Source organism: Trematomus bernacchii, unplaced genomic scaffold (genome assembly GCF_902827165.1).
Source record: "Trematomus bernacchii unplaced genomic scaffold, fTreBer1.1, whole genome shotgun sequence".
NCBI lineage: Eukaryota > Metazoa > Chordata > Actinopteri > Perciformes > Nototheniidae > Trematomus > Trematomus bernacchii.
In genome coordinates, this window is record NW_022988043.1 from 22,815,337 (window position 1) to 22,887,425 (window position 72,089).

At 40.8% G+C, this 72,089-nt stretch overlaps 2 protein-coding genes across 3 annotated transcripts; both read left to right on the forward strand.

Annotated features, from left to right (window-relative positions):
• Positions 1-644: 644 nt before the first annotated feature.
• LOC117472807 (chromaffin granule amine transporter) lies at positions 645-14,417 on the forward strand. 2 transcript variants are annotated; one of them, XR_004554963.1, is made up of 15 exons: positions 645-741; positions 4,212-4,576; positions 5,672-5,796; positions 6,870-6,928; positions 8,094-8,186; positions 8,344-8,433; positions 9,161-9,204; positions 9,335-9,395; positions 9,501-9,596; positions 10,818-10,896; positions 11,096-11,147; positions 11,397-11,460; positions 11,611-11,730; positions 12,054-12,210; positions 13,316-13,420. XR_004554963.1 is itself a non-coding variant. In XM_034118218.1 (15 exons), exons 1-15 carry the CDS (start codon positions 645-647, stop codon positions 13,421-13,423), a joined length of 1,587 nt encoding a protein of 528 aa, XP_033974109.1. In that variant the 3' UTR covers positions 13,424-14,417. The 2 variants fall into 2 exon arrangements, 1 of the variants encoding a protein (XP_033974109.1); XM_034118218.1 differs by having other exon boundaries at positions 12,077-12,210; positions 13,316-14,417.
• A 14,256-nt stretch (positions 14,418-28,673) lies between these two features.
• On the forward strand, positions 28,674-40,618 carry tti2 (TELO2 interacting protein 2). The gene is made up of 10 exons (XM_034118219.1): positions 28,674-28,789; positions 30,203-30,695; positions 31,286-31,482; positions 31,579-31,636; positions 31,779-31,907; positions 34,399-34,491; positions 37,830-38,023; positions 38,102-38,245; positions 39,291-39,450; positions 40,041-40,618. The coding sequence occupies exons 1-10, from the start codon at positions 28,785-28,787 to the stop codon at positions 40,149-40,151; spliced, it is 1,584 nt and encodes a 527-aa protein (XP_033974110.1). The 5' UTR covers positions 28,674-28,784; the 3' UTR covers positions 40,152-40,618.
• The last annotated feature ends 31,471 nt before the right edge of the window (positions 40,619-72,089 follow it).

The following is a 72,089-nucleotide window of genomic DNA, read 5'->3' on the forward strand; positions in this document are numbered from 1 at the left end:
AGAAACGACCAGGCACGAGAAAAGAGAGAGGAAACTGATCTCTGAAGCCACAAAATGAGGTTTAATCAACCAATGATAGACAAACAGAAAACGGGCTCACCAGCCAACTTGCAAAGTAAACTATGGTACCAATATATGCTGGAACACATATCCTAGTAATTGATGGAACACAGGTCCCACACAGAGACGAAGACTCCGTGCTGCAGCCAGAGGAGAAGGAGAGAGGCCACTGCAGCCTTTCTCAGGTCCTTTAAGGAGGCCCTGATTGGGGATTGGGAGAGGCTGCACCTGGAGACAATCAGGGAGAGAGAGAGACACACACAAAAGCACACACACACAAGCACCAACTGCGGCACGTAACACAAACACACATAACTGACATGTTAAATAATATCTACATACAAATAGCCTACACTTAAATGTAAAGCTATTTATCAAGATTACATTTTGTGATTTAAAAGAATATATCCTGCAAGCTTTACAGTTTCCTGTAGCATTTTGTCTATAATATTTTGGGAATAGAATCAATGTTGATTACCTGTCGCTGACATGCCAAGAGCTCTTGCTAAGAGCAACTCAAAATAACTCTGAACAATCTGCTGTGTATGTGTGTCTGTGTGTGTGTTTTGTGTGTGTGTGCAGACATGGCTTGGCTCCGTCAGAGTCGAGGTTCTCCCCGACTCGTGCTGGTGGTGGTGTGTGTCGCTCTGCTGCTCGACAACATGCTGCTGACTGTGGTCGGTGAGTAAAACCACTCCAGAGGCCTGTACTACGAAGCTGGATTTTCGCTTAGCCGGCTAAATTCAGGGAAATCTCGGGCTTTCCGGTCCTACGACGCTGGTTCTCTTTTTAGCAGGCTAGATTTCCATGGTAACTTATGCTGAGCGGCAAACCTGGGGGGTATACTACGAATCTAGTTCAACATATCCTGGATATGTTTTGAGTTATCCGGTTGACTAAATCCAAAAAAAAAACGCTCTCGCTAAACGGTCCTACGACGCTGGCTATCAACTCGATCGCTCAAGCCAGCCGTGTCCTATCTAGTTAGGTGCGCGTTCACATGAAAGGGGTTGTATTTGGAGTGTTCGACCAATCACAAACATGGACAAGCCGTGTACTGACAGCGCAGCGCGTCATATATTTCCTGAATGAAAAGTCAACTAATATTAGACAAATATGAAGAAGTTAAACTTTAAACATCCATGACTTAAACACTTTATCCAGGATAAAAGCCACATAGTTGCAGCTGCAAGGTGAATACAGCTGGTAAAAAAAAAAGTGTTTGAATACGTTCATTAACAGTTTTATGATATCACTGCTGCCCCGACACGAGTGGATCTGACTTTAATTACATTTGACTCGAGTGTTTCGTCAACTTAATGTATTGCTTAAAATAATACTTCTGCATACAGTATGTGACACTGTGAGTGTTGCACGCCAGATACGGCTCAAGAAGCTGACTCAGATAAGGAAATATATGATACATTATGATGTGATATGATATGAATGATAATGGGACACATCGACGTCTGCACTCACAGTGCCGCGGACTGTACTTAATGTTACTTTGATCCGTTTACTTATGTTGTGGCAGATATTTAAGTAAGCTTTCATAACGCTAATGTTATAATAGTCAGATTGCTCTGAAGATGGGAGGGGATATTCTATTAATTTTCGGTGATTTTGGCCGGTCGTCTTTCCTGCAACGGCAGTTTAAACTGTATTTCCTTTCTCCTCCTGTCATATGAATTGATCGCTTTAAACTCCGCACACTGAGCTCTGATTGGTCAGCAGGCAGTGCTTTTATCCTGGAACCTATCCTGCTCCGGAGGATAGCCGTTCAAAAAGTTATCTAGCCCGCTAAAAAGTGAACCAGCTTCGTAGGACCGGAAACCCCTGAAGTTAGCTTGCTAAACGAAAATCTTGATTCGTAGTATACCCCCCTGCTCCGGAGCAGGTTAGTTGGCAGGCTAAGAGATCAACTCAGTGAAAGCACCGCCTGCTGACCAATCAGAGCTCCGTGTGCGGAGTTTAAAGCGATCAATTCATATTACAGGATAGAGGAAATACAGAAAAACTGCCGTTGCAGGAAAGACGGCCGTGAAAATTAATAGAATATCCCCTCCCATCTTCAGAGCAATCTGACTATTATAATATTAGCGTTAAGAAAGCTTACTTAAATATCTGCCACGACATAAGTAACCGGATCAGAGTAACATTAAGTACAGTCCGCGGCACTGTGAGTGCATATCATATCACATCATAATGTATCATATATTTCCTTATTTGAGTCAGCTTCTTGAGCCGTATCTGGCCGTGCAACACTCACAGTGTCACATACTGTATGCAGAAGTATTATTTTAAGCAACACATTAAGTTGACGAAACACTCGAGTCAAATGTAATTAAAGTCAGATCGTGTCTTGGACGGGGCGGTGATATCATAAACCTGTTAATGTACGCATTCAAACACTTTTTCTTTTACCAGCTGTATTCACCTTGCAGGTGCAGCTATGTGGCTTTGATCCTGGATAAAGTGTTTAAGTCATGGATGTTTAAAGTTTAACTTCTTCATATTTGACTAATATTAAAGTTCACTTTTCATTCAGGAAGTATGACGCTGCGCTGTCAGTACGCTTGTCCGTGTTTGAGATTGGTCGAATGCTCCAAATACCACCCCTTTTATGTGAACGCGCACCTAACTAGATAGGACACGGCTGGCTTGAGCGATCCACTTGATAACCGGCGTTGTAGTACAGTTTAGCGCCAGCGCGTATGTTTTGGATTGGGCCAACCGGCTAACTCCAACATATCCAGGTTAGGTTGAACCAGCTTCGTAGTACAGGCCTCAGATGTGTGTCGGTTAAGATACACATTAAGATACGGCATTAATATGATTATTTATTTATTTTCATTCATAACACTAAGACATGTTTCAAACTGTTTCAGATTATCTGAAAAAACGCCTTATTTCAAAGCTTTGAACAAATGTTTTTTCTTTTGATAATATAGAAAGAAAATTATATGCAAATGGTCTGCAAAGCTAAATTCCCTGTGTTCCCTCAGAGGGAGTTTTTCCCCCACACACTCCCCCCATGCCTGAAACGCTTCCTCCTTGGTTTACTTTTGCAACATAGTGACATCACTGTAACACTGTCGCACTTCTATTGGCTAATGCTCCAACACATTGTACGTGATAGGCTAAGGGGCGGGACATCTCCAAGCAGTTGACTAATCACATCAGAGCCGGCAAGCTCTGTGCATTGTTCACAACGTTAACATAAAGCCAGGGTCACATAAGGTCAGCTGTCCACATGCTTTTGTCACTGTACTGTTCCAGACATGGTACAGTAACAGATCGTCCTCCAATGTTCCTCTAGCTGCTGGAAACAGATTAGTGACGCATCTAAAAACCTGGAGGTTAAAGCTGTCGTCAGTAGTTAGACTAAGAGCTGTTTGTAAAGGCTGCACACACACACGCACACGCACGCACGCACTCACGCACGCACTCACGCACACACACACACACACACACTCACGCACACTCACGCACACATCCACACACACACACCCAAACACAAACACTCATGACCCTTTGACTTTGAACTTTAAAGTCTACAGTCTCTTAGTTCACAGTTGTCTCCTTCGGTCTCTTCTCCCATTAAATCTTTTTCGCTGCTCTTCCTCGACTGATGTGTTTTATATGTCGTTACTTTGAATATATGCCTTGTTAAAAGCACATTTTAAATATTTATTTGAAAATTCAAAACACATCATATACGTCATGATTTAATGACAGGAGAACTTTGCAAATCTAAGTTAATATTTAGCCATATGAATGAAATTGTTTACAGGATATTTAACCCCTGCTTAATTAAAATACATTTGATATTTCAAATAGTTGACTTCTTTCTTTACGGGGATTGTATAAAGGCAATATATGGCTGTCAATATTTTACATGTGGCCTGGAAGACCTCAGCGCGGTGTCTCCCGCAGGTTTAAACAAGACTTAATTCAGTAGTATTAATGTAATACATTTTAGGCGGTGAAATTATTGTCCCTGGTGAGGTTTCATGAAAAATACAAAGATACAAAGCAAAAGAGACAAACTATATCACTGCACTGAACATTTTTTACAGGACATATATGTTCATGGTGTTAATTAACTTTATCAGGAAACCCTAAATGAACCAGTTATCTTCCTCCTCCAGTGCCGATCATCCCGACCTTCCTCTACGCCATGGAGCATCCCAGTTCAGAGCTCCAGACTGCCCAGCCCTCCCTGGTCCCTGTGCCCAGCCTCAGTGCACCACGCTTGGGCACGGTGACCGCACAGTCCCCCTCCCCCAGGTTAAACTTCCAGACCTCCAGCAGGAGCTCGGATCTCCCTCAGCCCAGCCACAGTGCACCGGTCCTGGGTACACAGTCAGATCAGAGCCCCCGGTTGTCTCCTCTGGTGTCCCTGTTTGACAACTCTACCTTCAGCCTGCAGGAGATTCGGACTGAGCCCACCCCTTACCAAGAGACCATGGACCGGAGTGGCCTGAACACAGAACAGGAGATCAACGCAACTACAGTAGGTGATATTCACCTGACACTGAGAGTGCAGGGGGCAGTGGCGTAACAAGGTTGTGATTGGCCCCGGTGCAAATATTGTTTTGGGGGCCCCCCCCCCCCATCGCCCCAAACATAAGCGCACGCTGATGCGCTCACACACACACGGACATACACAACCACTCAGAAGCGCCACATGTATACTGTCAGCCTGCCCTGGCCTCAGACCACCACAGCCTGACAACGGCACAGCGAACTAAGAAGAGGATTAAACCTGTTTCCTTGATGTTTGTCTCTGAGGAATGGGCCGGTAGGCCTACATAGACCGGTTGCTATAATATAGCTTTTGATCTTGGCGTCGGGGGTCTCAATAGCGCCATAGAGTCCCCTATCGGTTGGGGCCCTTGGGGGAACTGTTGGACCACCGCCGGGCACAGCCAAATCCAGCCTCTCCTCCTGGCTGGCTGGAGAAGAAGGTTGCACAGCCACGGCCACGGATACAGCTTCACTTGTGGAGCTAGATGGCAATGATGGTGGTGAGCTATCGTTAGCCTCCGGCTCCGGCTGCCACTGCACGTCAACATTGCTAACGTTAGCGCTCGATTTCGAGGATGATGTATGACAAAAAAAACTGTCTAATTTTGTCAGTTTAGCTGTTACATCTCCTTCTTCTCTCGTGTCCTTTCTCTTTTGAGCGCTGCTATTGTGCGTTGTTTTGCTGTACATTATAAATGCAAGCTATTACATTTTTTATTACGAACTTGCTGCTGCTAGCTACAGTACAGCACAGGTTGATTAAACGGTTCGCTCGTCAAGCAAGGTATCACATGACATGAAAGGGAGCAAGGTCATTGGACAGACAAATTACAAATTAATTTAGGTTGCTTGGTTACTTTGAAGACTGCGTGAACCGGTCAATGCCATTGGGGCCCCAAAAACAAAATATTAAAAAAGAATATTACATTTTATTTTTTAATTTTTTTTTTTAAAATTTTTGCATGGGCCCCTTGCCGGCTCGGGGCCCATGCACCGGCTGCACCGTCGATAGTTACGCCACTGGCAGGGGGTATACAGTGTATACAGGTGGGTTTATACACATGCTCTCTCTTCTCTGCAGGAGTCCTCATGTCTTCAGGACAGTGTGTTTCTGGAGGAGGAAAATGTTCGAGTTGGTTTGTTGTTTGCCTCTAAAGCTATCGTCCAGCTGCTCATCAACCCCTTCGTTGGACCGCTCACCAACAGGTATCTGCATGGGCAGACACTGAACTGTTTATTTACTAGCTGCACAGGCACAAGGGTAAAAAAGGCAGTGATGTTAAGTAACTAAGTACTTTGGTTGAGTACAATTTTAAGGTACTTGTACTTTACTTTTTAGGTAGGTATTCAATTTGGTTATACTTTGTACTTCTACCCCACTACAATTCTGAGGTAATTGTTGTATGTTTACTACATTTATTTGGTTCCTTTAGTTACTTTACAGATTAGGATGAATGATGTGAAATATAATCAAGTGTTAAATCAGACTTTAGTTCCACCTGGAGTAAATTCACAAGCTACCCTGCAGTATACAAAGTCATTCAAACTAGCTGCACCTTTACCAGCTTTGAGAACACTTTCATGATCAATCATTATAAAACATATCATATATATTATTCTGAAATGGACCAATCTGCACAATGAATACTTTTACCTTTGTTACTTTAAGTATATTTTGAATCTAATACTTTTGTACTTTTAACTATGTAACATTTTAAATTATTTTACTTGTAACAGAGTATTTGCGCTCATTGGTAGTTTTACTTTTACTTAAGTACACAATCTGAGTATTTCGTCCACATCTGCCAAAAGGTAAGGGGACCCTTGCACTTAAAACTGTATATTGATCAGGTATATTGGGATCATTTGGGATGAGCTCTCGGCTCAGTCAAATGAGTAGAAAAGGAAAATAACTGTAGATTCTGCTTTTAGCGCTATTTACAACTCTTAGACCCTATTGAATGAAATAAAGGCTATTAAATTGTTCATAAGTGGTAGTTTATTTAGCTAAAAAAATATTAAACATTGATTTACAGACATCTCTTTCTGTATGCAAGTCAATAAGAAAAAGTATTTTTGGGCCCAATGTCACAAACTAGAACAGAAATATAGTACCACCTAGGAAAATGTGCTGTGGTGCTCCACCTGGGGCTTGGTTGTATCCCATTCAGGTCTAAAATGTGTTCTTGTAAGTCTTAAATCAACTTCCTGTTTCATATGTTTGTTGGTCTCAGTAAATAAGTGTTGCATTATTTCATTGTCTCTCTTTCTGTCTGCAGGGTCGGGTATCACATCCCCATGTTTGCTGGTTTCATCATCATGTTTGTGTCAACCATCAGTAAGTCACACACCTAGACACACACACACACACCAGGGTTCCTACGGTCATTAAAAACCTGGAAAAGTAATGGAAATTCAAAATGCAAATTCCAGGCCCTGGAAAAGTTATGGAAAACAATATTTTTCCCAAAGTTTTGGAAAAGTCATGGAAATGTAACTAAAGTTGCATCAAATATAATTTATATTTTATCTAATCGCCGAAATAGTAATACTATAATGATAATAAATACTGTATTGTATAGTAATGAAACATAAAATGGCATTTAACTGACGAGGTATTTTGCTGGTGAGAGATTTGAGTTGCTTTAGCGTGTAGAATCTAGTAAGCCTACTATTTGATTTGTTTTAGATAGGCACAATATGTTTCATATGCAGACCTTATTTTCCTGTTCCATGTTCAAATAAACCATTTTCAGTGGTACCGCTGAGAAAGAGTATTTTCTTTGGTCATGGAAACTTAGGTAAAGGTCATGGAGAAGTCATGGAAGAGTCATTGAAAATCATTGGTGAAAACCCTGACACACACACACACACACACACACACACACACACCACACATACATGATGACCGTGTGTTTAATATAAAGATATTTATAATCATACACTGAAAAAACTGAAACGTCAGCTTTAATTAAATGTATTGTGTCACACATTTCACAAAACTGTATTAGGTTAGTTGAAAGCAATACATATTTTGATACGTTTGAATAACAAAATATTAGGTTTAAGTTAATATTATTGCTTTCAATACAGTTATGTGAAAATGTGTTGGCATAATACATTTAATTAAAGCCAACGTTTCAGTTTTTTCAGTGTGTGTGTACTTATATATATATTTTCTTGTGTGTGTGTGTGCCAGTGTTTGCGTTCTCAGGGACGTACGCTCTGCTGTTCTTTGCTCGTTCTCTGCAAGGAATTGGTTCATCCTTCTCGTCTGTGGCAGGTATACGCTCCCACCGTGAAATATCATCACACATTCAGATTACAGAAAATAATTTATTGAGTATTAAAGTGTGTGTGTGTGTGTGTGTGTGTGTGTGTGTGTGTGTGTGTGTGTGTGTGTGTGTGTGTGTGTGTGTGTGACTGTGTGTGTGACTGTGTGTGTGTGTGACTGTGTGTGACTGTGTGTGTGTGACTGTGTGTGTGTGTGACTGACTGTGTAGGTCTAGGTATGCTGGCCACTGTGTACACAGATGATGAGGAGAGAGGCATTGCGATGGGCATCGCACTGGGAGGACTGGCTATGGGAGTCCTGAGTGAGACATATGTTATTCCCCTCCCTTCTTCCTTGTCTCTTTTAAAAGAAAAATATAGTAAAGAATAAGAATTAAAAAAAACAAGATGTCATTATGTTAAAAAATATGTTTCTCCTTAGATTTGTGTCCTGTGTTTAATATTTGTGTTGTATTTCAGTTGGAGCTCCATTCGGCAGTGTGATGTATGAGTTTGTAGGGAAGCGCGCTCCCTTCCTGATCCTGGCCTTCCTGGCTGTGTTTGATGGAGGTAAAAACTTTCATAGGTTCACTGACTGATATAAAACCAATTATTAGTGGTTGCCAATAGCTCCATTAAGGGCGATCACCTACAATCGTTGTGCAGGTCAGGTTACTGAGCCAATGATATACCAGCCAAAACATGCCCATGACGTTTTTCAGCTGAATGCAATTTGCTCCTTTATTCATCTGATTACAAGGATGGGGATGCAATCAACCAGTCTGTTAGCATGAATGTGCTTAACAACTCTCATTCACTAGACACAGCAACAGGCTAAAAGTAATTTTATAAGTATAAGTAAGTTTAATGAAGAATGATATGACAGAATCAAATAATATACAAATATTTTGTATAAACTTAAAGACTTAAAATAAAACATCCAATAATATATAAATAATTAGAAGTCTCTTAGTGCAGTTTTATCTCAGACATTTCATATATTATATGTTTAAATCCAGTGGTGTGAAGTGACTTCTGCATTTCGGTGTCCCAGTAATCTGAGTTGATCTGGTTTCTGGCCTGAACACCTGCTTAGACTCATGGGAGCTGGAGCTGTTTAATGCTAACAAGATACGTGGATATTAATCTAACTAAAGTTGATCTAATCAATAATTAACTGCATCTATAAATAAAGTTATTGCTGATAGGGGTTTGAATGTGACCGCCTACATGCTGGTGATGTCACACTGATCCACTCCAGTTAGCACGTCCTGATGTTTGCATTTATGTATTGCAGCATTACAGCTGTTCATCCTCCAGCCTTCAAAGATCTCCCCAGGGGTGAGTCCACTTTCTAACTGTACCCATCTGATCCAATCTGAAGTGATTTGTTCTGGTCCAGTCTGAAGTGATTTGTTCTGGTCCAATCTGATTTGTTCTAGCATAACCAGCTCTAGTTTGTGTGTTTCAGAGTGTGGAGGGGACGCCATTACTGACGCTGTTGAAGGACCCGTACATCCTCATTAGTGCAGGTAAGAAGACGCTCCTCACACTCACCTCTACATCCACATCTTCCCCCCCAAAAAACAAATATGTCTGTAGAGAATATCATATGTCTGGGATCTGTCTATCTGCAGGTTCTCTGTGTTTTGCCAACATGGGTGTGGCCATCCTGGAGCCGACCCTGCCCATCTGGATGATGCAGACCATGTGCTCCCCTAAATGGCAACTTGGTTTGTCACCGTCTGCACCCACCTTTCCTACTTCCTTCCTGCATGCACTGAAAAAACAGACTTTAATTAAATGTATTATGTCATCAAATTTCACATAACTGTATTAGGTTAGTTGAAAGCAATAATATTAATTGCAAAATACAAAATACTGTATTAGGTTAAATTTAATATTATTGGTTTCAACAAACCTAAGTGAAACATAATACATTTAATCAACCTAAAACTTTGTGAAAAGCTTTATACTTCATATATGTTGATTAGTTTGAGCTGAATTATGACAAACACTCCATAAAAGTATGAATATGACCCTCATACATTGATTTTCGCAGAAATGTCTCTGTCCTTATTAGTGGCGGCTGGTGCATTTTTCTCCAGGGGGGGCTCTACCAACATTTAAGCAAACTTATACACAAACTCAAAGCATATGTCATATTACAACGCAGGGCTAGCTCAAAGGCACACAGCACTTGATACAGTCTATTATTTTAGTGCCTGTTTTTGTCAACCTCCTTATTATGCTCACTGATCCCTATCCTGTAGCCCTCATTGGACAGCTGTGTTTACTTTCCTAAACATGGCTAGTCGCATAGCATTATCCATGTGGACACTAGTTTGTTCATGCTTTTTAGTTTTTTCTGATATGTGCTTTAAGTCACTCACATCTGTCTGGATCCATGCTGGGTCTGGTCCACAGACTGGTCTGATCCTGACGTTTGAAAAGGGAGGCAGGGGAAGCCAAATATAGCACTGGTGTTGCTACAGGTAGTTAGCCAAGCCGTATAAAATTCATAAAATGAAAGTATTTTTTATGTAGTATCTAGAATGTGGGAAGAGGTGGGGCGGCGCCCCTAGCGCCCCTATGGGCCGGCCGCCACTGGTCCGGCCGCCACTGGTCCGGCCGCCACTGGTCCTTATGTGCCTCCCACCCCCCTTTGTTCATTCCTTCCTCCTTATGTCCCATTGTTTTTTCTTTCCTTCCTTCCACCCTCACGTCCACCTTTTGCTCCTTCATTCCTCCTTATGTTCCTCTCTTCCTGTCTCCTTATGTTCCTTCCTTCCCTTCTTCCTTTTTTATTTTCCTTCTCTCCTTCTTTCTGGTCCTTCCTTCCTATACCTCTCTCCTTAAGTTTCTCTCTCCCTTCCTTTTTTATCCTTAAGTATTGTTTCTTCCTTATATCTCCCTCACCTCTCCCTTTTTAACGGATGTGTGTTGTTTTACAGGTATAGCTTTCCTCCCTGCCAGTATCTCCTACCTGATAGGAACGAACCTGTTTGGTGTTCTGTCCAACAAGATGGGACGGTCAGTGTGTATGTGTGTGAGTGTGAGTGTGAGTGTGTGTGTTGTTCATTCCGTAAGAGCTCTCAGAGGAAGAGGTTTAATCAGCAGATTAACTGATTCACTTTTATGGAGAGTCTGAGTCCTGTTCAGACCTGACCTGAAGACTTCCGGTAAACCTGCAGGTGTAACAGATGGCTGATGTGTATTTCTGTGTCTCCAGGTGGCTCTGCTCCATGATAGGGATGTTTATCGTTGGCATCAGTCTGCTGTGTGTAAGTATACTATTCATTTATCAATATAATAGCCTGTTCTTCTTTGATTCAGCCATTGTTACAGGAACTCATGTAAGACTTGGTTTCATATATTTAAACGGAACGTGTGTCATTTTATACACTTCTTCACAGTTCTCATTACCAGATACCAAACTTAATGTTAAAAACAACCAATTTAACTAATGTGCCATAACTTACTGAACTAGAACTGCTAATATGTGTGTGTGTGTGTGTGTGTTTGTGCATCAGGTTCCTTTTGCCACCAGTATCTATGGCCTGATTGGACCTAACGGAGGTTTGGGCTTCGCTATAGGTGATAATAAAAACAGCTCATTATCTCATTAAATCACACATATTGAATGTGTTTGCACGTTAACTAATGCAGACTTGATTTTTAATTATAGTAAATGTGGAAACTCTTTTCTGATTGTTAGTTGTTGAGCTGAATGTTTTTCTCCTGCAGGTATGGTGGACACCTCCATGATGGCCATCATGGGTTACCTGGTTGACATCCGTCACGCCTCCGTCTACGGCAGCATCTATGCCATCGCAGACGTGGCGCTGTGTCTGGGGTTCGCTATTGGTAACACACACACACACACACACACACACACACACACACACACACACACACACACACACACACACACACACACACACCTCGCATTTACATAATATGAAAATAACTAAAATGAATAATGAAGTGTCACGATAATGGAAGAAAACTTTAACTTTAAATATACATCGTATCTCTTTGAGTATAACAATACTAACATGTAAAAAATATAAACTCAAACTTAACTGTTTTCTGAATGTATTTTAAAGAAAATAAAGATATTGCTGTCAAAAGAGTTTTTCACATGAGTTGGACAAAGATGAATATTCTGATGATAATGATAATTAAAGGTCTCTTTCTGCTGCTGATCCAGGACCATCTACAGGGGGCGCTCTGGTTCAGGTGGTGGGTTTCCCCTGCCTCATGGTGTTTATCGGGGTGATCAACATCCTGTACGCGCCACTCTGCTTCCTGTTACGTAACCCTGCAGTCAAAGAGGAAAAAATGGTAAATATCCATATAAAAGTGAAACCAGTGAGCAAAACCACAGGTCACGTGTGAAACCTTTTTCCAAATGTAGTCGTTCATCTACAATAATACAGTACATTTTATTCAAACAGCACAATCTAAATCATTTAAAAAGCACAAAAACATCTTAGTGAGACACACCATACTCAGTGCGCAGTTTATTTACCGAAGTACTCTCACATTTTTTTAAATGTGCTCAACTCTGAATTTCTTTTTAATGTAACTGTAAGGGAATACGGTTAACCTTTTCTGTTTCCAGGTTATGTAACCCATTACACCCCAAGCCTGGTTGTGGTAGAGTTGAAAAAGATTGGTAAATTCTCACTAAGCTTTCTTTTAGATACTTTAGCCAAAAGAGATTCAAGGTTTAACATGGTGCATCCTGAACAGATTCCCCAAAACACTCTGCCAACAACACCAAATCACACACACACACACACACACACACACACACACACACACACACACACACACACACACACACACACACACACACACACACACACACACACACACACACACACACACACACACACACACACACACAGGCACACGCACACAGGCACACACACACACACACACACACACACACACACACACACACACACACACACAGGCACACACACACAGGCACACACACACACACGGCAGGTTGTGACAAAACAGCAGGAAGTGTGTATGTCTCTGTGATGTTGCAGCCAAAGACTTCTGTGTGTGTGAAGTCATTACACCGTGATTAGACTGATCATCACAGATCAGAAGCAGCTGCCTTTAAAGCTGCAGAGGAAACATTTATACTTAATCACCTCTCTATTACACACAAATTACACTGACATGCAGGTAGGTCCACTGATCAAGTGTGTGTGTGTGTGTGTGTGTGTGTGTGTGTGTGTGTGTGTGTGTGTGTGTGTGTGTGTGTGTGTGTGTGTGTGTGTGTGTGTGTGTGTGTGTGTGTGTGTGTGTGTGTGTGTGTGTGTGTGTGTGTGTGTGTGTGTGTGTGTGTGTGTGTGTGTGTGTGTGTGTGTGTGTGTGTGTGTGTGTGTGTGTGTGTGTGTGTGTGTGTGTGTGTGTGTGTGTGTTGCAGGCCATTATTGACCAGGAGTGTGTGATGCACAGGACCTACAACACACAGAACGAGAGTCGTGAGTTTCCTCTCAGCGACTACAGCGAAGAAGAGGAGGCAATAGAGTGACACACACACACACACACGAAGATGTTCATGTTGTGATGTTCCGGTGTCTGCATAAAAACCCTTGATATATAATTGATTGATTAACCATAACTGTAGAATACCAGTTTATTAAGTGAGGGCTCTATATAAAATGTCATTGTAGATTGATGGATGGAGTGTGAACGTTTACAGACAACTAATGTGATGTGAATATGTAAATGGCAATTCTATTAAAAGAAGACCGTATAGAGTGGTGCAGTGATGACGTATTTTTGTACAGTGGGCCGACCTGGAAGTTAGCATCGCAAAGAGCTCCCTCAACAAAAAGCCAATGATTTTTTTTTGCGTAAATGCAATCTATAGTGAAACCCAACGTTAGACTATAAACAAACTACAAATCACGGTCACATGGCTGAGCACCTCCATCGTTAAGCTAAAGAGGCTAATGTATGCCGTGATGACATTTACTAGTCTCATTTAGACACTTGTTAGCAACCGCGGTTTTCATAACACATAGGAGCTTCGGACATTCCCGGGTGGGGTGTACAGTATACTCATGTGTTTTATGTCGTAGAAGAAAACGTAAAAATCTTGTAAGCTTGAGTTAACAACAGACCTAATTTCAGGCTTCTAACAACAAACACATACAAAAAACCTTTGAATTCGAGAAGGGAGGGAGCAGGAAGTGGTGAAAGTATTTTCCGGGTTTTAGGACTCATTACTGCACCACTCTGTTGCCTCCAACTGACCATTCGCTAAGGACCACCCACTGAGCTACCGTGGCTACTTGTGTCTTGCTACAGTCTGGAAGATTTACCATCAAATAATTGTTTAACATTGAAACAATGTGTCCTGAATTCAGTCAGAAATAAAACTGGTGCTTAAACAGTTAGTCAATCAGTTAGCAAAAATGCTAAAAGCACAAATTAAATTGGACATTGTACCAAGCTAATTCGTAATCACTATACGAGGTCTGCCTGTATGCGTTTTATGTTAAAAATGATGTAAAAATCCTTCTGGAAATAAAACATTTCTGTTTCATGTATTTATGTGAGCAAAGTTTGATGTTTTGATGTGTTGAGAGATAAGGAGCCAACCCTTCAGTTACAGTTCAGTTCAGTACATTTGTTTGCTAAGTCTCTTTCTTCCAGTGGCGAGCCGTGACTTTTATACCTAGGCCCTCTGACCCCCCCCATCCCTCAAAAAAGAAAAGAAAAAAGAAGAGTTATTACGTCAAAGCGTATACTTCAGCGGAATATCAAAACAACGACGCATCAATGACAGCGACCCTCTACCACACAAAACAACACCATTTATATAAACACCTATCATGACAGGGCACCCACAGCCAAGTAACAATTACAAATTAATTAAGTCGGCACGGCGGCCCACATTGATAATCTGGGGTTACGTACTGTAACCCAGCTTCTATGAGTATAGGCGCAGCCCTCTAAGGCTATCGCTATTGGGTAATCCCACTGCGCATGCGCAGCACTGACAGACTTAATCCACGCCCACCTACGACGTGGGCCCCACCTACGGACTCACTTCCGTATAAATAGGAAGGAGGCCCGACAATCTGCTCCCACACAAACAGCTTTTCTTCAGCTATTCACGGAGCCAGTGGGGCCCGAACCTTAGAGGGCTGCGCCTATACTCATAGAAGCTGGGTTACAGTACGTAACCCCAGTTCTATATCGTATAGGCTTCGCCCTCGAATGGCGCTTTTCCACTGCAGGGCCTCGCTTGGCTTAGTACGGTATAGTTAGGCCTTGTTAGGCCAGGCTCACTTTATGCTGCATTTCCATTACAGTTTAGTACCTGGGGCAGTAACTATAGTAACGCAGTGTGGGCGGAGCCGTGACGTCATCTTCAATGCGAAACACAAAACCAACATCAGCCGTTAGCTGTTAGCACTCAGAGCTCACAGCTCCTCATATCTGTTCAGAAACTAGACAGAAGTTAAACAAGTACAAACCACAGACTGTCTGTGTCATGGTGAATACAGTCGCTGGTTTATTTATGTCTGTATAGGCCGTTGTTGTGAGTGTGGACGGTCGGAGCATATACAACGTTAGCTTAGCCGATCCCCATTCAGAAAACACGCATTTTAAAAGGTTTCTCGCCTGCTGTCTTGTCTGCAGACTTGTCAAAGCATTAATTCATGGTTTTTACTAACCGGTATTAGTATGTTATTACTTCGGCATCATTTTGAAACGTGTATTACAATTAAATCCCGGTAAAATATGTAAATTTAGTTGTAGTTGCCAGACACTGCATCTCACACCGGCTCTCATCCTGTCTCTGTTTAGGAGAAGGCTCGTAAACTGGACATTGAGGCACGTTCACGCTCATACCTGCTGAGGAATGAGCGGAGGTGTGTGCAGTGCTATTCACACAGTGCGTAATAACAGCCCTAGGCTCATTACGACCGTGTGTAGTAGGCACATCTGGGACAAAGGAAAAACCGTGCTGCCTGCTAACCGACAGGTTAGAAGTAGCCGTCTCAAACGGCGAGCCCAGCTGTCTGTTAACCGACAGGTTAAAAACAGCTGGTTTATGCACCTCCACACGCTGTATTGTACAGCGGCTCTCATCATGTCGCTGTTTAGGAGAAGGCTCGTAAACAGGACATTGAGGCGCGTTCACGCTCAAACCCACTTGAGGAATGAGCGGAGGTGTGTGTAGGAGGCACATCGACAGAGGAAAAAAACCTGTGCTGTCTAATCAACCGACAGGTTTTAAAGACAGCTGGTTTATGCAGCGAGCCCTGCTGCCTATTAACCGACAGGTTATGAGGCAGCCGCTTATGCAGCTTTTTTTACGTCATCCGGAGGAGAGCTCTCCTGAACCGGGGCAACCAACACATCCTCACTCCCAGGTCGGCGTATGTTGACGTTATGTCAAGGTCCCCTGTGGTCATTTTCCAACGCAAGGGGGCGGCCCTTAGCGTACATTTTCAACTTTCCGGGATGTCCATAGGCTTTTTGAGATCGCGAGCGAATGCTTCCCGCCGCGAGCCATTCTCTGCTGAAGCATACGTTGCTGCATTGCATTAAAAACATTATGCTCTCTATATATTGTCTTTATTATGCTTTAAACTTTGGCTTTGGCTATAGGGCGGCTCAAAGTATTTTGTCCGGCCGTTGTGAAGACTGCTTTGTTTATTGTCCTTGTTTTTGTTTTAAATAAAGCATATTCAATCGAGACATGCCAAACATGTGACGTCATATGACGCGTCGCATCTGCGCACAGGGAGCAGGGAGACCCCGAGATCCGTATTCCCCGTATTTTTTAAATAAAGAGATTTTCAATCACGGGCGCGCATCAAACGTGTGACGTAATGTGGTATTAAAGGGCCCATGTCATGGCCATTTCCACTGATCATAATTCCATTGTTGAGGTCTACTAGAATAGATTTATATTGTGCAATTTTCCAAACTCACATTGGTTTCTCATACAGCATCTCTGTAAACTACGTGTATTCACTGAATTTCACTCTCTGCCTTTAACGGCTCGTTGTAGCTCCAATAGCTCCAGCCCCCACCCTCCCTGTGTGCTCTGATTGGTCGGGACGTTGTGAATCGCGCTGAGCTCCGTGGAGGTGTTGTTTCCTTGTTAGCGATACACAGCCAAACTCATCCTGAGCACACACAAAGTCACAGCCGAAGTAAAAACAATAAGTGTGGCTTGATATTGAGTAAGAAAAAGGTTGATAAACGCTGTGAAAATGGGTCTGCAGAGAGAATTTCGCCGCGATCCCAACTGTCTGTTATCAGCCTGCAGCCAGGGAGGAGAAATCAGCTGAGCTGCCTGCTCCCTGCACACAGATGTGTGTGTGAGGAAATCCGTGGATTGGTCAATTTGGACCAATCAGCGGGGGCTTAACGTAACGGCTCCGCGGACGTAACGTAACGGCTCCACGGATTGGTCCATTTCGTTCCGGGTACGGCTTGACATCATGCCGTACCCGGAACTAAATGGAAGAATCAAATGGACAATGACGTATCTCCAACGAGGCGTTTTGGGGAGGTATTTTCTGTGTTAGAGTTTTACTCGCTACAGGGTGTACTTTGAGGGTTTGTGACTCTGCACACCGTTTACATGCATAAAAACCTTCATAACACACAAGGGGACGGGTAATAACCGGAAAAGCATGACATGGGCCCTTTAAAAGTATTAAAAGAGGTGAAAATCACTACAAGTCTGGGCATGTTAAGAGCTGTACATACACACACATTTCATAGTCTTATATTTCAACAGTTTTACGACAAACTGTGACTTTTTTGACATGGAAATTATTATTTAAGATTGACAAACATCATATGTGTAATTCTTGGCACAATTCAAACGGGATCGAAAGATAACCTTTCTCTCTCCATTGACTTCAATGCATACTTTTTCCGAAATAAGATCCCATGGAGGAACCCGGAAGTTTGACGGACATTACCCACAATCCTCTGTAGCAACCATAGACTGTATAAAAAAATAAATAATACATTATTCCGAGTGTGCTTGCTTTTCTCTTTGAAAGTCATCACATAACGGCATTGTAATACACGTTTCGGCTGCATTAAATATGACATATCTGCCGTAGTTAACTCTATTTATAGAGCCCAGGGGCCTCATTTATAACGCCTTGCGTAGGATTGACGTGAGAAGGTTGCTTACGTAGTACAAAGCAAAAAAATAGGTACAGAAATGTTCCAACATTTTCCGATTCACAAAACATTGCGTACCGGCGAGGGAAGTGCGTACGGCACTTCCTACGCCTGTTTCCCTTTATAAATCACAATCGACTCGAAATGCGGCGCAGCTTTTGCAGGCTTCACATAACGCCCATATTTGCCTATAAATAGTCAAAGAAACTTCCAATCATTCATTCATTTTTGACTGACTGCATGAAGAAGATCGCAGGAAATTACGACCGAACAGCTAAAAAAGACATCTCACAGCGTGTCAGATTTTGGTTATTTTGGGAAGGTCGAGATAAATCATATTGTTTGGTGGATGCAGTTTGAACCAGAGTAGCAGCATGGAGGTCGGATCGTCACCAAAATAAATAAATAAATAAGTGGTCCGAATAAAGTTAATGACAAAGAAAATACACATAACCTTCCTCAGGCAGTGTGTTTGTACCGGGGACAGGAGACACCCCCTTGATGAGAAACTGTAAGAAATGATGGGGGAATCCCTCCGGAGTGGAGTCATGACGACTGGATCTGAATGATTTTGTTGTATTTGGTGGTTTGTGTTCCAGCTGTCGATCAGCAACTATATATCCATAATCCACCAGTTAAAGGAAATACAACTAATGTGTTGTGTTATATTAGCTGTACAATTTACCACATATGGTGTTCTTAGTTTCCATACCTCCTGTGTTTTACGAGCGACTTATAAAGTCTTGGCAAACGGCATAAAACACGATTAAACGTGATAGTATATAAAACCATGCTCGTATCTACAACCTATAGAAATGCAAAACGGCGTCAGTTTAGACGTAATTCTGTCCTTCTGCTTACCGCATCATTTATGAGAAAACATTTCATAACATTAACACAACATATTCGAGGTGGTTTTAAATAACATATCCGTATTTATTTATTTCTCCAAGTTATGTTTTTGTGTGCACTGAGGAGTCTCAAACAGGCGTTTGTTTAATCATTTTAAGATTGGCTTTAATCAATGTTTGAAAAGGAATTCTTCATATACTGTATGATAAATGAGAGGTAACATTTTATTTATGGTATTATTTCCACATATTTCTCTCCATTCTTCCTTCTGCCAACGGTGTCGCAGTTTCTCGTCTCTCCCGTGTGTGTGCTTAGTGCGTACGCATGGGTTAGAGTTTGCGTGGAGGACCGCACATTTTCCCGTCAAGTTAGTATTTTATAAATCGCAAACATTGCGTAGAAACTGGCGTACGCCATTTTTTTAGCGTATATCCCTTTATAAATGAGGCCCCTGATGACAAGACTTCTAGACAAACAGGAACTGCCGCCAAAACTGGAAACTTGACGTGGATCTTAAATATATAAGCAATTAAACAACATCTTACATTTCTTTTCACACAATACGTGTCCTTGCAGTATCAACACTAATTCGGCTGACTTTTATATTTGATCCAAATGGTAGATATGCTGTATTTAGTCATAACGGTGCACAGCTGATAGAAAGGGACACCTACTGGTTAAAGCACGTTATTGCATTTTATAATTTTATTATTAGATATTAATAGGAGGATGTGCAAAACAGACAAACTAATAAGGCTTTATTTAAACATTAAAGAATACTTTAGGTTAAGGTCTTCGTTTGAATAAGAAAAAAGCTTTGGGGGTGTAGAAGATGAATATGGAGGGATGAAACCCTCTTTGATGGTCACACATGCAGAGCGCACAGCACACACAGTGAAATGTGTATCTACAGATAAATATTAAGCCTGACAAAGTACTTAACGTCTAATATATTGCTTTCCTGCAATGTTAACTATGTTTAAGCACTTATTTTAACTGATATTATACATATGTATTATACTCTTATAAGATGTATGTAGAAATGTGCAGAATATGACAATGTAATGGTGGAGGTACACACATATTGATAGATGTCTTGTGCTTGTAATGCACTGTTGAGGAACCTGCGACCCAAGTTTTTCATTCATTGCATAACTACACCGTAGTTGTGTATAATATGATATGTCAATAAACCTTAGAAAATCTTGAAATCTTGAAAGGGATGTGCAAAATAGTCATTATATACAGTCTTTAATGTCAATAAACCTTAGAAAATCTTGAAATCTTGAATGGGATGTGCAAAATAGTCATTATATACAGTCTTTAATTAACTATTAGTAGAGAATAACGACGAGTAAAGAATATACTTTATAGGGATCCTATTAATATCTAATAATAAAATTATAAAATGCAATAACGTGCTTTAACCAGTAGGTGTCCCTTTCTATCAGCTGTGCACCGTTATGGTGTAAATACAGCCTATCTACCAATTGGATCAAATATAAAAGTCAGCCGAATTAGTGTTGATACTGCAAGGAGACGTATTGTGTGAAAAGAAATGTAAGATGTTGTTTAATTGCTTATATATTTAAGATCCACGTCAAGTTTTCAGTTTTGGCGGCAGTTCCTGTTTGTCTAGAAGTCTTGTCATCAGGGCTCTATAAATAGAGTTATCTACGGCAGATATGTAATATTTAATGCAGCCGAAACGTGTATTACAATGCCGTTATGTGATGACTTTCAAAGAGAAAAGCAAGCACACTCGGAATAATGTATTATTAAAAAAATGTATACAGTCTATGGTTGCTACAGAGGATTGTGGGTAATGTCCGTAAAACTTCCGGGTTCCTCCATGGGATCTTATTTCGGAAAAAGTATGCATTGAAGTCAATGGAGAGAGAAAGATTATCTTTCGATCCCGTTTGAATTGTGCCACGAATTACACATATGATGTTTGTCAATCTTAAATAATAATTTCCATGTCAAAAAAGTCACAGTTTGTCGTAAAACTGTTGAAATATAATGGCGCGTTTCCACTACAGCGCGGAGCACGGTTTAAGAGGGCTGTGACGTCAGCGGCCCGTTTTTGGTTGCGTTTCCACTTGGCCTAGTACCGGCCAGCGGGTCCTAATTCACAGTTTTTCTGGCCTCATAAAAACCTTTTAAAATGCGTGTTTTCTAAATGGAGATTGGCTAAGCTAACGCAGTATATGCTCCGACCGTCCACACTCACAACAACGGCCTATACAGACATAAATAAAGCAGCGACTGTATTCACCATGACACAGGCAGTCTGTGGTTTGTACTTGTTTAACTTTTGTCTAGTTTCTGAACATATATGAGGAGCTGTGAGCTCTGAGTGCTAACAGCTAACGGCTGTGTTGTTTTTCTGGGGTTCTCATTGAAGATGACGTCACGGCTCCGCCTACACTGCGTTACTATAGATACTACCCCAGTTCCTAAACTGTAATGGAAATGCGCCATAAAGTGAGCCAGTCCTAACGAGGCCTAGCCATACCGAGCGAGGCCGTGTAGTGGAAATGCGCCATTAGACTATGAAATGTGTGTGTATGTACAACTCTCAACATGCCCAGACTTGTAGTGATTTTCACCTCTTTTAATACTTTTAATACCACATTACGTCACACGTTTGATGCGCGCCCGTGATTGAAAATCTCTTTATTTAAAAAATACGGGGAATACGGATCTCGGGGTCTCCTTGCTCCCTGTTCGCAGATGCGACGCGTCATATGACGTCACATGTTTGGCATGTCTCGATTGAATATGCTTTATTTAAAACAAAAACAAGGACAATAAACAAAGCAGTCTTCACAACGGCCGGACAAAATACTTTGAGCCGCCCTATAGCCAAAGCCCGAGACACTGTTTAAAGCATAATAAAGACAATATATAGAGCATAATGTTTTTAATGCAATGCAGTCTCGCAACGTATGCTTCAGCAGAGAATGGCCCGCGGCGGGAAGCATTCGCTCGCGATCTCAAGAAGCCTATGGACATCCCGGAAAGTTGAAAATGTACGCTAAGGGCCGCCCCCTTGCGTAGGAAAAATACCACAGGGGACCTTGACATAACGTCAACATACGCCGACCAGGGAGTGAGGATGTGTTGACCGGGGGAACGGGGAGATCTCATTAGGCGGCTGCCTTTCCGATGATCTCCGGGAGTTCCTGGAGAATACCGCCTATCGACGGCAGAGCCGTGATGGCGGAGATTTTTTCAAATTTTTTCTAATGTTTTCAAATATTATTTTTTAGAATATCTTAGGCCCACTGCTTTCTTCACATCAACTAAAAAGAAAAACAGACACACAAACTTAAGGATGTATTAAGGTACTCATTAAGCCGTCAAATGATCATGGCAAAGACACAAAACAAACCCAATGTTTTCAAAAATGAGTAAATTCACTTGCAACAACATGGTGACTGCAGTGGGATTCATACTTGCTCTCCTCTGAACAAAATATAAATGCATTATTCCGCTGAGCCACAACCTCCACTCAAACATCATGTTTCCAAGTGACACATCCTATCCACATGATTTTTTTCGTGTTTCAGGTAAGTGCTCATCCAAATTCTTCATCATCCTCACTCGGAGGAAATCGCTGCATACATTTGTACCAGATCATCACTACTGTAACTGCGGTTTAGCGAAGGGTCGATTGGAGAAATTGAATTGTTTTTGTGTTTCCTTTTAGTGGCAGCCTATTCAATCACTTTTTAGATAGATCGATAGATAGATATATACTTTATTAATCCCAAATTGGGAAATTCTTTTAAACACACCGGGAGCTCCTGCACCGCCAACAGGATTGGATTTTGTGTTCTTACTTTACCTTAACACATTACAAATACATTGCTTTGGATCAAGCGTTGGTTTTTCATTAAATGGGTATTAGAAAGTAAGCAGTTAAATACAAAAAAGATTTTCCTCCACCATTAATGATTAAATAATTATACAGGGTTTGGCATTAATTATTGGTTTTCTTTCAATATAATGTGAGTTTATTTTAAGGAAAGTGGCACTTCACTCTTCAATATGATATGTTTCCTTCAACCATAATGTTGAGATTTCCAATTGTACCTGAGTCTGAAATGACCTCTGACCTATGTAACCACTAAAACTTACTGTAACCTGGCAACACCTGATCTCTGGGTGTTCTTCACAAGGAATCATTGTTCATATGGTGAACGTACGAGTATGAGACCACCAATAGCATCTGGATTGAAATCAGCTTGTGTGTGTTCACATGCTCCTTATCTGCTCTTTAATTTCCTGGCAGCTGGTTGACAAGAAAAGAAAGAAAACAAGACAGACAGAAGAGCCGTCGGCTGGAAATGTAAACATGAAGTGAATGAAAAGCTCAATGGGGCTCCGTTCTTTTTCAAAAAGATTCCCATTTTACAGAAACATTCATAGTATTAGCAATAGCTCTGATACGAGCAGTCTGAACACAATTGAAACCTTCTCACGTCACATTATCCTTCAGTAGAACAAATCAGATGACATTTGTTATTCAGGCAGCAGAAGAACCTCAGCTCAGTTTTCATGTTCATAGTTATATGTCCTATAACTAAATATCCGTGTGGGCAGGATGTGTTTGGTTGAAAGTAAAAAGGGCTTTTCATAAAAATCTACTTGCCAGTTCCAAAGCATAAGTTGTGTTAATTAGCATTAATTACCATCATAGCATATGCAGACAATAATTTCGATTTGGAGAATTTTGAGGATGCTGAATCCATTTCTGAAAGGATCAGAATTTGCAGTTTTAACCAGAAAGTGGCAATATTTGTACTCTCTGTGGGATGATGTTGACTACCATGAGTAGTTTTGCAACCGTTGGATATAGAGCACAAGATGAAAATGATTACCTCTAATGTGGACTATTATTTTTCAAATAATGAAACTGTCCAATCCAAATGATCCAGAGTCCCCTAAAGCTTCAAAAATAAATCAGCCCACTGGGAGTACAAATATGGCCACTTTCTGGTTAAAACAACAATTTTTGATACTGAAAGAGTCAGAAATGGATTCAGCATCCTCAATCCTAAATTGATCTTTATTCTTTTATAAACTTGTACACTAAGATTGTCCTCCAACACTCACTAACCTGGGTGTTTGAATGCCTCTAAGTAAGCTACTCTGCCTGTGGTCATATTTATAAAAAGAATTAGTGGCTATAGCAACTAGCAGTTTTTGTATGCTAATGGGGCAATAATAGTACCTTTTCAATCTTTTTACCTTTCTATTGTAATACCTTCAGATTTATATATTTGTATTGTTAAATGTTGTTGTACATGTATTTCTCCTTATCTTATTTGTTTCAATGTTATGATTAATGCCTGAAATAATCTTTTAGCCTATGTTTTTGTCATGCAGCCTATGATATTTACCTTTATTTTAAGTTGAGGTCTGTCATATAAAATGTGCTATATAAATTATCTTGACTAATTATCTTGACTTTAACTATTTATATTTAAAAAGGAAACTTTTGAGGATCGTGTGTTTGTTATAACTGAGTGTAAATGACATCCTCTGACAGCAGATCACAGCAGCTTCAAAACTTTTCCTCCTGCTTTGAAATATGAATAAATGCAGTTAATCTGAGTGCGTGTGTGTGTGTGTGTGTGTGTGTGTGTGTGTGTGTGTGTGTGTGGTCATCAAAGGCATTTAACCCTTTGGGAATCAGCTCTGATGTGGTTGTGTGTCTGTAAACAGGTAGGAAGCACTTTAACTCTAGATCTCTGATGCTGATTCATGGTAAACAGGAAAAATAAATGTCTTTTTAAATGTGCTTTAATCTCCCTCTAATGTCACCGCAAACACTACTACAGTCTGTCTGATGTTAAATGGTAACATTAACTTTATTTCAAACCAGAATCTCTGATCTCTAACATGTCTGAACATGTTTAGAAGCTGAATTTAAGTCTCTTCAGTTATGACCTCATCATGTTTTTCCTTTTGGAAGAATAATTGCATTTTGGATTTTATTTAAATAAAGTCCTCAAATGCTTTTTTCTCTCACCATCTTTTATCGAGGATAGAAGAATCCGTGTATCTACCGTCCATTTGTTTTTCTTTATTAAACAAGTAAACGGAAGAGCGTCTGAGGCGTTTTTGCTTTTTACCTTACTAAAATGAGGCTTGTTTGAGACAAGCGAGACCTGCGCAGACCTGCGCAATTGCGATCAACGTCTTGCTCGTGCGTTGCATGATGGTTAGTCATTTTGTCCGACTTGCTCTGGAGGCTCGCCTACATGAGACGTTGAAATCTCGCGGGACAAAGACGCCCGCAGACTTGAGAGCGAGGCGCGGCGAGGCGGCGCAGTTTCTCTCCCCGGGCTGCGGAAGCGAAATGCTTGATGGGAAACGACTCGCTGGTATCTCGAGCTGAGCGCTCATTGGTGGGTTTTACCCCGTGCTGGAGATGAAACTCTCCATTGGCTCGGCAAAAGTGTGTTGTTGTTTTGTGTCAGTTTTACGTCGCCACTTCCATTCACATTTTTCATCATTGTTCCACAATGTTTATCATCATGACATTAATATCTATATATTTTATACTATACTTGCACTGCTTACCGTTGTCATACTTTATATATCTTTGCATATTCATACAACACACTGTTCATACTAGGCTAGGCTACTGTGTATATAGTGTATTCATACCCCTCACTGTTTTTTCATCATTCAATTCATTCTATATTTTATTCTGTAGATTGTGTACATTACTTTTCACTTTACTGCTTTATGCACTCCTGGTTAGAAGCTAAACTGCATTTCGTTGTCTCAGTACCTGTAATCTGTGCAATAACAATAAAGTTGAATCTAATCTTGAGCAGGAACAAATTTATTTACTTAGTACATATCTGACATTAACGATTAAACACATTTGTCCATTCTTTATCAATCAATCAATCAATGTTTATTTATATAGCCCAATATCACAAAAGTTACATTTGTCTCAGTGGACTTCACAGTTTGTACAGAATATCAGTATGACAATACGACACCCTCTGTCCTTACGTTTCACATCATACAAGGAAACACTTCCAGAGAAAAACCCACAGTTTAAAGGGGAAATGGGAGAAACCTCAGGGAGAGCAACAGAGGAGGGATCCCTCTCCCAGGACGGACAGACGTGCAATAGATGCCGTGTGCATTTATAAATGCAAACCGAGTCAAGCCGACTCCGGAGGTGGCAGTATGCACCTTAAAGTTGTTTGAAATCCGCCAAAAAACCGAGAGAAGAAGAAGAAGAAGAAGAAGAAGAAGAAGCCGACTCCGAGCTGTCCGACTTCAGGCGAGCTTTTTGAGACCTCCCCCGGCTGCGATCGGCTATTCTCGTCTACTTTCGAGGCGAGCCGCAGCTCGTCTCAAACAAGCCTATTGTCTAATGGTCCTTGGAGCGAGGGGCGGGGCTAAACTCACGGAAGTGATTTCAAAACAAAAGCACTCGTTTGCTAAAATCACACTTTGAATCACTGCTGAAGGAACGGTGATTATTATAAACAAGGGGAATTTAGCGATCACAACGAAAACGGCCAAGACACATATTGAGCCCAGAAAATGGATGTTATTAAGGGCTGCAAATATAATAAGCCTATGTCTAAAATGTACAACATTGTTAGGAGATTTAAACTATACAGCGATTCTGCACTGCGGTCAACTCAGCCGTCTCTCGAGTTTGTTTTTTCAGCTGCTCTTCATTATTCCTGCTATATTTGACGAGTAATACAAATATTTTTTACCACAAGTTCTTAAGGAAACTGACACTGTTGGACCCGGTACTAGTTTGACTTCTACCAGAAATAAAATGAAATACTTTTACTGCCTACTTTGTGAGTAATCCTCTGTCAAAGTCCCCTCCATAATGCATGTTTTTCTGCTATCTTTGATGAATGATAAAAATACAATTTTACCATTAGTTCTTAATGAAATTGATACTGTTTGACTTTGTATTAGTTAGCCTACTACTAACAATACATTGAAGTACTTTTACTGTGTATTTTTTGAGAAATACTCTGTCAAAGTCCCCTGCTGAGAACAAAATCAAGCCACTTCTGCTAAGTTTGATGAGGGAATTAATTTTTGTTGCCATTAGTTATTCGTGAGATTGATCCTGTTGGACTCAGTACTAGTGAAACTACCCCCACAAGTACTATGAAGTACTTACTGTGTACTTTTCCAATAATCCTCTGTCAATGTCCCCTCCTGAGAACAAGAATGCATGTTTCTCTGCTATTTTGAATAAGCATTAAAAAACCTTTCTTCATGAGACTTATATTGTTGGTCAGAGTATTTTAAGAGGATATGGTAGACATAATATCAGCAATACTTCCAGTCAGTACTCCGGCAGCAGCGTTTTACACCTTGGAAAGTCTTTAGAGACTGGCCTGGATAGCTGGTCTGCACACTGACACACTCTGTCACTCTTGTTGGCCTCTTATGATGCTGCTGTCTTTTAATATATGATTATTTCTCAGCCGCTAGTTCGTTCCTCGCAGATTCTTCAGTCTCATCAGCCTCATCCTTCCATCAGTCCCCTGCAGTCAACGCATCAGCCTCCAGCACACTTCCAGTGTCTGACTCCATATTATATTGTCCTGATGCTGTATACAAGGGTGATGCCCCATGATCACAAAATGACCCCTCTAGAGTCTGAGTGCCAAGGACCTCATATTATGTCTGTCATTAATGTTACATCACCCATTATAACAATTTGCTTTCCTTTTTTCTCTTCTCTTAAGTGAATAGCCCTGTCTATTAAAAGCAAAAACGCCTCTGAGACGCTCTTCCCTTTACTTGTTTAATAAAGAAAAACAAATGGACGGTAGATACACGGATTTAGAAGCTACCAAAATATAAAACAATTTACTAGATGAATAAATGAATATGCCATACAATGCATCCTAATATCATCAGCCAAATAATAATTTCATTATATAATATCTGATTGTGAAATGAGCTATTCTGCATACTTAGTACTTTTACTTTTGAACTTCTATTTACCACCCTATTTGGAATTATCTAGTACCAGTACCACACTGTGTTATAATTACTTTTGTTTGAAATATTTTTACAGAGGTGGGAGAAGTACTCAGATCTTGTACTTGAGTAAAAGTAGAAGTACCAGTGTAGTGTAGGAATACTCTGTTACAAGTAAAAGTCCTGCAATCAAATGGTTACTCAAGTAAAAGTATACAAGTATTAGATTCAAAATATACTTAACGTACCATGGTAAAAGTAGTCATTGTGCAGATTGGCCCATTTCAGAATAATATATATGATATATTTTATAATTATTGATCATTAAAGTGTTATCAAAGCTGGTAAAGGTGCAGCTAGTTTGAATGACTTTGTATACTGCAGGGTAGCTTGTGAATTTACTCCAGGTGGAACTAAAGTCTGATTTAACACTTGATTATATTTCATATCATTAATCCAAATCTGTAAAGGTAACACATAAATTAGTGAAAGTAATTAAGTAATTAAGTAGCATACAATTTAAATACTCAAGTAAAGTACAAGTATCTCAACATTTTACTTAAGTACAGTACTTGAGTAAATGTACTTTGTTACTTTACATCAATGGTTAATAATATACAGTATTTATTTTAAAACATGTAATCATCCTCGCGCTCAGCAGTGACGATGTGTGAAGATTTTGCGGGGTCGGAACCTTTCAGGAGGAGCTTGTACTCACCCGGAGATATTTTCCCAAACACTCTGTTCTTCTCTTTAAAACCACCGTAGTTCTCAGTCTGCATGTTGACTGTCTGATTTAAAAGTGAATTTAAAGAAAAATATTCTTCTTTCTTCACATCGATGGGAGAAGAGAATGAGCTGCTGATATGAGGTACGCTTATGCGTTTCATGGAGAGTTTGAGAAGAAAGTCAAACGATTATCACCAACATGTTTACATTTGATAATATACTCAAAATAGTAATTGTAGTATTTGTGTTATATCAGGCTTGCACGTGTGTTCATATTACACCTGCACCTTGGCCAATAAAATACATATTAAATTGGCTTTGGAAACATAATTTACCTGCAGCATTTGAATGTAAAACATGTATTATTATTTATGTTATGTCAAACGCAGTGGTGGAATGTAACTAAGTACATTTACTCAAATACTGTACCTAAGTATAATTTTGAAGTACTTGTTCTTCATTTGAGTATTTATTACACATTATGCTACTCTATACTTTGACTTTACTACATTTTGGTGGACATCTTTTTACATTTTACTCCACTATATTTATTTGACTAATTAAGTTACCAGCTACTTACCAGATATAGATTTATAATAAAGAAAATAAATCAACTAAATAATCATTATGTATCATTAATACGTTAATATACTTATACTTTTTTATTTATTATTATACAATACTTTTGTACTTTTACTTGAGTACAATTTTGAATGCATGACTTTTACTTGTAACAGAGTTTTCTATTTTTTTTTAGTATTGCTAGTTTTACTTAAGTCAAATATAATAATACTTCTTACCCCTTGGTCATATATAGGAAAACAAACAAGCAAACATATATTTTTTATATTACTGGATGATAATAAAATTAAAGGGATTGAATTGTAAATGTTGCAGCTGGTGGAGCTTACTATGACTTTCTAAAGGGAATCATAAATCATAATTCATTACTTGATTTATATTGTTTTGTATAAGCTGAACCTGCATAAATAACTAGTACAATTTTCCCTCCAAAATGTAATGGCGAAGAAGTGTAAAGTATTATAAAATGAAAATACTGAAGTAAAGCACAAATACCTCAGAATCATACTTAAGTACAGTACTTAAGTATATGCAACTTTCCAACACGGCCTCAGATAAAGACTCAAAACGCGCACCTTTCTCTTTTAGAAAGACTTTCTATACGTCCTCTCCAGGTTTGGGAACAACTCTGATATGTGGCCCTCCTCACACAGCAGACAGGATATCTTTATTAGCTTATCAGGTATATTTCTCTCCTTTGCGGCTGAGTTAAGATTCCAGAATGTTCAGCTGCCACAGAGCTAGTGAAACAGATTCCTTTTACCTTAATGTGAGCCTGTGAGACTTTGTTAATAAAGATTTGAATGAGAGGAAATGTATGACTTTGCTAGTTAACTGTTAATATCTCTGTGTATATTTTCCCTTTTTCTTCCCGTCATCTGCTCTATCCCTCCTGTTTCATTTGGTCCTCATCTTTTCTCTATTCCTTCATCATCTCATCCTCTTGTTATCCTCCTCTCTCCCTCCACTTCAGTATGGAGCTTTCATCTTTGCTTCATGACCTTCATCTCTCCTCCTCCTCCTCCTCCTCCTCCTCCTCAGATAAGCCCCTCCCCTCTCCCTACCTTCCTCCTATCACAGAGCTCCTGTCCCAACTGCAGGAGAAGCTGATTGGTGCCTCCTCAGACTCTGAAACAAGCGCCCTGATTGGTCATGTGGAACAGCTCTTCAAAATAGCAGATCCAAATTGGCTGTTCACAGCCAATCAAGATGATGGGCGGGCGGAGCTTCAGGAGGCTTACAGCAATCTGGTCAGCGCTCTGATTGGCTGTGCATCTCTGCCGCTCTGTGAAGACGACTGCAGCTCATTGCCTGCCGCAGCCTATCAGAGCGTCCCAAATCTTGCTCAAGCAGTATGCTCTGCCCTCACAGCGCTCCTAGGAACTCTGGGTAATGGAGGCAGTCGGACTGGTCTGCTGCTGGTTGTAGCTCCACATTTGTGCGTGTTAGCTGTCACTCATTTCCAGGTGAGTCCACGGATTTGCAACTGTCTGTCATATAAGTAGGTCTCCAGTAGGCTGTATGATGAGTCCAGTTTGACAAAGCCAGAGTTTCTTTACCTTAGCTAGCTTAACAAAACCATGATCAAATATAATGGGTACCTTAAAGGTGGTTATTGCATTGCACCTTCCCACAAAAGGGGGGTTTGGCACATCGTTTTACTTGTTTCAATGCGGATGACTGATGCTGCAAAGAAGATATTCTGCACAAGAATAATAATAATAATAATAATAATAATAATACATAATATTGAAACGCCTCCATTGGACTCCTTTGTTTACTTCATCTCTAACCGGTTGACCAATCACAACAGAGCCGACCAGCTAACCAATCAGAGCAGACTGGACTCTGCTTTCAGACAGAGGGTGAAAAGAGGTGCTGCAGCACAGGCAGTATGAGAACAATAAAGAGCTTTTTGAACATTAAAGCATGGAGACATGTCCCAGTAGAGACACTACATACTGATATGAAGCTGAAAATAATATTTCCTCTTTAAGATATAAAATCTGAAATAACAAACCATCAAATCAAATGTTAAGTTTTTTCAATCTTTCAGGACCAGCCCTGGACCAGCTCCTCCTCCAGAGCTGGGGCTCGGAGCCTGCAGGAGGCGCTGCTGAGGACAGGGGGCTGGAGGGACTCCCCCCACCTCCTGATGGGGGGCGGGAGTCAGACGAACGAGGGAGAAGAGGAAGGGAAGAACAGAGGAATTCTCGGAGGAATCCTGGACATCCTGCAGCCTCAACTGACCAAGTGAGGATCTGTTACTTCATATTTGCAATGCAAAGACATTGCTTTAGGTCAAGGAGGGTCCTCATGTGTGTGTATATTTGTTTGTTTGCTTTGCAGAGACTTGTGGCATCGCTATGAAGCAGTGAAGCTCGTGTTCGCGTGGACGCTCCTGCAGGTTTGACCTTTGACCTTCATTCAGCCATAATGTGTTAATGCGTTCATAAGCTAAAACTACAATTACATGTAGTTTACATCCATGTGCATTGAACATGTCCCACTCAAGTGTTACATTTTTAACTGTGTTTGTCTGTGTTTAGGTGACTCGTCCCTCTCTCTCCCCTCACCTGTCCCGCCTCCTTCCCCCCTCCCTCCTCCTCACAGACCACTTCAGACAAGAGAACTGCATTCTGGGAGTACGCTGTCTGCATCACATTGTACTCAACACGGTGAGAACACACTCTTATGCACACACACAGTGTGAATACATATATATACACCGTATTTAGACTGTATTACTGCTTTCAATAAAGGAAATAATGTCAACGTATTGATCACAATAATAATTAAAGCTGCAAGCAGCGTTGAGCGGGTCTTCGACGCTCCGCAGGCTGTTGTCCGCACGTCGAGGTGTTTCAGGCCGTGGGACAATGTATTTAGGAGTTACAGCAGTATCATAAACATCGTGCTTAACGGCGAGGGATGCGTTGCCATGGCAACAACTTTTGAGGAAAACTCACTATTGTCATATTGAGGTGTTGAGGGCCGGACCATTAACTGTCATCTGAAGTCTGGTGCAGTTTGGACCATTTTCCATCGAGTTATGACAACACTGTGTTTCATGGCGAGGGATCTGTCGCCATGGCAACAGCATATGATGATATCCCATAATTGGCGTAGAGCTGTTGAGGGCCGGACCATTCACCATTATCTGAGGTCTGGTGCAGTTTGGACCATTTTCCATTGACTTAAGACAACATTGTGTTTCATGGCGAGGGATCTGTCGCCATGGCAACGGCATATGATGAGATCTCTGATTTCACGTAGAGCTGTTGAGGGCCGGACCATTCACCATTATCTGAGGTCTGGTGCAGTTTGGACCATTTTCCATTGAATTAAGACAACATCGTGTTTTATGGCGAGTGATGCGTTGCCATGGAAACGGCATACGGTGAGATCTCTGATTTTACGTAGAGCTGTTGAGGGCCGGACCATTAACTGTCATCTGAAGTCTGGTGCCGTTTGGAACCTTTTCCATTGATTTAAGACAACATTGTGTTTTATGGCGAAGGATGCGTTGCCATGGCAACGGCATATGATGACACCCCATAATTGACATAGTGCTGTTGAGGGCCGGACTAGTAGCCATGATCTGAAGTCTGGTGCAGTTTGGACCATTTTCCATTGACTTAAGACAACATCGTGTTTTACGGCGAGTGATTCGTTGCCATGGAAACGGCATATGATGACATCCCAGAATTGGCGTAGAGCTGTTGAGGGCCGGACCATTAACTGTCATCTGAAGTCTGGTGCCGTTTGGACCATTTTCAGAGGAGTAACGGCAACTTCGTGTTTTTTGGCGAGGGATGCGTTGCCATGGAAACGGCATATGATGACATCCCATAATTGGCATATTGCTGTTGAGGGGCGGACTAGTAGCCATCATCTGAAGTCTGGTGCAGTTTGGACCATTTTCCATTGACTTAAGGCAACATTGTGTTTTACGGCGTGGGATGCGTTGCCATGGCAACGGCATATGATGACATCCCATAATTGGCATAGTGCTGTTGAGGGGCGGACTAGTAGCCATCATCTGAAGTCTGGTGCAGTTTGGACCATTTTCCATTGACTTAAGACAACATCGTGTTTTACGGCGAGTGATTCGTTGCCATGGAAACGGCTTACGGTGAGATCTCAGATTTCACGTAGAGCTGTTGAGGCATGGACCGGTGATATAAAAATGAAGATTGGGGGACGATGGGACCGTGTCCATTGGAGTTACAGCGACACCGTGTTTTATGGCGAGGGATGCGTTGCCATGGTAACGCCATATTAAGTAACATCAAATTTGACGTAGAGCTGTTCAGGGCCATAGTGTTAACCATCATGTGAAGTTTGGTGGCGTTCTGAGTATGTCAGTTGGCGTTATGACATCATCGTGTTCCATGGCGAGGGATCGCCTAGCATCGAGCGAACGTGAACTTTGGCGCCAATTCACGGCTACGCCGTGCGAAAGAAAAAAACTTCCGTGATAACTTTGAATTGCCCATGTCTCGAGGCGCTACCCGACGAATTTCGAGTCGTACGGATAAAGTCCCTGGGAGAAGATAGATTTCGTGCGGAGGACGAAAAACGCGATAAATCGCGTTTTTCCGACACCAAATTCAAAATGGCCGGCTTCCTGTACGTTATTGTATACCCCTCCAAGAGGCTTTTTGGTTTGTCTTCGCACCCTAGATATGCGTAGTGAGTTTCGTTTGTTTACGTGAAAGTTAAAGTGGGGGAAGTTTACGTTAAAAACGGAAGTGGGCGTGGCCTACGCAATTTTTGACGCAAAGTTCCGGAACCAATTACATATCTGAAGTTGCACCAATTCTGACGCGCGTGCAAAATTTGGTGAGTTTTCACATATGTTGCAGGGGTCAAAGGTTTATCGGTCGCTGCGCGACCGATTTCAATAGGGTCTTCGCCGACCTAGGTCTCAGACCCTAATAACAAGTTTCAATACTTTTATTTACTTGTATATTGGGGGGAGATAAAACACTCAGGGCACATTATCTCTACCATACTGCAGCTCTATCTGTTCCTACAGTGGTGACTCTGTTGTGAGTGTAGTTGTGCCATCACACTGCGTCAGTGTCAGTGGTCTCCAATCAGTGCAGTACATGTGATGATGATGATGATGATGATGGTGATGATGATGTTTGTGTTTGTGTTCAGCCTGCTGCTGATCTGCGTCAGTTCAACAGAGCAGAAGTTCTCTACCAGGCGTTATTCAAACATCTGTACTCTACAGACACTGCTGTAATCAAGGTAACACACACACACACAGACAGACAGACAGACAGACAGACAGACAGACAGACAGACAGACAGACAGACAGACAGACAGACAGACAGACAGAATTCTAATGTCTAACACTTAATGTGGAGAAAGAGATGTCCTGTATGGGTTGATTGTGCGTTGATCTGTTGGTAATGCCTCGGGGTTCCCGTGGGCATGTAAACAAATGCATAATGCTGCGCTATACTTTGTGGCCTCACCCAGTTGCATAGCGACGCTTATTGTTTAGGTGTCTTTTAACAAGCAGGTAGTCATATCATTAGCTAGAACTAGCTGGATCTGATCGATATGGAGATAAACGCGAGTAAAGTCTAATCTGACGAGAGAGAGATCAGCTGCTGCTGACGAGTCGACACGCAGCTCTGCATGATCACCTGCAGCGGTGAGCGGAACAAAACACACACTTCAGGTTAGAATATCACACGTAGCTATTTTAATTACCTCTCAAACTACCTAAACTAGTTATAGATATGTTTAGTTTTACTGTCGGGTCACTCATTACTGGATCCGCGAGCTGCATGATACTGACGGGCTGTCAGGAGAGGGAGAGAGCGCTCCGTTTATTATTCCCGTGTTATTGTAAGTTACTGTACACTTTTGAATAATGTAGTTAATCTACTATAATTAGTTTGTTTAATATCGAATCATATCAATTTGTTTTAAAGCTCAATAAGAAGACCTTTGACCGGCACTTTTCTAATTTTGTCCGGAAGATTGAAACTTTAACGGACATTTTGACCGGCGAAAAAATATTCTAACGGGAACTCTGACACACACACACACACACACACACACACACACACACACACACACACACACACACACACACACACACACACACACCACACACATACACATACACATACACACACACATGACATAGCATTCTTATGTCGTGAATTTTGGAGGAATGTATACATCTATTGAATATAAGTTTGAGTATGTTAAATGACACTTGTGTGCCGTTTTGGGATTCATCCATAGAGATCTTTTTGCTAGAAATGTGACACTAGCAGGTAATCTAGTATTGGCAATCCTAAATCCCAATGTATGTGCACTAGTGTTGCGCTGGCCTTTTTAGAAACCAACTTAAGACCCTCAAGTTAAATAGTTCTTGACAGGGTTAGGGGTTAACAGTCTCTAAATATATAAAACTTTACGGTCAAATTAGGTCTAACTTTTTCTAGACTAGACATGGGTATAACATATAAAAATACAATGTAACCTAACATCAGTATGGCAATATTAAATGTCTATCTTATTTTGCGCAGTTTACTAGTAAATGTTTGCACAGCCACAAACGGCATGCACAGAATCAGGTAGTGAGGGGGGTTAGTCAGGACTGAGGCAGACCTCCTGTTGGAGGGTTTAATGACTGCCCCTCTCCACGAGTTGGTTTGGAATAGCACTTAATGTAGTGGGCCTGTTGTGTATAAAAACAGGTTGGCTTGTCCAGGCTTGGGCTAGAATATGAACACGCACCTCTTCAGCACGTGGAGTCTCATCAGGTTCACAGAATGCACTGCAGACGATCACAGTCTGATGCATTCAGTTTTATTCTTAAGAGAATGAAAACCCAGGCCAGTCTCTGGATGTGAATATGCTCTCTCCTTTTTAAAGTCCTAACCCCTGCTGTTCCATCTACAAACTGTAATCCCATTGTTTTGAGAGCTTGTTCTATTTTGACACTTTCTCCTCCTATGTTGGCTTGATGTTCGACTGACTTCAGTGTTTTCTAATGAGGGCTGAATGCCCTCATTAGAAAACGCCCTCCAGCTACTCCTACTCATATGTTTTATTAACAATGTTGCAAAAACTTCAATTTTCAACCTAAGGAACATTGCCAGGATCAGACCATTTTTAACACGCTGCTAAATTGGTTTTACATGCTTTTATTACTAGTCGCTTGGACTGCTGCAATTCTCTTTTAACTGGTCTCCCATAAAAATCTTTAAAGAAATTGCAATAAATTCAGAATGCTGCGGCCAGTATTTATAACAAACACTGAAACACATTTCCCCTGTGAAGGCATCCCTGCACTGGTTACCGGTGTCTTTCAGAATAGATTTTAAAGTGCTTTTAATGATTTACAAGTCTTTACATAACCTTGCCCCTACACACATCAGTGACTGCCTTTCATTTGACAGACCTACAAGGACACTCAGATCCTCCTATGCATTTCTTTTAGAAGTACCTAGAGCATTTTACAAGAAAGGCTGCTTTCTGTGTCTATGGCCCCAAGCTGTGGAACAGCCTCCCATTGGATCTTGGAATAGCAAACTCCATTGGAGTATAAAGTAAAGACCTATCTTTTTAATTTGGGTAGTTATAGTTGTATCACTGTTCATGTTTTATTGTTTTATGGTTCTGTGATATAACTCTTTCTGTTTGTTTATAACTTGCTTTTAATTATGTTCTTCACTCTTTCTTAAGTATCGTGTCGTTACTCTGTAAAGCACTTAGGGCTGCATCTTGCATGAAAGGTGCTATATAAATAAAGTTGTATTATTATATTATTATTATGATAGTTTTTTCTAATATTCACGCTCTGAAATTCAAGGTGTTTAAAAAAAAAGAAAGAAATTATAATTCTTTATATTATAATTTTCTTTTTTTTATATATATATATATATATTGCACCAAATTGCAACTAATCTATATCCACTGTCACTATTCACATTGAACATGTGCTCTTTTATTAAATAAACTAAACGCTTTCATTTGAAGTTGTGAGTTTAGTGTTTTTGACCCTAAGAAACACTGACCCAGTAATCAATAACAATAATCCACAGCTCCCCTCTGCTCCAGAGGATTTAAAAAAGAAATATCCCAATGCCACCTCACAGTGGAACTTATATCGGTGTAAAAAGAATATATTCCAAACTGTTTCCTTTTGCATGTGTTCAAATATAACATAAGATAAATATATACTTTATTGATCCCAATTTGGGACATGTTTTCGTCACAGCAGCATTAAGAAAAAACATTGCACATGAATTAGAAGAAAATACAAAAAGAAAATAATATGAAAAAAAAACAAAAAAACAATAAGATACATATCAGCAGTAGAAGATAAACAAAATACTCAAAACAGTGAATATATACATATCAATAATGAAGGATATACTGTATATCTATAGAATATATATATTGAATACACAATATAAATATACGTTATGCTTGTCCAGCCTATCAAAACACAAGCAATTTAAACATTGAATACAATATTTACTTTATAATTAACATTTGAGTCAGCAGAATATATAATGAAGTATTACGTTGTCTGTCTCTCTCTGTCTGTCTGCAGTCGGTCCTATCCTGTCTCTTGGACTTGTTGGTGGTTTTGGAGAAGCCCCCCTCCTCTCTCACCCCCTCTTCATCACGCAGGAAGCTCTGTCGGCATGACGACGTGCTCCGTCTGGTCCTGACTCACATGGAGGCGGAGCATAAGTTGGAGCGGCGGCGCGTCTACGCCTCGGCTCTGCCTCTGTACATAGACAGGTAGGAGCGTTTGATATGTGCTCGCTGGTGGTGTTGCAGCAGTGTGTAAGGGAACGTTTGTTTTGTGTGCGGGGTCAGGATGGGCGTGGCGGTGTGCAGACACCTACGGCAGGTGGAGCGAGTGGTGCTTGGATACCTGGAGATCACAGATCCACCTGAAGAGACGAGTAGACTGAAGATCCTCGAAGTCCTGCAGAAAATAACCAAAGCCGCCTGGCCACGGTTAGTGCACACACTCACTCACTCACTCACCCACTCACCCACTCACGCACTCACTCACTCACTCACTCACTCACGCACGCACTCACTCACTCACTCACTCACTCACTCACTCACTCACTCACTCACTCACTCACTCACTCACTCACTCACTCACTCACTCACTCACTCACTCAAGTGTCCAAAATCCTGCTCCCACATGTCCCTTTTGTCCTTTTTGTAGCTGATGTGGCCAAAGTTGAGTGTTGTTAAACGAGCAGATTGTGTATTACAGAAGTCCTTTTTCCCCATTTTTTCCCATCCAATCAACTGATAATATTTGCCCAGAAGGCTGCCTTAGCCAACCTGTCGAACCCTCTTACAGTTTTTTCTACAAAGACCTCTGTAAAATTCATTTCACAGTTGTCATAGTCATTGGTGCGAATGAGCATTAGATAAGTATGGCAGCCTTCCATCAACATATGCATTATGTATGCACACATCAGTGTACTGTATGTGTGTGTTAATGGGTGGATATTGACATGATGTGTAAAAGTGCTTTTATTGGATGGGATACAAGGAAAGTCAATTAATCACTTACTTAGGTCTTTAAGTTACCACACAGTGGTCAATAAGTGATATTATTGCTCTAATTTTACACTTTTGGGAAGTCTTTGGCGAATTGACAAGGTTTATAACTGGGTTGAACAGCAGTATTTGCAACAGTGCTTTTGGTTACAGCCTAGGGTTCATAGCAAAGATCCGGGTAAAGTATAAAGGATGTTTGGACCCCCTCTGCTGGGCAGGATCAGCAGTCACTGAGGTGTTGTGCAGAGCAGGGGGCACTTTGGCTATGTAGTGGACATCTCTGAACCTAAATTGGACATGCTTTAACTGAGCTGGAAGTGAGATCTGATAGGACCATGAGTAAGCAGCTTGAACACTTGAATCACCGTCTGAAAGGACCTGAATGCATTTTGTTGATTGAATATAGTGTTATTGGGCATCATTTAGATTATATCTTCTTGTTAACGTATTGGTCCCTTGTCTCTTTGCCGGTCTCTCTCAGGATGGCGTGTCGTGTTGCTGTGTTGCTGCGTTGCCTGTTGAAGTTGCTGGTTGCTGTGTCCTCAGACGGTCAGCTCAGTGACTCAGTGAGACAGAAGCTGATGGGTGAGACGTCTCTCTGTCTGAAGCTGATGGACAGCTGCTGCCACGGAGACCTGCAGGTGTGTTTACCTGCTGACACTCACCTGAACTGAAGATAAACTGTCCTTTCTGAAGACACTCACCTGTCTGTCTGTGTGTCTGTGTGTCTGTGTGTCTGTCTGTCTGTGTGTCTGTCTGTGTGTCTGTCTGTCTGTCTGTCTGTGTGTCTGTGTGTCTGTCTGTCTGTGTGTCTGTCTGTGTGTCTGTCTGTGTGTCTGTCTGTCTGTGTGTCTGTCTGTGTGTCTGTCTGTGTGTCTGTCTGTGTGTCTGTCTGTGTGTCTGTCTGTGTGTCTGTCTGTGTGTCTGTCTGTCTGTCTGTCTGTCTGTCTGTCTGTCTGTCTGTCTGTCTGTCTGTGTGTGTGTCTGTGTGTCTGTCTGTGTGTCTGTCTGTGTGTCTGTCTGTGTGTGTGTCTGTCTGTCTGTCTGTCTGTCTGTCTGTGTGTGTGTGTGTGTCTGTCTGTCTGTGTGTCTGTCTGTCTGTCTGTCTGTGTGTCTGTCTGTCTGTCTGTGTGTCTGTGTGTCTGTCTGTGTGTCTGTCTGTCTGTCTGTCTGTGTGGGTCTGTCTGTCTGTGTGTCTGTGTGTCTGTCTGTGTGTCTGTCTGTCTCTCAGCCTCTCCTTCGACAGGTCGACAGCAGCTGTTGCAGTTCTGAGGTGCTTGGCTGCTTAGCGACACTAACTGGGACAACAGAGAGGTGTTCCAGCAGAACATCTGAAACATAACATATTCCCACTAAAGACGTAAAACCTTGCCAGTGCTGTACTTCTTTTACTTCTATTAAAGGGGCCCTATTATGCTATTTGGGTTTTTATACTTTCCTGTAGTGTGTTCTATAGGTTTTTGTGCAAATGAATGCTCCGTAAAGACTAATCCCTGTGTTCCCTCCAGAGGGAGTTTCTCTCCCTGCCTGAGACGCCTCCATTGGAATTTTGTTTACTTCCGTTACATAATGATATCACTATGTAAAACGTGTGCTTCGATTCGCTAGCGCTCTAACACAATAGCTGGATGTCATGTTTCTTAAAATGAGCAGAATATGACCCCTTTAAGGTTAACAAAGCTTTAAAGGTCTGTCCATATCGTTTCTGATGTCATCACCCTAAAACAATGAAAGGAAAACAAGGATTTTTGTTAGTGTGGTTATATAAATGTATGATTTGTATATAATGTATAAACTGTTAATACAGGTGCCTAGATCCCTTTGTTTGCGACAACAGAGTGTAAACCAGTGAGAATGTCATTTTTGAAAAGACAACAAATATTCATGGGAGCAGAATATTTGATTGGATAAAACGATAGTTACGTCTGTAACTACGGTTCAATGAGTCCCGGATGACCGCCAGAGGTGGTGCTTTAGCACTGGATATGTCCATCGCGCGCATGCGCAGCTCGAGTACCAATAATAATAATAATAATAATAACAACAAAGTCACCTGTAACCCACGTGACACCGGCTATATATGCCGGTGTCGTCAGAGGATCTGTTCCCAGAATCTTCTCGCGAGCACACAATAATTCTGAGTGACAGGATACTCTGGCGGTCATCCGGGACTCATTGAACGATAGTTACAGACGTAACTATCGTTCTATTTCGTCCCTACTGACCGCCCGAGGCGGTGCTTTAGCACTGGATGTCAACAATGTCATGAAGAATCCAAACACTTGCTTACCTAGCAGCGTCACAGGTGACTTTGTTGTTATTGGTACTCGAGCTGCGCATGCGTGCAATGGACATATCCAGTGCTAAAGCACCGCCTCTGGCGGTCAGTAGGGACGAAATAGAACCATGGTTTTGATTAAATTGAAAAATGTTCTTAAGTTGTCTTTGGACTTTGTGACGCTCTGGGGTTATTGGAAATGTATGGATCACTCCTATTGGAAACAATGCTAAGCAGCCACCATTGGAAGGTAATTCTAGTATAAGTTTAATCTTTAGCGTCATCTGTGCAATAAAACTGGGTTTGAACACAATGAAAAAGTATAAAACTATTATGTACAGCTCTACTAGTTCTTTCCAAAAACAGCTTGGTGTACTTTTTCCTAACAAATATAAGGAAATAATGAGTTTGTTGGGGTTTTTAGTGGAATATACTGCCCTAATGGAAGGGCAGAGAAGCGTTTACGACTGCAACTCTGCCTGCTGATCCCAACTATAGGTTGTCATGTCAACGCTAAACCTTAACCCAATCAGTCCTGCTCTGGAACAGGAGCTCCCTCCCAAAATCTTCAGCAAACCACACACCTAACCTGACAGACCCACAACTCATACCCTTTGTATTCACAACAAACAGACTGCAAAAAGACACAACTTCTTCAGCATAGCACCACAACAACCACACGATCATCTCGTCATGCAGCAAATTAAACCGAATCCACAAAACAACATAGCCAACACAGAGAATTCACCGACCATCAACACAGTGGTGCAGCCTGCCTCTCACGTTCCCTTCACAGCGGCACATACTACATCATGACACTTTAGGACTTAATATAGTTAAAACATTTTGTAGGAGGCAGCAAACATTATCATTTCTGCTCTACAGTCGGCATTTTAACACGAGGGCTGCCTTCCTTTTGGAGCAAGCCTCAAGTGACCCTTCGATGAACGTGCAGTTATTGGCACTTTCATGTAGGCTTTTAATAAGGAAATTCACCGACCAAAACCATTTTTTGTACGATGCTGTAAACATTTGTATTTCAGTCGAAAAAAATACTTTGTTTTAGCTTTCTTTTTTATTGGAGTCCTGTGGAAGTTGTTCCTTTTCAAGTAAATGTGAGTTAAGCTAAGGTTAAAGGTTGAGCTTTATCCACCCACAATGCAACTTCACCAATACACACTATTGGGTTTTTACAACACAATTTTCAGACTTTACCAATACTTGATGTCCAGTACTATCATAGCAAGTGAACAGCCTTTGGATTCTGAACATAGGGTTGAACATGCAGGGACACTTTAAGTCAGCAGTAACTGCTCTCAGTACTTTCACCCTGTTTGCGACTCGTCTTGATTTCAGTCAGTTTCAGCGTCCTCTACTGAGTCCTGGTCTGTTTTGGGTAGCATAAGCAAATTGGGGGCGAGATATTTAAATCCACCACCACCCAAAGCAGGAACAAAGGAAGACATCATAGGAGAGGGGATGTAATCCTGAGTGTGGATGCTTGGATATGCTCTGAGATCCACCCTGGACCGCACTGATGGGAGGAGGTAATGGGCTGAGGCTGCAGGGAAGCTGGAGTAGGGATAAAGCAGAAAGCCTCCAAAGTGTGAGAGGCCCACCAGGTCCTGTGAACAATGGAAAAAACAAGAGAATATCACTTGATTTTGAGGGAATAAGTGGTGTGGACTCAAGAACTAAGTACTACACTTCAGTCAAATGTCACAGTAATGGTGTTTATCTACATATTTCTGACAGCTACTCTGACTTCAAATTAAGAACATAGCATTAACAACAATGGTGAGTTAACGAAATGTATAACAGTGAGTTAAGGAAGCTCTACATCAACAGACAACAACATTAAAATGCTGCCTGCACTGAAAAAACTGAAACATGATTGACTTTAAAGGTATCCTATTATACTGTTTTTAGGCATACATTATAGGTCTCAGATATATAAAAATCATGTCTATGAAGTGTTTTACTCAAAATACCAAACAGATCACCCATTCTAGCCATGCCTCATACCCCTCTATTTCAGCCCTGTTACTAAAGTGCTGATTCTGGGTACTACCCAGATACTCAGCTAAATGCTGCTGTGATTAAACGCCATATCATGTTCAAAACCACATCAAGTTCAAAACCACATCAAGGATTGTTGGGGAATAATTTGCTTAGGTATTCAACCTTTGACACAGTTCATAATTTTCCTCTTGTCACTGTCTCCTTTCCCACGGCATAGGTCTACAACCTTGGGTATTGCTGCTATCTCTCTTAAGGAGGGGCAGCTTGGGCACATTGTTGTTGCCAGCTTATGACCGAGCACAAGCCGCCATGAGGTAGTTTACTGTTCAGGGACATCTAGAAGCCCTTCTTTTTAGGCACATTCTTTTCTATGGACGACAGCTCTAGTTAGATTCAGTGTCCATATTTGTTTAGTCTCGCTGATAAAGAATGTTGATTATTACACTCCGAACTAGTTAAGACCTGGAACTACAGAATAGTTCTTCAGAATTGATTGTGGCATCTCAAACGTGTGGTCAACTCGTGGCCCGTGACAAATAAACCATCAGTGTTTGCCATCAAAGCTCCAGCTCTCCTCGTGTCTCTCTGAGTCCTGTTTCCAATTGGTTCAGAAGTTTCCCCCACAAGGATTATTTCTGAAACAGTATGGAGCTCAAATGCTTTTTCTCTTGCAGGTTTACCACAAGGTGAGTTCCTTTTTATATCCTGCTTTTTTACACATACTCTCTCCAGTAAAGCGTTAGCTCTGAGTGTTAGCGATGCTTGCTAATGTAAACACAGATCATATTACGTTGCGAATTGTTTCTGATAGCGATGTTTCTGATAGGGCCGTTGGTGTAAAGCCAGCCCACATTTCCAATATTACGTGATATCGGCAGCAAATCTGGATCAGCTCCGTTGTACCCCCGTTTTTAGAGATGTGGGTACGGAGGAAAAGAGAGAGGGTTTTATTTTCTGACACTTTGTGAGTTCTCCTACACACCGGGGACACATTTATGTATAACAGACATACAAAAGTGCATTTTGCATGATAGGAGACCTTGAATTAAATGTATTATGTCAACAAATGTCACATAACTGTATAAGGTTAGTTCAAACCAATAATATTAAGTTGAACCCAATATTCATTTAAACTTAATATTATTGCTTTCAACTAACCTAATAGAGTTATGTGAAACTTGGTGACATAATACATTTAATTAAAGTCAATGTTTCAGTTTTTTAGTGTACTAATCAACAGACAGTTTCTCAGTATTAAAGTAATTCTTCAAATAATAAGTCAAATGTGTCTCGACATTATCGTTCCTCCTGTTAACACTGAATGAACACCTTTTGAACATCCAATGCTAATCATAAAACATTAGGCGGTTGATAAATATGTTCTCCAAAGTTGAACAAAAGTTAATATTAGGCCTCAGCAGACTGAGTTGCATTATTCAGATGAGCACTTTAAAGTATTTTTGATTACAAAATGTCCTCTTTGTCCTTCGGTACCGCCTGAGGCAACACACTCACAGAATTCTGTACTAAAAAAAACATAGCTTTAATTAGAATGTAAGGTACTTCTCCTTCACTACATTGTGTAGGCTACTTTTTAATCTTACTTTTTACAAGAACCAATAAGATTGCAAATTAGGAAAATGGGCGAAAAATATCCTTCTGAAATCTTAATATTAAGTTGAATTAGCTTCAAGTCGACTTACTACAGCATTAAAGCGCTTTCACATTATTATGCATTGTTGATGTAACAATTCTAATAACATGTTATAGTGACTTTAATACCCTTTATTAAACTTAAAGTGGACCTATCATGCTATATTTGAATAATATAGTGTAGGACCATACCTATATAAGGCATATTTATACTTTTTATTTTTCAAAATACCAAACAGATCATGCATTTTAGCCATGCCTCATTTCGCTCAATTTGCACTTTTTTTAGCAAGGGCTGATTCGGTGAGAACAGCACCACCTACAGGCCTGGCATATGTACTACAGGGTCTCCAGCGCTTTCGAACGGCAATGGCCGTGGCTGTCTCCTCCTGATTGGTGGAGTTGGCCCAATAGCCGTAGCGCCACTGTCCTGACGTCAGGACAGTGTTCAAATCTGGATCAGTTTTTATCAGATCCGTTGCAGCCCCTTTTTTAGAGATTTGGGTATGGAGGAAAAGAGAGAGGGTTGTGTTTTCTGACACTTGGTGAGTTCCCTGGAACACCGGGGACACATATTCATGTATAAAAGATGTACAAAAGTGCATTTTGCATGATAGGTCCCCTTTAAGTTACCCTTTGAATGAAGGTGGCCCATCAGTGGGAAAGCATGAAAAATACACTATCAGTTATATATTAAAGTGATCCCAGTCAGCAGCTCTCTATCCATCTGAGCTGGTGTCTGTTTTAGAAAAACTCAGTTAAAAAAATTAGGAAAATAACAACGAGGCTCCAGGCTGTCCAAACATCTTCTGTAATTCGGCAAACCCATAGGTAAGCAAAAGTGTGTATTGAAAAAACGGAAACGGAATCATTTTGATATGAAATCCTCTCAGCAGCTCCGGTGCTGCAGTACCTTTTTCTATGTCAATGGTCACTGTTAGTGACCATCAGTGTTAGTGACCGCGGTTTAAGCGTGCCGTTTTTGGTTGCGTTTCCACTAGGCGTAGTTCCGGCTAGCGGGTACTTTTTCACAGTTTTCTGGCTCTCCAAAATCGTGGTTCTTTCCGGGCCAACAACCGGGCTGAGTATGCTAAACTAGAGAGAGAATCGCTGGCAAGGGGGCTACAACTACAACAAAATGAACATATTTGACCGTGATTTAATTGTAATACACGTTTCAAAATGATGCCGAAGTAACAACATACTGATACCGGTTAGTAAAAACCATGAATTAATGCTTTGACAAGTCTGCAGACAGACGGCAGGCGAAAAACCTTTTAAAATGCGTGTTGTCTGAATGAAGATCGGCTAAGCTAATGCAGTATATGCTCCGACCGTCCACACTCACAACAACGGCCTATACAGACATAAATAAAGCAGCGACTGTATTCGCCATGACACAGGCAGTCTGTGGTTTGTACTTGTTTAACTTTTGTCTAGTTTCTGAACAGATATGAGGAGCTGTGAGCTCTGAGTGCTAACAGCTAACGACTGATGTTGGTTTTGTGTTTCGCATTGAAGATGACGTCACGGCTCCGCCTACACTGCGTTACTATAGTTACTGCCCCAGCTACTAAACTGTAATGGAAACGCAGCATAAAGTGAGCCTGGCCTACCAAGGCCTAACTATACCGTACTAAGCCGTGCGAGGCCCTGCAGTGGAAATGCGCCATAAGAGTAGCAGCTGAGGGAAATTTTTTGGGGTCTTTAAAAATGTGGCCATCTGAACAATATACACTGGAAAAACTGATAATATTAAGTTTAAATACACAATATTTGGTATACTTAATATAATTGCTTTGAACTAACCTATACATTGATGTGAAATCTGTTGACAGAATACATTTTATTAAAGTCAACGTTTCAGTCTTTCAGTGTAGTTAAAGACCTGTATGAAGATATTAAGTGGTATTGCTGCTTTTAGTTGTGATCTGAATTCTCCTTCCAACAGTCACAACATTGTTTCTGCGTACAATTTAAATGTAAAACTGATGAGCTCTTTGAATGAGTTTTAAAAGAGGTTTCACTTGTTTGTGGGTCGTCTGCATACCGGTGCGTGCTGTTGGAGGCCCGTAGGAAACCCTGACGTCCCTGCAGCTCTGACAGGGGCTGCCTGCAGGCTCAGTCCCCCGGGCCCTGCTCGGCCCAGCGGGGCACAGCTGCTCCAGCTGTTCACCTGAGCAGAGAGGAGAAGACTCCTCGGATCCCGCAATGGTCCGTTATAATCCGCTGGGTAAACACAGCAGTGTGCTAAACCCCTGCAGAATGATTCCTCCTCTGAGTCCTTTGGCTGGCAGCGGCCCGCTCCATCAGGTGACATGCTGAGGACACGGCTCTGTCGGGGGTCCACTCCTCTCCTCTCTGAGGTCTGAAGTGTCCGACCTGCGGTGGAAACCTTTGGCTCGGATTCTGTGTCCCGCTGTTCTCCAGGATTGTCCTTTACATTTTCCTCTTTGTCACTCTCACTTTCACGAGCATCTTGGAAGAAAATAAATACATGGGAATGTCAGTTTGATTCATGTTTTTTAGATGAAATAAGCAATGGTGTAAAGTAACTAAGTACATTATTCAACTACTGTAGGCCTACTTTTTGGAGGTACTTGTACTTTACTTGAATACTTCAATTTTGTTCTACTTTGTACTTCTACTCCACGACAATTCAGAGCTAATCGTGTACTTTTACTCCTCTACATCTATGTAATACCTTTAGTTACTTTACAGATGCGGATGAATGATGTGAAATATAATCAAGTGTTAAATCAGACTTTAGTTCCACCTGGAGTAAATTCACAAGCTACCCTGCAGTATACAAAGTCATTCAAACTAGCTGCACCTTTACCAGCTTTGAGAACACTTTAAAGGGCCAATGTCATGGCCATTTCCACTGATCATAATTCCATTGTTGAGGTCTACTAGAATAGATTTATATTGTGCAATTTTCCAAACTCACATTGGTTTCTCATACAGCATCTCTGTATACTACGTGTATTCACTGAATTTCACTCTCTGCCTTTAACGGCTCGTTGGAGCTCCAATAGCTCCAGCCCCCACCCTTCCTGTGAGCACAGTGTGCTCTGATTGGTCGGGACGTTGTGAATCGCGCTGAGCTCCGTGGAGGTGTTGTTTCCTTGTTTAGGATAAACAGCGAAACACAGCCAAACTCATCCTGAGCACACACAAAGTCACAGCCGAAGTAAAAACAATAAGTGTGGCTTGATATTGAGTAAGAAAAAGGTTGATAAACGCTGTGAGAATGGGTCTGCAGAGAGAATTTCACCGCGATCCCAACTGTCTGTTATCAGCCTGCAGCCAGGGAGGAGAAATCAGCTGAGCTGCCTGTGTGTGAGGAAGTCCGTGGATTGGTCAATTTGGACCAATCAGCGGGGGCTTAACGTAACGGCTCCGCGGACGTAGCGTAACGGCTCCACGGATTGGTCCATTTCGTTCCGGGTACGGCATGACATCATGCTGTAGCCGGAACGAAATGGAAGAATCAAATGGACAATGACGTATCTCCAACGAGGCGTTTTGGGGAGGTATTTTCTGTGTTACATTTTTACTCGCTACAGGGTGTACTTTGAGGGTTTTGACTCTGCACACCGTTTACATGCATAAAAACCTTCATAACACACAAGGGGACGGGTAATAACCGGAAAAGCATGACATGGGCCCTTTAATGATCAATCATTAGAAAACATATCATATATATTATTCTGAAATGGATCAATCTGCACAATTACTACTTTTGGTACTTTAAGTATATTTAGATACTGATACTTTTGTACTTTTACTTCAGTAACATTTTGAGTGCAGGACTTTGACTTGAAACAGAGTATTCCTACACTCTGGTACTTCTACTTTTACTCAAGTACAAGATCTGATTACTTCTCCCACCTCTGAAAAATAAGCATATTATGTGTTTTTTCATACCTGAAGATTTGGAATTGTCTGAACTTTTTACAGATTCTGATTCCACGTCAGCCAACCGCATCTCTTTAGACTTTTGTGATGAATGTTGTAGTTTCCTGGTTTAACATAGGAAAGGAACATCAATTACTGAAAATACCTTTGTAGGGGAAAAAAACCTGATACATAAAACTGCTGATGATTTACATAATCATTTTAGATTCGCTTTGCAAACATCAACCAAGTAGAATGGATAGTTTGTCCTGCCTACTGTATGTGCCTGTTGACACATTTTGAATGCATTGTAGTTTGTCTTTCCTGTGTATAAAACTGACTAGATAATACTGGGAACAGAATCAGAATCAGGACTTATTCGTCACACAGCAGGGACATTTACAGCGTCATAGCAGCAAGGTAAAGAGAAAAGGCAAAAGGACAGATTTGCATATTTAATAACTAGTTAGGCACATGTTATTAAGAATATAGACAAATAAGTACACCATGGTAAAAAGTAGCATTATTGTTTCAAGTAAGTGAACATAAAAAAGTATTGAAAAGGCCGGTAGCGTTGTAAATTGTACAAATGGTATATGTATATATTGTAAAAGAATTACATTTAAATACAAATTAAATGTGGGAAATTAATTAGGCACTTTAGAAACTTTTATTTTGATGTTGGGACAGTTACTGACAAACATCTAGATTTGGGATGTTTTAAATCCAAAAATAGAATAAATAATGATGTACATTAAATAATATTAATGATAATAATAATAACACCTATTATTTATATAACGCTTTTTAAAGTTTCTCAAAGACACTTTACAGATACATGTTCAAATTAATTATACTAAAAAAGACATACCTAAAACATGAAACAGACAATATTAATTACACGTTAAAAGCAGCTCTGAAAAGTGAGATTCAACTTCGATAATAATAATAACAAATAATAATAATAATAGAATAACTGTTGAAGCTTTTGATTTATATTATTTAATAGTAAAACATTTATCTTTTTGCTTTATGATAAATGTAGATTTATTTAGAGTTATTAATTGAGTTGATTGAAGTAGTTTTGTATGCTTTTATTTTGACGGCAGCTTTGTGCACTTAAATAACATAATAACACATATAAACAAACAAACTTTGTATTTGTTACATTTAGCATGACAACAGCATATTTGACGATGTGGCTCTGAATACGTCTTCCAAGGCAGCATTCTGATCCTGAAGCTGGACAATAACTAAGAAACAAACCCCATAAACCAAATGTGGCTTTTGCGTCTCCAATTATTAGATCAAGTTATTAAATGAATTCATAACTTGCCTCTTTTCTCTTCTTCCGTTGCCCGTGTCCCGGAATCCCTTAGCGAAAGGATTGTTGTCTATTTTCAGCTGCGTTATCTGAGAAACAGGTACAGGGGAGAGCAGAAGCCTATTATTATTATTATTATTATTGATGTCACGTGGTTAAAACTTATTTTAAATAGTTGAAAAAGACGTTTAAAGGTGCTTTCTTTGTAAAGTCAAAGATTCAATGAGAAACTGAAACGTTGACTTTAATTAAATGTATTATGTCAACGAATTTCACATAACTGTATTAGGTTAGTGGAAAGCAATAATATTAGTTAAAAATACAAAATATTAGGTTCAACTCAATATTATTGCTTTCAACTAACCTAATACAGTTATGTGAAATTCGTTGACATAATACATTTAATTAAAATCAACGGTTCAGTTTTTTCAGTGTTCTAAGGCTTTATTGTCATCTGCACTACAGCATAGATATGGCAATGAATATGTCCCAGTCTCCGCAGCAATGCAACATAGTTACATTTAAGAAATCAAACAATTAAACACATTTATAAAGCAATAAGAATGTGCAAGATTGTGTTTCAAGACCAATGTGCAAGTATGCAGATGAAGTGAAATATATACGTTAAAAATAAAAAATAGATTCAATAAGCTAAATGTTGCAGAGAATGTTGTCAGTGACCAAATAATGCAAGAGTCTATTCATGTAAATAAAATAAGAAGATAATGTAAAATGAAATACTGTACATTGATTGGAGCAAACAAATGACTGCACTTTACAGAGCTTCTTTGCAGTCTTGTGCAATTTAGACGCTTTTCTTGCAATACTGTGCAATCACCTTTATGTGAAAAACATACATTGTTATAATTGTCCCAACATTTCTTAATGTCTCAACACCTAATATGTTCCCTACAGTATGTCACTAAGTGATTTAAGTTGCTGATCCTCATTTTTAGCTACTGATGTTTTTGTCTTTATTTGATTCTATATTTAATAAGTTAGGTTATTCTTTATTATTGCATGCCTTTTTTGACCTGCTGTAACGCTGTAAGTTTCCCCGCTGTGGGACTAATACAGTGATTCTGTTCTGATAATGTAAATGCAGCAGCTGCACCTTGTCGTTCTGGTAGGCTGTGACTGCGATGAACTGCGTCTCACTGAACACATACGTCCTGAAAGTGCTGTAGGGAAGCTTCTGGATGTCAGGAGCCTTCACTATGTGGAATCTCGGCTGGTATTTGTGCATGGAGTTTAGAATGGTCTGCAAATAAAAATCACAAGTTAAAACCAGGTGTAACTAATACATTTACTCAAGTAAGTTACTTGAGTATTTTCACATTAAGCTAATTTATACTTATATACCCACATGTTGTAGGCAAATGTTGTACTTTTTACTACACTACATTTATTTTACATGTTTTACAAATCAAGGTTATTAATACAAATTATAAATCAACACATTATCATACATTATTATAGGTTAGGCTAGCCAACCAGCTATAAAGTAATTAAAATAAACCCCACCAAGTACAGTATTGAAGTGATGAACACATTAATGCACCAATCATTTTAATAAAATAATTTTAAAATATGCCTTTATGCATAATAACTACTTTTACTTTTGGTACTTAAAGTATATTTTGATGCTAATACTTTTTTTTTTTACTTACTTCAAATGCATTACTTTGACTTGCAACGGAGTATTTTTACACTGTGATATTGCTACTTTGTTAATTATCAGTTGTTTTTCCACCTCTGGTTAAAACCATATTTAAGTATGTTTTTCAACAGGTATAAAAAGGACATGGCGATTTAGACAAGAACTGAAAAATATCAACATGCTATTACATTTAAAATGATTACTTCATGTATCACAGCAGAACGAATAGAAATCACCACAAAGGCCATTCGTACAGCGCAACTCAGCACATTTTTGACAGCATATTATTATTATTATTATTTATCTTCAGTCATTACACAATTCACACATACAAATCCATGCTTGTCGGAGATGTTGTTGGTCAGTTTAAGTTTGTGGAAGTTGACCACTTTGGACATCCACTGCTCGCCCGTCGCCGGACTGTCCGGGTGGATGTACATGCGTTTGGGCATCTCCGGGTCCGCCTTCCCCGCCACCATCCAGCGGGAGTTGTGGAACTTAAATCTGCAGTCATCCGCCGCCACGATGTCCATCAGAACAACATATCTGGCTGCTCTGTCCATCCCGGTGCACCGGGCCTTCAGCGGCGGGAACATGCGCCTGCAGGGAGAGGGACACCGGCGTGACGCAGCACTCATACTGTCATTACTGTGGAAATATTACCCATACTGCACCATTGTAGTAAAGTAACTAAGGACATTTACTCAAGTACAGTTATCAAGTAACTTGAGTATTTCTACAACACCACTACAATTCAGAGGTAAACTGTGTACTTTTACTTTACTTTGCAGATGTGTATTAATGATGGTAAATATAATCAAGTCTTAAATCAGACTTTAGTTCCACCTGGAGTAAATTCACAAGCTACCCTGCAGTATACAAAGTCATTCAAACTAGCTGCACCTTTACCAGCTTTGATAACACTTTAATGATCAATCATTATAAAACATATCATATATATTATTCTGAAATGGACCAATCTGCACAATGACTACTTTTACTTTTGGTACTTTAAGTATATCTTGATGCTAATGTTTTTAAACTTTTACTTGAGTCATTTTGTGATTGCAGGACTTAAAGTTGTAACAGAGTATTCCTACATACTTTTATTAAGTACACATCTGAGTACTTTTCCCACCCATATAGCCTACTGTACCTTCCAGATTTTGTAATGACCATTTCAGTTCCGAATTTGTGAAACTGTGTCCAAAGGTTTTTGGCTTCCAAATAAACTTTCGGTTCATCCTCTGTCAGTCCTCTTTCCTCCAGAATTCCGGGAGGCCTGCACAGAATCTGCTCCGGTTGCGACTGGAGTGTCACCGGGACCGCGCCGGCATCCAAACCCGGATCTGTTGAGCTCCGGGAGGCTAGGGCCATGGCTGAGAAGAGCGAAGGTCCGGACAAGATGGTCCCGTGGCGGGCTGAATCTCCGAGTCTGGTTGGAAAGATGTGTGGTTCCTCATCTGGGACGCACGGCTCCGAGAAGCTGCGCATGGTCTCCAAAGCAAAAGTAAACTTTAACCACGACTTGTTTGGTTACATAACGATAAACGTATACATTGCTGTACTCACTAAAACTCATTAAAGGTAGAGGATTCAATCATATTTTAGATTTCTTTTTTGCATGTTGTGCTCAGTGCGCTCTGATGCCTCTGATGTGTCCGAGATGATTTGCTTCTTGGCACGTTTGGACTGAAGTATGGCACCGAGCAGTGGGCGGGGTTTCTCTGTTACTGAGAAGCGCAGGAAAATGCTGCCCTAGTCACGGGCTGATTAAGCTGTTTGCAGAGTTGGACAGTAACTAAGTACATCTACTGTACAGTACTCAAGTGCTGTATCCAAATACAACTGAGGTACTTTACTGTAATGCTACTCCATACTTCAACTCCACTGCATTTAAAAGGCAATTAATGTAACTGTACTCCACTACATTTATTTAACAGCTTTAGCTACTTTTAACAAAATGCATCTCTAAAAATTAAATTAGTGGAATAACTCTTTAAGTCACAAAAGAATCAAATTATTTAAACATTTTACACAGTCAGAACTTTGTTGTCTACAACAGTATAATGCTCCTTGATGCAACAATATTATCTAGAAATGTCACATATATAAATATAATCATATACACACATACACACAATTTGTCTGCACAATGATTACTTTAGCTTTTTATACTTTAAGTACATTTAGCTAATAATACTTTTGTACTTTTACTAAGAATTTGAATGCAGGACTTTTACTTGAAATTAAGTATGTTGGTCATTTTGAATACTTCTTCTACCACTGGCTGTTTGTAACAATTTAGCAGTAGGATCAATCAATTATCAATCAATGATTAAATAAACTCTGACACATATATCCACAACTATCAGCAGCAAAGCAAGTTAAACTACAGTAGTGCTGTTCTACCAACTGTAATAAACACAATAACACATCAATAATCATGTTCGAGTCATTTACTATATTATGAATGGGCCATTATGCATAACAAATACTTCTACTTTTGGTACTTCAAGTATATTTTGATGTTGATACTTGAATGCAGGGATATTACATGTGGCAGAGTATTTTTACAATTTAGCAATACTACTTTGACTTTAGTAAAAATGTGTGCCCTCTCTTTTAATTCAATCAACCAACCAAGGACTGCGGATAAGAATGAGCCCTGTATGGCTACATTTAGCATATTAATAATGGACTTAAGCTCCTGTTATTTAACGTGCATTGTGAAAGTGTGTACTTATTTTCAATTTTTTTACTTATTGTGTTTTTTAGTATATAAGTGTATTCTCTTAACGTTCTCTGCACTATACTGCTGCTGTTGTAATAATGTAAATGTTCCCCGTTGCAGGACAGATAAAGGAATTCCGATTCTGATTCTGAAGTAAACAAAGTCCAATGGAGGCGTTTCAAGTATGTGGGAGAGAAACTTCCTATGGAGGGAACACAGGGATTTTAGCCTTTGCAGACCATTTACATGCACACAAACCTATAATACACTACAGGAAGGAGGAACCCCTAAAAAGCATGATAGGGCCCCTTTAACTTATCATTAAGAAGGTTAAGTTTGATGCACAATGGTAAAGGCTGTAGAATACTGACACCATCCGTCGGCTTTGGTTCCCTGTAAACCTGACTTTACTGACTTTCTGTCTTTCTTCCAGCGACCCTGAGTCTGATCATCTCTTCTGATGAATCCTCCCGCGCAGAGCTGCCTAGAGACAGTCTGCAAGGATTCAGATCTGTGGAGGTGAAGCTCTGCCAGCGATTGTACCGGCTGGATTAGGCCCTGGGTTTGGTTACAGGTTTTTTATTGCTCGATGGACAGCGTAGGAAGATCCCAGAGTGTGAGTGAGGGCAGCAGGTTCAGGACAGTCTACTGCCCCCCCGCCATGAGCAGCGCTGAGGGGCTGGACAGTCAGTCACAAGAAGGAGGTGGTGCTCAACTTCAAATCACATCGAACTAGTGTGAAAAAGTTAATTACTCAGTGACTGAATACAACAAAACAAATATTTGTACCATCATGTTGAAGGTTCCAGGATGTGATTGTATTTGTAATACTATTATTGCTTTCAACTAAGCTAATACAATAATGTGAAATCTGTTGACATAATACATTTAATTAAAGTCAAAGTTTTTTCTGTATATCTTTTTTTGTGTATTATGTTCAATTGTTTGTCTGTTTGTTTATTACATCCATTATTATTTTCAAATTTCCACTACAGTATGGTTAATGTTTAAGAGGTTATGGTAAGTAAACTATCCTTATAGTTATATAGCTCAAACACAAGGTTCAGCTTTGGGAAGGTTTGTGGTTATGGAACCTTTTTTTGTATCCTGATTACGTAATCCAATTAGAATACTATCTGTTACTTGCCAAGCCTGATTGTGGGTATTCTATGCGTCACTTTTAAGTCTAGGAGGAAAGGATCAATGGAATAAAAAAGGTTGGTTTCTCTGGCCCTGTTGCATTCATTCTGATCAGATTTTGTGTCAATCCAGTCCATACAACATCACCATAGAGCTTTGCCAATTCAGTGGTATTGTTAGGAAACCAAACAATTATCTAAGCAGAGACTACTACCTGCTCCTGCTTAATAGACCAATCAATCAATCAATCAATCAACCAATCAATCAACCAATCAATCAAAGTTTATCTATATAGCCCAATATTACAAATTCTTCATTTGTCTCACGGACTTAACAGTTTGTGCAGAATATCAAATACGAATACGGCATATCCTTTAATACTGACAACCTGCCGGGTGACAGACACAAAAAAAAACCTCCTGGGAAGCTGGGTTAGTAGCTTACATATTTGGGACATGAGAGTATACAGGTACAGAGAAAGAGAAGAAAGAAGTAAGGTGTCCCCCGACAGTCTAAGCAGTGTGAAGCCGGAAATGTTGAGTACCCCAGCGTTTTATGATAGAAATGTATAGTAGGGGTCCCCACTAGTTAGCATCCAGCAGTTTCTATGTGCTGGGGACCCGTAGAGTACTCCACAGAAGAGGAGCTTGATAGCACAAGGCTCTGGGTCCCATTGTACTTTTAGAGACTCTAGGAAAAACCAACAAACCTGCATTCTTGGAACACAATGCCCTAGTGGGGCAGTAGGGTATTATGAGTTCTTTAAGATAGGATGGTGCCTGCCCCTTAAGGGCTTTGTAGGCAATAAGAAGGATTTGAAATGTTATCCTGTATTAGCGAGCCAGTGCAGAGCAGCCAATACAGGAGTCATGTGGTCCCTTTTCCTTGTTCTTGTCAACACGCGTGCTGCAGTATTTTGAATCAGCTGAAGCGACTTAAGAGACCTTTTGTTACAGGCTGATAATAAAGAGTTATAGGTCGCGGTCCTCTTATGTGGGCGTTAAAGGACAAATCTTGATATAACGCCAAGATTCCTTACGGTTTCGCAGGAGGCCAAGTTAATGCCATCCAGAGTGAGTTTATCTTTAGATAGTTTGTTTCAGACATGCTTGGGGTACAATAACTTCCGTTTTGTCTGTGTTTAACATCAAAAAGTTTAAGGTCATCCAAGTTTTTATGACCACATCCCCAAACCCAAAATGGACCGTCCAGTAGGGCTGTGCAATTAATCGTATTTTAATCTCGATTACGATTTTGGCTTGCAACAATTACGAAAACAACGTAATCGAAATAAAACGATTATTATTTTTATAAAAAAAAAAAAAAATGTTATTTTTTTTAAATTTAATTTTTTTTTTTTGTTTTTCAGTTGAATTATACTTAAAGTTCAGGGTAATCAACTGTTAAAAACATACTGTTCACATTTTTGTTTCAATAAATGGATGTTTTCAAAGTAAATGGATAATCGTTTTTAATAATCGTGATATCAATTATTGACCAAAATAATCGTGATTAGGATTTTTGCCATAATCGCACAGCCCTACCGTCCAGTAATGTGAAGGTTTGACTAAGGAGAGTGTATTACTGGGCAGTGACCAGTGGAGATCTGCGGGTTTATCCTCAGTGACAGGTTTCACACGCAGCTTGTGGGCCAAACCCACAAATAACAGCCAGGCGTCTTGTTTGCCATCATTCTGGTTCCCGTTTCAGATTACTGACTGGCTCTTTGAAGTTGGCTGATGGACATGCAGGGTTTTCCCCTGCTTCTCTGCCAGAAAAAGATTGAGTCCTTAATAACTCAGCCCCCCCTGCAGATCTTTAATAAACGTATAATAAGATAGATGCTTACTTAGGCATCTGATCATCAGAAAGCTCAAACAAAAGGTCCAGTTTGAGGTATGCCCTGATTTCACAGCCAAGTCCTCGCTGAAACAAATGCCTTCATGGGATGTTACCCTTTCCCATTGTTTTATCAAACACTGAAAGGCTGAAATGTTGACTCTAATTAAATGTATTACTGTATGTCAACACATTCCACATAACTGTATTATGTTAGTTGAACTTAATATTGTTTATTTAAACTTAATACTGTTGACATAATACATTTAATTAAAGTCAACGTTTCAGTTTTTTCTGTGAAGACCATCATTTCAAAGTTGTAAAAAGCTATAAATGAGTAAACTTTCATTGACACTACTTTATCCACGATGGCTGCAACTATTTTCTAGTTGAATAAACTATTCAGTTTGAGTCTTCATGATGCGCCCACCATGAGAGGGGGAAGATAGTGAATTTCTCCTTTTTGTTGTGTCTCGTCAAATGTGTTAGTCTAGTCATGTTTGTGATTATCATGTTCATGTTTCATGTTAGTTTAGCTATTTATGTTCTTTCACTTCCTGTTTTATTTTCACCTTGTCTCATTCCAGGTCCCTTTACTTCCTGCCTTTGTTTGTTTTTCCGCCATCGTCAGCGTCTGCCCCGCCCCTGATTGTTTCCACCTGTGCCCACTTACCTCATGTATAAATGGTCCTGTCTCCCCTTGTCATGTGCCAGTTCGTCTCGTTCGTCGTTCCATGAAGCCAGTTATCCAAGCCAGTGTCAAATAAATTAGTTTTTCCTGTAGACTCAGGATTGTATTGGGCATTATGGTGGTTGGACACTTTCCCCTTTTGATACCAAATAACAGAGGTGGGAAGTACTGGAGTACAAATACTTCGTTATTGTACTTAAGTACATTTTTCTGGTATCAGTACTTTACTCCACTACTTATTTTTCTGACGACTTTTTACTTTTACTTCTTACATTTTCCAAACAGGCTGGTTCCTTTAGTTTGAATGTGTGTTTGGTGGCGTGATCATTATTATTTAGAGTCATTGCGTGCCTATTGATTTGAACACGATCCGTGTATCCATCATTTCCTGGTCTTCTCTAAAGAAGAGGGACCAATGAAAACGTTGTCATGTTGCCGTTGTTCAGCATGGAAACATTCATTAGCTAACAATGACATTATTGTTCTATTAATATAAAGGGAGGTCAGTCTTTAAAACAGATGCTAGTTATGGGTACTTTTTACTGAAGTACATTTCAAAGTCTCTTTACTTTTACTTGAGTAAAGAAGTTTAGTCAGTACTTCTACTTTTACCAGAGTATTTTTAAACACGAGTATCTGTACTTCTACTTGAGTAAAGGATGTGTGTACTTTTGCCATCTCTGCCAAATAATGGTTTTTAGTCAGTGCATCCAAAATAAGCTGTAGCATCAAGCATCGGTTATTCCCAACATGTCGACACCTCTGATCAAGGCTCCCTGTAGAGCTCCTGCAGACTTTATATCCTCTGACTGGAAATCCTCTCCAGGGCCAGGGTCACTGGAAATCTTCCAAACCGCTCTGGCCGCACTGTCTCCTTAACACCTCACATGTTTGGACAGTTGAACGTTGATGAATGGCCTAATGGTAACAGGTTAGTGTGAGTGAACAGAGACGGGCTTCGGAGGTGGGAGGAATGTAGTTTAACAGCAGAGCAGAGGTGTTAAAGGAGCTGGAGCCTGAGTCGATATCAATCACACACACACACACACACACACACACACACACACACACACACACACACACACACACACACACACACACACACACACACACACACACACACACACACACACACACACACACACACACACACAGCGGCCACATGTCTGCAGGTGGGGCAGACTGCAAGACCACTCATGTTCTCATGGTCAAGTGTAGGCAGTCCCAATAGGACTTCTTATAAAGTGATATCCAGTCCAAGAAGTGATGGACATTACCTCCTATAGAAATATTTATATTATATTCAAAAATAAAGAAATTGTTCATTTATTTTATTTTATTGAATCGTTTATTTGGCAGGGACAATGCACAGTAATGAACACTTCAAACATTAAAAATGTGTCAAGCGTAACAGTGCCAGATTTAGCTTTGAGCTAATTTCCATCCGCAGTCCCTCACATAAAACATTTAAGAACATTACATTTTACAAACATAGCAAAAACAAGTCCATGGAAACATTTATAAATAAAACACATACTTTTAAAAGACTTAAAATTGTCAAAACTTAAGAAATTGTGTTTTTCAAGGATGGCACAGTGGTGGTATGAATAAGGCTTTCTGTCAAACACCTTGATAGCTCTCTTGTACAGCGGTTCTATGGGTTTCAGGTTTGTGGCACAAGCAAACGACCAGTTTGTAAAACAGTATTCAATGTGGGATAGAATCATACAGTGGAGGTATGACTTTGCAGCATTGACAGTTAAGAAAGGTCTGATTTGTTTAACATTTTGCAAGTTGAATTTAATAGTATTGGATACTTTCTTGATATGTTTCTTAAAAGTCAAGTTTGAGTCCAGTATGACTCCAAGATACTTGAAGTGGGGGACTAGTTCTAATTCTGCTCCGTTTAAAAACACATTGGATCCTTCGATTTTGACTGGTCGTTTACTGAACATCATGCATACTGTTTTTTTTACGTTTAACTGTAAGCAAATGTTATTCAGCCAGTGTTGAACCTTGTCCAAAGCTTTTGAGAGACAACAAGAGTATAATTTTGTACTACTTCAAGTATTCATAGGGTTTTTTACTAAAGTAATTTGTTTGTTTTGCTGTTCACCTGTCGTTCCCATAAAAACCACTAAAGCCGTTATGATCTAAATTGTTAAGGGCCTAATGCAGTGCATGTTTTAATGCGTAATCCTGAGACCTAATGTGGTAGAGGGACCCTGAATTACAGGTTAGCTGTAAGGCTTCGATGGTGAAATGTAGTAATGTCAGCTTTATAGGTAAGGGATCATGTGCAGCAAGGCTACAGTTATTATAACTGCCACATACACACAAATGAAAGACTTGACTCAATATTTATCAAAAATGATTTTATTGATTTATAAATGATCGTATTGCTTCTGCTAAGAAGAAAAATGGTCCGTCCATGGTGTGGACTAAATGAAAAAACGAATGTTTTTTTTCTCCACAGCTGACACGTTTTTCTGCGATTTGATATGAGTGCACAAATTCCCTTTACTGCATAGCAAAGGTCTATTATACATATCAGCGGTGTCTTAGCAAGTATTAACAACCTCTGAAATGTCCAAATCGACCAATCAGAACCAAGTACTCAACTAAAACATTTAATAACAATATATTATATTCATATTTTCCCCAAGGTTTAATTATTGATTTACTCGGACCCAGCCCTCAAGATCATGACAGGATGCTTGTGATGACTTATTTCCCTGGAATACAACACAGTTATACTAGTTTGACTATGATGCTCCTTCAGTTGCAGATCATATCATCAATATAAAAGACTGCAAACACACAGGCTGCCAGCAGTAAACAAGATGGAGGCCACAGCACTGTCTTTTGGAGAAGTGTCTGTGAGACATAATTCACACCAGTATGGTTGAGTCAAAAGTGTTTTTGGAATGAAACAGTGTTTGAGGACGAGCCCAGCACCAGATAACCTTTGGGCTGCAGGGATGAGTAGGGGGTTTGAAGAACAGGATTCACAAGGCGATGCTAAGCATTCCTCACATTTCCCAGCTCCCCAGATCCTTGCTGGAAAAAGTTAAACACAGTAAAGACATATTTGCTGCAGTAGGTAAGCCTCAAGATGAACAACAATACCCATCAGCAGTGTGCGGTCTGAAGATTACAATGTTGCAATAACAACCCACACTTTTATGTTCAGAGAAAATACAATGCATTTACAATGAAACCTCCATGTAAAGAACAGTGTGATGCTGTACAAAGGAGTTATAATGTGTTGTGTAAATAAATAGACAGAAATGATGGGCAGATGACTGACAATACGTAGCACGACATGAGCGATATCTTTCACATTACACGTTATCATCCATCCAAAATGTATTAGTACTGTTATGTGTTCTCTTCCACCTGGCCTGCAGTCTTTATTTGTATCTTGAGTGTGTGTCTAATTGCAATAGCGGAGACAGGTGTGCAGGAGTCCGGCAACCAGCTGCCGTCCATCATGATTAGCCCTGCCAGAAAGACCCTGTTCAGACCACCAGACTCTGTTCCAGCAGTTAGTCACATCACGAGTCATTTGATTATTGCTGCTGTTCGGTCAGTATTTATCTGTTTCCTGAACCTGCGGTCACCCCAGCCGGACTACAGCCTGTCCCTGGATCTCCTGCTTGTCTGTCTTCGCATGCTCGGCTCTCTGAAGGGAGCCTCCCTCATCTGGGCCTCCTCAGTCGGAATTCTCCTATTCTGACTTGGGGAAGTTCTTTAACCTTCCAATGTGTGGTAAGAAGGCAGTTAAGCGTCCCAAGTAAGCCACAGATTTTGCAGACTACCTCTGCTGAGAAAAGGAATGCTCTTCAATGTGTTTTTCAGAACTCCTTCATTACACGGTCAAATATGTACTCTTCTGTGAGAAACCTTGAGATCTTGACTAGCAAGACCTCCCTCGCCATCTTGCAAATGTCAAGAGTCAGCAGGATCAGTAGTCATGCTAATTGGTATTAAGACAAGTCTGGAGGGCATTCTGCAACGGCCTACGAGCCACTACCAGCCTTCCTCCTGGATACCATCCCCACACTGATGGGCAGTCAGAGCGGGGCAATCCAGAAATGGAGGCTGCAGTCCGCAGTGTCCCTTCTGCCAACACCACTAGCTCCCAGCTGCTCTGACTGGAGCATACCACCAATACCTCACTAGATATGCTTCCCTTTTCTTTTTTCTGAGACCAGGCTCTCTTGTTCCATGTGTTTCTGTCCGAGGACCTGAAAGTGTGCCTGCACTGCTCTTGTTCATGCTGCCACAGCAGCGTAAACAAGACTAACCGCTGCTAGCCTCAGCCTTTGTTGCAGCAGGTCTCTCTTCCAGGCCAAACATTGACCATCTTCTTATTAGCTACTTGCCTCCTGTCTCTGTGTCTTCACTCTCACTAGACTAGCCATAAAAGCACAGTGACTCAGCTTTGGCTTCAGGGGGGCGTGAACACAACATTGAAGTCAATATGGTGAACTAGCAAGCAGTAAGTTGCTTATCTCCACACCCAGACTGACATGATCATTGATTTTGAGTCTTGTTTCTAGACTGACCTGATGAATGTTAGCCCAACTTTTTTTTTGCAAATACATATTCAGACACGCTAAGATAATAGATCAAGAAGCAATATTGTAGCATTCTACAGTATAAAAATGATGCAATGTTAATATTGTTTTATAATTCCTTGACTTTTATGTTCATTATTCAATTTTTAGGGTTTATTCACTGATGCAAGTGCGTTCTGTAGTATGAGCTGAGTCACAAATGAATGTCAGGCTTGAGCTGTTGATAAATGTATGTTTTCTCTCTGAGCTTACTATCTCAAACACGATTATTATTCATCTCTTAGCCTGGAATCAATCCATGATGTGACATTTTGTATTCAACCTGACAAAGACGACTGTCTACGACTGCTATTTATTCATACCTAGTAGTCACAGGTTGAAAAACAAGCTTGCATTCAACTTTTCAACTTTTTTCATCTCATTGAAGCCTCTGCAAGAATTTGGTTTGTCTATAGTTCATTTACACAAAACAAAGGTTCATGCAAATAAAAAGAAAATCAATGTCGTTTTCCAGCACTAACAAGGCCATAAATCAGCTGTAAAGGAAAGTGAGCAAAGAAAGGGGATAAAAAGAGCTGTGTGAGGAGGAGGCAGAAGGCCCATGGAAATCAATTCTGACACATTAGACCTATTAGCTTATTGAGAGGTGAGAGATGGATTGAAGGCTGCACGTTAAAGAGAGCGCTAACGGTAAAACAGCTTCTCCACTGATGAGCTCTGTGGAAAGTGAGAAGCAACACGCCAACATCTCTCCACTGTGTTCTCTAGACGACGACGAGTCAGCTTCAAATGTATAAAGATCCTTTACATTTGTATTCAGGGCCACCATAACACCATTTATTTGCAAAGTAATGAAATGAACAATATTTAAAAAATCCTAACTGGCATAATAATTGATCATAGATTTAAAAACACTTCTGTTCCATTTCAAGTGGATGTTACTGTTTTAGAAAATCATATAAAAAAAATATAATATAATTGTATTATATTACTATTATAATATAATGCACATTTTCAGTTTCATATTTGCATTTTGTGTCTCTACTTTGACATGTCTCCATGCTTTTATGTTCAAAAAGCTATTTATTTTTCGAAAAGATTATAGTACACCATTATTGAAATGGTGATTAATATGGAATAATATAGCCTACTGTACTGGCTTTATAGTACAAATAAATAAATAATGTTATGTGAGCAAATAATAACAACAAATTATCTTTTGTCTCTCTGATTATTAGAAATGTCCTCTCTCAGCACTTTACCTCACATGAATATTCTCTCAGCTGGCATTCAAGTGTAATGCCCTAACTGAGCATCAGTGCACTTTCCTGGATCATTTAAAGATGCTGGCAGATGGCTGCTAATTTTCTGAAGTAGCTTTTTCACTGTGTGAGGAAGTCAATCTTTTTAAGGAGGGTCGAAGTGTACAAATGAGCTCCAAACCCAGACAACTTCCCACTCTCCATCTGAGCCCAGCCAGCTTAGTAAAAATGTGGACGAATGGGATCCATTTATTTGTCTTGACATCATAATATCTGTGCAATCAGTCGATGAACTGGAATGTTGGATTAAGCAATAATATTTGTGATTACCATGATTTCATGAATCTAAATATCATACCTAAAATAACACTCTGCATGTCATCACTGTCATTTTAAAACATTTAACAGGTCCTGGAGAGAAAATTGTTCGTAAATTAGTGTTTTAATTAAGCCGATGTGTTTTCTTTTTTGTCAGCACAAAGAGAAGGGGATGAAAAGCCCATTAAAGTGCATCTGTAAAGAGCTGCGACTATATTTCACCCCGCTAACTGCTCTGACAATATTCTCTCAGGCCTGTTGATTTGAATAGTGTGAATATTTATGTCAGGAGGTGTTTGCCTGTTCTTAATGTCTGTGCTCTTTGAGAAGACAAAGAGGACAGTTATTGTCTGCTGTAAGTGCTCGTATAGTAACAGAGGCTTGTGTTGCCAGAAGAAGCATTAAGGTCTCTTCATCATTGAACCATTCACTGCTTCACACTGAGGGCTTGTCAGAAGGCTGGACACACAGGGATGCAGGGCCGTCCCTGGCCAACATGAGGCCCCCTGTTTCGCGAGCGTCGTCGTCGTCGACGGGGGTGCTAGTGGGGCCTGGCAGTGGCGAAACCGTGCCGCGCCACACTAATTGCGCCGCATAAGCGCATAGGTGCGCCGCATTTTCGGCTCAGTTGAGGCTCCCTCCTCAAGATGAGGCCCCCTCCGCAAGGTGAGGCCCCACGCAGTCTGCATGATCGGCCTGTAGGGAGGGACGGCCCTGCTGGGATAGCTCTATGCTAAACGCAGACAGTGACCTTTGGAAAGAAAATGCTTCCAGCCCAAATCCAGGTGAGGTCACTGTGACAGACCAGCCATCAGTAAGTTTCTCCTTATAGTGACATCACTATATGTAACACTCGCACTTCTATAGAGTGGCGAAGTCCCTCCCCTTCCGGTGGACCTCCAATTACACATATGATGTTTGTCAATTTAAAAGATAATTTTGCAAGTCAAAAAAAAAAAATGTGTCGTAAAACTGTGAAGTAACACATTTTTTTGTGTGAAACGCTCAATGAACTACATCTCTGGTCTCACAGAACAACACACGTCACCAAGATGGCCGTCACTACTGTCTTGTCAACAAAACGATTGACTACCCTCACTATCACCACAATGAAACACGTCCTGAAGAATGTCATGCAAAGCTGCCTGCCTGCCTTCCTTTGATTCTCTCTGAACTGCCTGGTCTTTTTAATGTTTAATGTCAACCATTTGTGCTGATAGCATGAAGTAGAAAAGATCGCCGATCGCCGATGCTAGCGTTAGTGTGAGCATTTCTCCCCCGGGCAGCGAGGCTCCCCCCGCCCTCCCGTAGACAGTTCACGAGCTCAGTCACTTCATAACACCAAAGATGGATCGCGGTAAACGCTCTAAAGTGAGGCTCCACTACACTAAAAAAGAAAAAGACTAGGCACAGCCTGTTAATAGCTTGCCACAGGCATAGCTCAGTTAAAATAAAGCACAGCTATTGTGCAATACATTTGTATTGCATGTATATTTTTTATTTGTAAAAATGTCAGTTAAAGCTTAAAAGAATAAAGATATTTTTGTTATCTAAACGTTTGACCTCTTTCTTTTACAATTTTGGAATCGAAACGGGGAATCGATAAGAACCAGAATCGATAAGCAGAACCGGAATCGGAATCGGAATCGATAAATTTCAAACGATACCCATCCCTAATGTCAAGGCTAATAAAAATGACAAGGCTGTAATGCTAACTAACGTGCTAGCTACTAGCTAGGTAGCTAACTTGATCCAGCCACTCCTGGTCCTTTCATCAGACGGGAAGCGAAAGAACGAGCAAGACCCATTGCTGGTATGATAACAACCTGGTACTAAGCCCACAGGCATCTTGTTAAAGTTATCTTATCTTATCTTAGATTCTATCTATATGGCGCTGATCTTAGCTATCTCTTAGACCCCCTTTACACGAGAACGAAACGGCTTGTAACTGCATAGTTTCTCTTGCGTATAGCCCTATTATTTACACGAGGCCGTAACAAAATGATAGAAACGGACCCCACAAACGATAACGGGTCCCAAGGTGGATAGATTTGCAAACGAAACGTTCTGGGGGGTCAAACGGCTCCGTGTAATCGCCTCTATACGATAATTTCCTGAAAAAATAACGATAGCCCCGCCTCTCCCCGCCTCTGCTGCTCACTGCTGTAGCATGGCCAGTAGCTACTGTCAGTAGCTACTGCTAGTGCTACTGCTACTGACCATGCTACAGATGTTAGTACAACATCTACAGCTCGACCATGCTACAGATGTTAGTGCAAAATCTACAGCCCCTCTACCACAACCATCAGCAACAAGTGGACATGGAGAATTACATGAACTACTACATGTTGCTAAATCCACCGTGGGGCATAAAGAGAAGGGTAGCCATGGCAACATTGCTCCGGGGTCTTCTTCGCTGCTTTTGGTGTATTTTGTGGCGGAAGTTACAGCGCCACTTACAGTCCCGGCATATGTACTACAGCGTGTCCAGCGCTTTCGAGCGGTCTCGTGTGGAAGTACAGCGCCACTTACAGTCCCGGCATATGTACTACAGCGTTTCCAGCGGTCTCGTTTGAACAGACACGTTAAATGAAACGAATGCATGTGAACGGAAGACTCTTTTGAAAACGCATACTGTGCATAAACGCAAACGTTCCCGTGTAAAGGCAGCCTTAGTGGAGGAGAACAATTGTGACATCACTTACGCGACTCTGGGATTTGTAGTCTTTCTAGTTGCGTATTTTTCATAGTCTTATATTTCAACAGTTTTACGACAAACTGTGACTTTTTTTACATGGAAATGATTTTTTAAGATTGACAAACATCATATGTGTAATTCATGGCACATTTCAAACGGGATCGAAAGATACGTTTTCTCTCTCCATTGACTTCAATACATTATTTTTCCGAAATAAGGTCCCATGGACCGGAAGTAGATGGGCGTGACTTCGTCACTCTATTGGCTAGTGCTCCACATTGTAACTGATAGGCTAAGGGGCGGGACATCTCTAAGCGGTTGACCAATCAAAACAGAGCCGGCCAGCTAACCAATCAGAGCAGACTGGGCTCTGGTTTCAGACAGAGGGTGAAAAGAGGTGCTGCAGCACAGGCAGTATGAGAAAAATAAAGAGCTTTTTGAACATTAAAGAATACATCACACAGTACAGACACTATTAATATGAACCTATAAAGGAGTATAATATGTCCTCTTTAAACTTTTCATGCCATACCACATACAGTAAGCATTCTTTTGTCTCAAAAGTGCTACATTATCTTTGGTTTTTAATGACTGTTTTTAAATGCCATTTTCTGAATGTCTTTCATTTTTGTAAAGCACTTTGAATTGCCTTTGCTCAGCCATTCTTTATGTTTCAGAAAAACTTGCAAAAATGCAAAGGCAGCTCCAGAAACATAACAAAAACTCTGACCTTTCTGTAGATTTTGACACAAAAACTATTTTCAAGACCTGGTAATACACCGTGACAGCCCCTGATTTGCCTGTTAGATCATCAAACCATTCAAATACATGAGAATAATGATAGATGCAAGTTTATCTTTGAAGTAAACCTGAAGTTATTAGGTTAGTTGAAAGTAATTCTATTAAGTTTAACCTAATATGTTTTGATTTAAACCTAATATTATTGTTTTAAAACTGACCTAATAAAGTAATGTGAAATCTGTTGACATAATACATTTAATTAAAGTCAATGTTTGAGTTTTTTCAGTGTGGCAACGTACTGTACTGTAATGTCCCTTCATTTCCAACCATGAAGACACATGCTGGAAGCAGAGCATGTGTGTGTGAAAGGATGCCTTCTCTTCCCCTGGGAAACTCTCACTTCCAATTGTTTACACTAGAACAGGTGTGGACGGCTTTAATAAAGATGAGCACTGAATCTGACTGTGACCGGGGATATGAAAATATCTTTTGACCTTGCAAACAGGGATTACAGTGCAAGTCAGCCGCAGCAGGAGGCGGCTGCACGCTGCATGCCCTGCGATCCTCAGAATTTATGGCCCTGCAGACGGCCCCATGCTGTATGTGTTGCTCTCCACCACGGGTTACGGGATATACACAAATGGTGATGCGTGGGTGTTAGGAGAGGTGCGAGACGCTGATGTTTCAGGTTTCAGGGCTCAGCATGGACTCCTGCAGCCTTCTCAATGTAAGTGAATGATATATCTACTCATGGGACATATACAGGAAACAGGAAGGGCCCCAAGTCACCGCTGGATCATAAACACCTTCATGTTTGCTCTCTTATTCCCACGCTGTCTCTTTGTATGTCTCTGAGGAGCAATAGCATCACCAAGCAAGTGAACTGCATTACTGTAATTTGTCCCAGGATCCTGACAAAAGCCTGCGTCCACCATCACATGTCAATATGTGGCTCTGTCCATTAATTGAACCAAGGGCCATTATTTTATGAGACACAACACATGCTTGAGAGAGGAAATGGACACAATGAAGGGTTAGTCAAATGACTGCGAGTCAGACTGTATCATTAAATGTTTTCTGTGTTGAGGCAAATCATGAAAAAATGCAGAGTTTGGAAAGTGTAAGATTTATATAAGTGTACGTTGGCAACCTGAGGGGGTAAATGGGCGTCCACCAATCAACGGTCATTGGTGTGACATCAGGCCCTACCGTCAACATGGAGAAGTGTCCCTGGGCAAGATACTTCACCCTAAATTACTCTTGTAGGCATGTCTACAGTATCGAAGTGTATGTAAGTTGCTTTGGATAAAAGCATCAGCTAAATGATGTGAAATGTAAATGCACCAGTCAATTGTGACATGTTGACTTTTGAAAACAATTTGACCTACTTGATAGAAAGAGATAGATAGATGCAGCTAAATGTAAAAATATTCTTTATTCTGTAACTTCACTGAAAAAACTGAAACGTTGACTTTAGTTAAATGTATTATGTCAACATATTTCACATAACTGTATGAGGTTAGTTGAAAGCATTAATATTAAGTTTAAATAACAAATCTTAGCGTCAACTTAATATTATTGCCTTCAACTAACCAAGTGATGTGACATGTGACCGTGAGAGGTCAAATCCAAGAAGGCCGCCAGTCTCTCGGGTCAAATGTTCAAACACGCTTAATTTTAGAACCAAACATTGTAGAAAAACATTTAAGGTGTCATATCCAACTAAATTAGGGATGCCCAATCATTTGGTGATACTTTTGAGATCGCCAGAATTCAAGAAAATGCATTTAGGTGAAGATAAAGGTAGAAATTGACCAAAAATAAGCTGTCAATCAGTTGAAATTTGCGGTGTGTGTGTGTGTGTGTGTGTGTGTGTGTGTGGCAGATGGCGCAGTTATGTATTGTATTTCATTTTTGTTGAAGTATTTCACTAAAAAGCAACCTTAGCAAAACAGGAAATTATGTCTAATTCATATTTTAAGAATTAGCAAGCACCTATCGATTTTCAAACGTTTTATTTAGCTAATGTTGCAATTGTTGGAAAATCGCTACTGTATTTTTTTAATGCGAAATATTGGAATATTTTGCATTTTTTTGTTGTTTACTCTCTCATGATTTTAAGTTATTTCAGGTTGAAAATATCCCGTACAACCACAAATTAAAAAGGGCTTCGGTACAGGATTAGTGTAGCATCAGTGTGGACATTTATCATGTCTCTGCTGTTATGTATGGGTTGTAGATCTTAGGATGACTACAAGGGATCCAAATTAAGTTTATCAGAGATATTTAAGTTCATTGATTTTCTACATAAAAGGAAGGCTCCTTGCACATTTGCTTGAGCTTGAATTTAGTTCACCTTATAGTATAGTCCCTGTTCATCCCTTTATAACCATTTATTGCCACCACGACAACGAAATGGTGCGCATAATATATATTTTAAAAGTAATAATTCCAATATTATGTCCTGCTCGGATAAAACTTTTTATATCCTTAGAGTCATTTAAAATGAGTTTTGTTCTCCATACCATGGAGTCTAAATGGGTAAACCTTTGTATTTGTAATTGTACAGCCATAGAACAAACAAAACCCCTTTGCCCATGTTCTCTCTGCACTCTCTGTCACACAAACAACATACATAACCCTTTCTTTGCATGACCTCTAAGTGTCCATGTGAGCCACTAAAGAACAGAAAAAAAGCTGCGCTACCTTGGGCGTTTTATAGGTTAGCAGGCAGGGAATCGAACCCCAACCCTCTATAAGTGGAAAGGGACAGCGGTGAACCTTATAGTTGAGTGCAGCCCTTTGTTATAACAGCGAGGGTTAAGAGAGCTGTTTGTGCTCTACATGGAACTGTTTTCCATCTCCCTCTTTGGTCTACATTCTTTCAGCATTTTGTCCCTCTCTAAACCTCTCTGTGTTAGGATGGCGTGGAAGGGTAGGACCCAAATGCAGACTATCAAAAAGGTAACAGGTCTCGTAACAAAAAGCGAGCTTTATTTTAAAAGCTGATCAAAACAAGGCATGAAACAAATGGGTTGTACAAAAAACTGACCGTGACCCACATGGAGGGAGACAGGAAAAACCAACAATGAACCGACAGGGGAACACAGGAAGAGACAAGACTAAATACAGGGAGGGGTAATCACAAGACAAGACACAGCTGGGGTAAGAGAGGCAGAAACACAAGGGCAACAGGTGAACACAATCAGACAATCAGACACACCAGGGGAACTAATGACAGGAAGGCAAACACAGGAAGAAGGAACAGAGAAGACACAAGGAGGAAAACATTTCAAAACAAAAGGTGGAAAATGAAAACATAAATACAAAACCGTAACAGAACCCCCCCCTCAAGGGACCGATTCCAGACGTCCCAAGAAAACCCCCAAAAGTCCAAAAAATTCCAGCAGGGTGGGTGGAGGGGGTCTGGAGGACGGGTTTGGGCTGACAGCCCAGGGGCACAGCGGAGGACCCGGAAGGGGTCTCGGGCGGACGGCCCGGGGGCAAGGCAGAGATCAAGGAGGGGGTCTCGGGCGGACGGCCCGGGGGCAAGGCAGAGTTCAAAAAAGGGCGAAGACCACAGCGGGCGAACTCAGGGGGCCGGGCATGAGAGCAAAGGCAGCGGCTGAAAGCGTCAGGAGGCCGGGCTCGAGGGCGAAGGCCCCGGCACTCAGGGGGCCGGGCTCGAGGGCGAACAAGAAGGCGTCGACGGGACAGCTCCGGAGGCCGGGCAGGAAGGTGCTGACGGGACAACTCCGGAGGATGGGCAGGAAGGCGCTGACGGGACAGCTCCGGAGGCCGGGCAGGACCCGTTGTCGGCCAGACAGGAACCGGAGCCGACGGAACAGGCGTAGACGGGATCCTGGACATGACATGGACTGGTGTCAATGGGACCCCGGATGGAGCAAGGGCTGGTGTCGACTGGACCTCCAACGGAACAGGACACAGAATTGGCAGGACCCCCGGTGGAACAGGTGTCGGCGGGACCTCCAACGGGACAGGACACAGAGTTGGCAGGACCCCCGGTGGAACAGGTGTCGGCGGGACCTCCAACAGGACAGGACACAGAGTTGGCAGGACCCCCGGCGGGACAGGTGTCGGCGGGACCCCCAACAGAACAGAACATGGAGCTGACAGGACCCCCGGCGGGACAGGTGTCGGCGGGACCCCCAACAGGACAGGACATGGTGTAGGCAGGAAATCTGGTGGAGCAGGTGTCGGCGGGACCCCCAACAGGACAGGATCTGGTGTTGGCAGGAAACCTGGCGGAGCATATGGAAGGAGAGTAGTCGGTGGGACCTCCAACAGCACAGGACATAGGGTTGGCAGGACCCCCGGCAGAAGAGTAGTCGGCGGGACCTCCAACGGCACAGGACATAGGGTTGGCAGGACCCCCGGCAGAAGAGTAGTCGGCGGGACCCCCAACGGGACAGGACA

What these genes read in the sequence shown, in the direction of transcription:
- tti2 (XM_034118219.1), top strand. An exon ending in CTGCAGCCTCAACTGACCAA is followed by an intron (nt 31,483 to 31,578) that starts GTGAGGATCTGT and finishes TTTGCTTTGCAG; the next exon opens with AGACTTGTGGCATCGCTATG. An exon ending in CTGCCTCTGTACATAGACAG is followed by an intron (nt 38,024 to 38,101) that starts GTAGGAGCGTTT and finishes GTGCGGGGTCAG; the next exon opens with GATGGGCGTGGCGGTGTGCA.
- LOC117472807 (XM_034118218.1), top strand. Translation starts at nt 645, where the DNA reads ATGGCTTGGCTCCGTCAGAGTCGAGGTTCTCCCCGACTCGTGCTGGTG. An exon ending in CTTCAAAGATCTCCCCAGGG is followed by an intron (nt 9,205 to 9,334) that starts GTGAGTCCACTT and finishes TGTGTGTTTCAG; the next exon opens with AGTGTGGAGGGGACGCCATT. An exon ending in GTGTCTGGGGTTCGCTATTG is followed by an intron (nt 11,731 to 12,076) that starts GTAACACACACA and finishes CTGCTGATCCAG; the next exon opens with GACCATCTACAGGGGGCGCT.